The following is a 71,698-nucleotide window of genomic DNA, read 5'->3' as shown; positions in this document are numbered from 1 at the left end:
GTAGCTGCCTTGCCAATACACTTGTCCTGCTCTGCATTGATGAAGAGGCTGCCGGTCAGTGCCGGATTTGCAGATAAGCTAAATAAGCCATAGCTTAGGGCCCCACTCTCTTGGGGCCCCCCAAAACAATTAAAGGAAAGAAAACCTGGATGTACATTTCCAAAACATAAGATAAAGAACAAATAAAATAAAACCTACATAAAGCAACAGTGTTTTGTGTTGTGTAGGCTCTTAAGATGTAAGTAATGGGCCCCGCCTGCTAGCCTGCTCCCTAAAATATCACTGGTTTGCTCATGTCTATATATAGGGTTGTATTTCACTGTTAATATACTTCTTCTTAATTGTATTTCAGTTCAACAATTACTTTGATAAAATACATATTTTGTTATGTGCAAATGGCTTTAGATACCTATTAGGTCCATAAATTACCATATAGCATATATTCAACACAAAAAAGTGACAATTTGTTGTTGACAAAGGACAGCTGGACATATAAAGGGCCCCATTACCTTCAGTAGATTAGGGCCTTGTCAAACCTAAATCTGGCCCTGATGACGGTTATGGTGGAACCTAGACAGACAAAATTGTCTACCACCTCAAGCATGTGGTCACCAAAGCTGATGCGTGGAGTGTTGGCAAAGTCCAGACCCAATATATTGGTTTGACGCTGAGGCTGAACTCCCTGCAGGCTTGGTCAAAACAGCTGATGAGTCTCTGTAGAGCTTCCTTGAAGTGTGCTGTCAAGGCTGTGGCATCTGCAAACAACATCTCTTTGATAAGGAGCCGCCACACTTTAGTCTTGGCCTGGAGATGTTGGCAATGCCTTAGAATATAGATAGATGATAAGGAACACAATTAGCAAGCACTATCAATGAATGGACTTTGATGGCAAGACACAATGGCATGAGCTTTCAAGCTACTACCATAGTGGATATTATGCTGTTGTTGAATAACATGGGGCCGTTATAACTACGGGAACAATCCTACATGTATGGTGATGCCTCTTTCTTCTTCTGTTTTGGTTGATATGTTCTATGTATTTTCCAAAAAACAAAATATTAATTAAAACAACCAAGTCTGATGGAATATGTATTCCAGGGGTGGGGGATTTGTGGCTCTCCAGATGTTGTTGAGCTATAGTTCCCATCACCCCAACCTCAGGCCATGATGGCAGGGGCTTATGGGAGCTGGAGTCCAGCAATATCTGGAGAGCCACAGATTCCTCACTAGGCAGGTCCCCCAAAGGAGGGCACCCATTTGCATAGAATTTGCAAATTTTATTCACTTCTGGATTGGGGGCCCTCATTCCATAGAATGCTGAAGAATTTCCAGCCTCAGTTTCAGGGTTTCTGAGAGTCGAGGGGTGGTTGGGCCTCCTGAAATCAGGCCCTAAAGACAGAAACCAGATGGGGGTGGAAAAAAAACTCGAAGCGCTTTTAAAAAGCCTTTTTTCCCACAGGAAACTTCCATTACTGTTGTCTTTAGCCTTAGGTGAATTCTGTATCTGTCATTAAAAATTACTGCTGTCAACCGTAATGCATCAGAGAGGCAGGGAGGGAGAAGTAGGAGGGACAGGCTTGGGTTAGGCTCTGGTGGTCCGAAGAGGGAATTTAATATCTGCATGTTGCAGGTGTTTTGTTTTCCCCACTTAACTTCACCCAAACCAGAGCAAAAATCCACAAGCAGTTTTGTTTGGAACATCTTCTTTTTGCACAAATAGCTGAATGAGTGCTGGTTTCTAATTTTCTCTCGGGCAATATGGACAACTAATAGCATTTATAGCTCACCAAGGAGATCAGGGCAGCATACGTTTTATGGCCACAATGGTCTAGCCACAATGGTTATGTTCCATCTCCACTGTGGAAGGCAGCAGGTCTCTGAATTCCAGGTGCTGGGAACTGCAAGGGGGAATAGCTGATGTGCGCAGGTCCTGCTCAGGGGCTTCTAACAGGCATCTGGTTGAGACCAGGATGCTGGACAAGACCCCTGGCTTTGGCCTTTTCTTTTCTTACGTTTTTGTGTGTTCTTACCTGCCTTTCTCATTTTATCTTCACAAATATCTTGTGATGTAGGTTAGGCTAGGCGGGAATGGCCCAAAGTCACCCACTGAGTTCCGTAACTTAGTTGGAAACAGATCCTGAGTCTGGCACTCGCCTGCTACGCCACACAGGTTCCCAGTGCTAAAGAGAAAGACAGGTTATCCGTAACTTTTAAAAATACAAAAATATAGCAGGAATGATGAGCCAGGTGTTAAATGTCAGCCTACTTTTGAGTTGCTGAGATGTCAACTTTTGAGTTGAAAAACAATGTCTTCTGGAAGGCAGGGGAGGTGTCTGGAGGCAGAGCTAGGACAGGTAAAGCCAGGTCAGAATCTCATAAATTAAGGAGCGGAGGTAGGATAGAAACTTGGCTTTATGACTTTCCAACCCTAATGCTGGTTACCTAACAGAACCAGTGGTGCAATGTGTTACATTTCAAGGACACATTCACACAACAATCCCAGGAACTATAGAGCTACCATTCCCAGCACCCTGAAGAAGCTACTACAGCTCCCAGGATTCTTTCCTGGGAGTGGGTGCAGAAACTGGCGGAGGAAGAGGGGGCAGGGGAAACGCACCGCCCCTGGCACCACAATCCCAGTGGGGTGCCATTGCAGCCCCCCCCCCCGTGCTGAGTGCCACGCCCCTAGGACACACACCACGCCCCTGGGACATGCGCCAGCCACGCCCCTGCCTGCTCTCCACCCCCGGTGCCGGAGCATGAAGCTCCGCCACTGGGTGCAGAATGTGCTATGAAGGTATGGTGTGCCTGCATCCTTAGGCAACCTACTTGAGAAGCCTCCTTGGCTTAGCAGGATCACATCTTACTGGTCTTTAGGCTCCAGCAAATGCCTGGCCTTTCCTGGCTACTGGTGAATGCAATGCATTCATCACAGGAACATAGTATCTCATATCAGGTATGAATTCTGGCCCTCCTAGGACAGTACTCTCTACCTCGACTGGCAGTGGCTTTCCAGGATTTCAGACAGGGGTCTCTCATGGCCTTACCTGGAGACACTGAAGATGGAACCTGGGTCTTCTGATGTTTGACAGCAGGTGCTTCACCACTAAGCTTGGTTGTCTAAGACCCACAGGTGGTTTCCACTCCAAACTAAGATGGGCTGCAACAGCCGTATCACTTTTTTTGTGTTCAGCACTATTTTTAAAGAGAAGTCGAAAGATGGTGAGGGAGGGAGAAAAAGAGGAGCATATCCCATAAAAAGCTATGTGGTTCACTGTTGCAAACTGGAAGCAAGGGGGAAACCCAAGCTCATGTGCTTTGGGGAAGGGGCATGGAGAACCTTTCCTGAGTGCAGTGAGTCACGGCATGAAATATCCCAAGATTCTTTCACAAATTAGCCAAGATTAAGTTGTGAGAAATTTCACCCAGTGCTTGTACATACATTTTTCCAGAAGCCAGCACCCATGGAAGTCATGTCTGCTTTTGTCACCCTTAAATGAGGACAAAAACCGTCTGCAAAAACATCCTCCTGCCACCACACCATCCACAGGGATTAAGGATTTGCCTTGCCAGCTGGCTTGTCACGACAATGGTACAGTTTCTGTTGTACATGCCACCCCTCTCAACATGACTTCCCATTCATTCGCCCTGCCTAAGCGGCACACAATTTAAATTTGCAAAACAACGGAAGGCGTTATTAATTGAGCAGGCCTTTGAAGAGGGCTGGGGTGGATTGAAGAGCACAGTTAGCTGTGTTGCTAGTAATTATTAGCACACTGTAATTACAATAACTGCTCCCCATAGGTTAGGACACCCTCTCTGCTCTATATATAAAGATCTCAGCAGCACCTGTCTTAGCTTGGCATCATTGCTTAATGCCGGCATTGCATGCTAAGAATGCTGTTTCACAACGCTGGGCCTCTGAAGCCCGCAGGCTAGTTAAACATCTGATCTCCTTCCGCATTGGTACAGTGCGTATGACTTCAGAATGCAATGTTCTCTACTTAAAAGGGCAGAGCTGCAGCTGGAAAAAACAACCATCACTCAGGGCTCCTGACACACATCCAAGCACTATCAGCATCAAAGGTAACATTCTGGTAACATTCATGCTTCCCAGCCTTGTTGTATGGGTGTTCCTCACCCACTCCGTCCACAAGGTGTGAGCACTCAGCATTTTCAGCTTCCCAAAGCCACACACCACCAATGTACAAGCCGTGCGTACCTTCTTCACACAACACATATCTGAACGACGGAATTTGCTCCTGTAAGAGGTAGTCATGGCCAACTTGGATGACTATACAAGAGGGTTGGACAAATTCATGGAGGAGAGGCTATCAATGGCTACCACCCTCAGTGGCTGCGTTCTGCTTCTGACTGTCAAATGCTGGGGATCCAGCTGCCAATGGGCATCTGGCTGGCCATTTGTGCAAAGAGGATGCTGGCCATTGGCCTGATCCAGCAGGCTCTTCTTATCTCCCACTAGGAACTAAGCTAAAAGAGGCCTTGCTGCTTTGCTGAGGGGGGTTGAGAAATGCGGTGACAATGTTGGAGGGAGGAGAGCTCACCTGAACCAGTTAAGGAGGGTGACAATTTTTTATTACCTCCTGTCTTTCTTCATATATGTAGTCTGAAAAGTGCAATTTCTCTGCATAGCAAGAGAGGAAGAGAGTCCAGCAACTGGTGGGAGACAAGTGGGGGTGAGCTCCTTGCTTGGGGTACACTTGATCCACTGCCCCACTCTGGTGCCACCCATGCTCCCCAGAGGAAGGAAGAAGTGGTGAAAAGAAGAGTTTGCTTCCCATCAGAAAAACATCTAGCCTGGCTTTGGTTAGGGAGGCAGTGCAGCATCTGGATTTTCTCCAGTAAAGAGGCCACAGCAAACAGAAATGCCTGGATGTAGGATTTACACTCCTCCCTTCCCAGCCCTGGAAAAGCCTCCAGTAACGCTGGCTTTATGCAGATGAAGCAAGTTTCACCCAATGCGATTAAAAAAATGCAATCAAAACCATACCCCCCTCCTCCCAGCCCCTGGGTGGGTCTGTTTGCCTGAGCACACACAGAGTTAGTGTGCAACAAACAGTCAACACCAGCAAAAGCAGGAATCCGTTTATCATTCTTGAAGCAGAGATTATATTCCTCACCCATCCTACACACCTACACTTGCAGAAAATGCCGGTGACCTCCCTTTCTGCCTAACGAAGAAGGAGAATTAATTAGGAGATGCTGTTGCACCTATCTCTCCAGGCTCCATCAGCGAGGCGTCTGGCAAGTCTCCTGCTTTTGCTGGAATTTCGCCCCCCAAAATTACACCTCTGGTGTGCACCAGAAAACATGGCCCTGCCTGGAGGAAAAGGGCTGGCTGTGCCATGCAGAGGGCTGTCTGAGGCAAAGCCCAGATGGATTCCTCCACTAGATAAATCTGAGGTCAGGCAGACACAGCCAGATCCTGCAGTTAGAACATGTGGGGCACTGATATCCACCCCACCCCACCCCACCCAGTTGCAGAGGAGCATTTTATTTATTTACCCATCAGCCCCAAAGGCTCCCAGATCAGGTGAGGTACAATCAATTCAAACAGGCTTACAATCGAAGGAAAGTGGCACACAAGGACAGAGAGAGGGGGAAAGCAAACTCAGACCCCATTTTATTTTTGTTACCTGTAAAAAAAAAAATCAAAAAAAATCAGAGTGGTTTACAACAATCGTACACAAAAGCATACAATAAAAACCAAACAACAAAAGCCCCAACCAGAAATCAGCTATCATGGAAGGATGTGTTCTTAATTGCCCGTATAGCCTGACAAACAAACAAAAGTTTACTTAAAAACTGAAAGAGAAGGCAGAGTATTCCACAGGTCTGGGCTGATGACACAAAAAGCTTGGTTTCTCATTGTTGGGAAATGGCCAATGATGCTCCTGCAGATGATCCCAGTGATCAAGCTGGAAGTCCCTGAGATACCCGGGACTTAAGTTGTTCAGGGCTTTGCAAATTAATTCAAGGACCTGTTGTTTGCCTGATGCAATCTGGCTGCTCCATTCTGCACCCTTGGCAGCTTCTGAACCAAGTCCAAGCACAGAGGACATTGCAGTAGTCCAGCCTCAAGGTTCCCAATGCATGGACTACAGTAGTCAGGCTATCCCTGTGAACCAGACTCCTAGCCTCCAGTGACAATAGTAGATCTTATCATCATCATCTGGCATAGAAATAGTTCAAAGGTAGGAAGTGCCTGATAGAGCTGGCCATGATGGAAGGAGCCCTGCTTCTCATCTCTTGCCACTGAGGCAGCCGGATGGATGGATGGATGGATGGGTACATCATGGATGGAAGCTAGCTAGCTAGCCAGGCAACACAGAAGGTGAGCATAACTTCCCTCAAAAAGTTTCCCAGACTGAGAGCACAGCAGGCCTCAGCACTTTATAGCAGGCGGTAGAATAGGAGTGGCTCTCCAGGACCACTTGATTACCAGGGCAAGGAGGATCCTGGTCTGTGGGCAATGCCAGCTCAAGTTGTTCAGCTGCCTGAGGCTCCTTGCTGTGTTGTACTGTGTGATATTGACCTTGGGCTGTTTCCTGACCTTCTGGTTCACGTTGGTACCCAGTGCTTTTTTCTGGGGGGACACAGGGGTACGCATACCCCTAAACATTTTGTGACTCTAACAGGAGAAGAAACCTTTTTTTTTTTTACTTTCATCTGTAACACAGTGAATCGGCAGTTCCATTGCTACCCCCGATGGCAGCCTTAGTTCCTTTCCTAGTGTTTCCTGAGTCTCAGACGGAAGTGAGTGTTTAATGTGTGAAGCAGTGTGGAATGTGGATGTGTGGTGTTTTACAGATGAATCGGGAGGATGTTAGTGCACACAATCTCATGCTAATGTGGAAGTTACCGTGAACTGTCAGCTATGTAATATGAGGTAATGTATTTGTCCATTTACTGTATTTATTTTTCCCAATTTGAACTAGAAAATGGTGATTTTCTTGAGTCAAAATCAGAGTACCCCTAAACACATTTTTAGGGGGGGAAAGAAGCACTGTGGGCACCCATACTGATTTCCTGTGTTTGACCTCTGCTTGTTTGGCCTGGACTGCACCAGAAACCCTGCTGATTGATGAGTACTTTAGTGAAAGGCTTCTATCTCCTGGCCCTGGAACCCTGAGAGCACCCACTGGCATGTGGCACAGCCAGACACACACATTCAAGGAAGATGTGAAGCAGGGCCAGTGAAGAGATGGGACCTGGGAAGAGAGGGTATAGCTAGGGAGTAGGGGTGGCCTGGAGACATCCCAAGGAGCAGCCCAAGAGACCTGGAGGGCTATGTTTTCAGGTGGTCAGTGGAAATACTGACTTTACTGCCTTGTTTTCTGGCACCTGGGGGAGGAGAACAGCTATGATGCTTTTACCTTTCCTGTTCACTTCGTGGCTTGAAATGGCTGTCTAAAAAAGGTAAAGGCAAATAGACCCCTGGACGGTTAAGTTCAGCCAAAGGCTATTATGGGGTTGCGGCACTCATCTTGCTTTTCAGGCCAAGAGAGCCAGCATGACTAAACTGTTTCAGGCGCAACGGAACACCGTGATGGAAACCAGAGCGCACGGAAATGACGTTTACCTTCCCACCGCAGTGGTACCTATTTATCTACTTGCACTGGTGTGCTTTTGAACTGCTAGGTTGGCAGGAACTGGGACAGAGAAACAGGAGCTCACACTGTCGGAGGGAATTGAACTGATCGGCAAGCCCAGGTGGCTCAGTGGTTTAGACTACAGCACCACCCATGTCCCTTTAATGGCTGTCTAGCACAGGGGTAGCCAATGTGGTGACTTCCAGATGTTGTCGGACTTCAGTTCCCCTCAACCTCGGCCATTGGCCATGCTGGCAGGGGCTGATGGAAGTTGTAGTTTAGCAAACCTATGGAGGGCACCCCATGGTGCTCTAGCATGTAGGCGAGACCGTTCCCAGTTTTTACATCCCTCTCCTTTCTAAGCTATCAACTCTGATGATGCAGAGAAGGCGTGGAAGTGAAACACTGATGTCAAGATCTCTGAGGAATTCAAGGGAGGGAGTAGTAGCAAGGGTTAATTCACACCTCATTAAAGTGTGCAAATTAGTGGGATTAAGCGGCAATAAACCGCAAGTGTGAACAAGCCCAATTCAAGATGTGTTTTGCAAACACTCATCAAGCCTGAACAGTCGTGCTTTACTGTAAACAGGGAGGGCTGAGCTGGGGGAAGACTTATCTGCTTGGCTTTCCTTGGCAATAAACAAGGCTTGAGGTTTGACTTCAAAGACCTGCCAATGTGGTGGAAGGAGGGGTTTCTCCAACGCATCCATATAGCTTAGGCCCTTAGGCCTAAGGGAGTGACCACCCGGTGAACTTGTCTATTGCAGGAAGTTTTACCTCTCCCGATTTTCCCATGTCCATGGTATTGGCAAGAGGTTCTCTCCATTATACATTATATTTTTCAGGCTGAGGGCTGCTTTCCCCTCTATGCAGCCTTCCAAGGGCTGCAGGTTGAAGGTGTGAGCTTTTAGGTCAATAAACAAATTCACCTCTATCTGCTTATTTTGAAATTTGCAAAAGTGACACCTGCACCTTACATTCAAAGCACTCTGATCCTACTTTAACAGCCATGGCTTCCCCCAAAGCATCCTGGGAACTGTAGTTTGTGACAGGTTCTGAGAACTGTTAGAACCAAAATTTCCACCATTCTTTGGGAAGAGGGATTGATGTTAAACCAGCGGTTCCCATTTTTTCCTCTTTATAGACCATCTGCAAATCGCTGACGGTCTTGACAGGCAACTTAATAACCCTCCCCTCGTTTGTTGTAGCAATTCTAATGCATTGTGCTAGACGTGGTATGATTTCTAACTGTGTTTTTACAGACATGCCAGTGACCACATGAATGAAGTTCACGGAGCACAGTTTAGGGAATTCCTTTATTAAACCACTCCTTTGTTATCACACTACAGATCCCAGGATTCTTGGGGGGAAGCTATGATTGTTATAGAGATATAATAGCACTTTAAGTGTAAGGTGTAGATATGGCCAGTGCCTGCAGATTCTGAGATGAAGAGGAGACAGAAGTTCAGCTAGGCACAGCCACTATCTCTTTCGCAGAGGCATCAGGTCACAAGACACTCCTCCAAGTAGCCATCTATAAGACTACCACAGAGCACTGAGTGTTTGCTAGCCCCCATCTTCCTGCTTTTGAGATTCTAGATGGAATGCAGAGATCTTAATAGGCACAACTGAATGATTCTCTCTATTTTTTCATTTTCTTTATTTTTTTAAGTAGACACTTCCAGGAGCATTACTTTCTTCAGAAAGGCTGGATGTACCAACGCACCTCTAGTCCAGAAAGGTGGCCTATAGGATTGCCATACGTCTGGAATACTGCAGTTGGAAGTAGTGTCTGGATGGAAATCGCTCAAATGCCCAGGGAAATCCAGTATGAGAGCCCATGTTGTCAGCGTCGTTTTGGGCAATTTTTCTAAAAAATAGCTCAAAAACTTCATTTTTTCCTGCTTGAAATATGACACCCCTACCTTTTAGTACATGGGTAGGCAAACAAAGGGCCGGGGGCTGGATCCAGCCCAATCGCCTTCTAAATCCGGCCCATGGCCGGTCCCGAAATCAGCATGTTTTTAAATGAGTAGAATGTGTCCTTTTATTTAAAATGCATCTCTGGGTTATTTGTGGGGCCTGCCTGGTGTTTTTACATGAGTAGAATGTGTGCTTTTATTTAAAATACATCTCTGGGTTATTTGTGGGGCATAGAAATTCGCTCATTCCCCCCCCCCCCCAAAAAAATATAATCCGGCCCCCCACAAGGTCTGAGGGACAGTGGACCAGCCCCCTGCTGAAAAAGTTTGCTGACCCCTGTTTTAGTACATTGAAAGTACATAGCTTTTCCTAATGAATCCTGGGAGCTGTAGTTTGTTGTGGGTGCTGGGAATTGTAGCTCAGTGAGGGGAAAGTGACAGTTCCCAAGATTCTTTGGGAGGAAGCCATGTGCCCTAAATGTATGCCACGAATGTGACCTTATAGCACCATTTGTCAGGAAAGTGTCAGAAACGAGGGACTGTCCCTGGTGAACAGGGCCAGTCGGAACATATTCGTGACACAAACCTTTGCCCTGCGAAACTGTCTCTGGAGCGGATGACGAAGTGGTGATGAGCAGTTGGAGGAGGAGAGTGCTTACTCACAGGCTGATTCAGAGAGGCCTTGCCTACTTTCTGCATTTCTAAAATTTGCTGCTAGGGGAAATAAAAATACATGCTTCATACTAGTATTGTCTATAATTTTCTGTTGCTACAGGGTCCCTTTGCCAGAGACCAATACAAAGACCAGACCAGAGGCAGATTTAAGAAGAAATTCCACTCTTTCCCCCTCTCTTCGCATTATGAAAAGCTGGCCATTCCTGGTGCCTTCCAGATGTTTGGGACTACAACTCCCATCAGCCGCAGACAGCATGGCCCTGCTGAGCTAGATGGACTAATGGTCTGACTCACTATAAGGCAACATCCCATTATTCTAAAGGATGATGCAGCTGGGCTTTAATGTCCCTTTGGTCTGGTCCACCAAGGGAATGAATGCTGAGAGAGAAAGGCAGACCTAGATAGTTGCGGTGAAAGTAGAATTAGTGTATAATGTTTTTAAAATAATGAGCAGATTCCATGCAGACCCTCCAAATGCCCCTATTTTCAGGGACAGTCCTGGATTTAGAGAAGCCGGAATGTCCCACTTTTCCTTAGGACGTCCCTATTTTCATTGGAGAAATGTTGGAGAGTATGGGGTTATGCAACCCTCTGAGCCAAGGAGATAAGTAACTATACATTGTAACTACATTGGCTCCCAGTACGTTTCCAAGCACAATTCAAAGTGTTGGTGCTGACCTTTAAAGCCCTAAACGGCCTCGGTCCAGTATACCTGAAGGAGCGTCTCCACCCCCATCGTTCTACCTGGACACTGAGGTCCGGCACCGAGGGCCTTCTGGCAGTTCCCTCACTGGGAGAAGCCAAGTTACAGGGAACCAGGCAGAGGGCCTTCTCGGTAGTGGCGCCCTCCCTGTGGAACGCCCTCCCACCAGATGTCAAAGAGAACAACAACTACCAGACTTTTAGAAGACATCTGAAGGCAGCCCTGTTTAGGGAAGCTTTTAATGTTTGATGTATTACAGTATTTTAATATTTTTTTGGAAGCCGCCCAGAGTGGCTGGGGAAGCCCAGCCAGATGGGTGAAGTATAAATAATAAATTATTATTATTATTATTATTATTATTATTATTATTATTATTATTATACAACCTTTGGAATACATCTGAATGCAGTTCTGTATAGGGATGTTTTCAGATGTTTAATATTGTGTTATTTTTTTTATATTTGTTGGAAGCTGCCCAGAGTGGCTGAGGCAACTCAGTCAGGTGAGCAGGAATAAATGATAACATGATGATGATGATGGAATAGCACATCCCTATTTTCATCGTGGACCTCTGCCCGAGTCCTGCTCCGACAGCACCACTGCCAACTTGCCTCTAAGCATACAAGATACATACTGTACTGTACACATGTTAAAAGACCAAAGGTGCTTTTAAAAGCTTTTCAGGTTTAAATAACCAAAGTTAATCATTCACTTAACATTTTGTAGAAGGACATAGGGGTTTTTTCTGCAGCACGTTTTTCTCTGAAATGTGCTTGTCAACAGCAGCTCTGCCCAACAACTGCCGCCAGAACCTCCATAATGCCCTAAAGCATGGTGTCATTCCAGCGTCAGTAGAACAAGAGGAATTATGGTTGCAAAAGGTGTTCAGTTTTATGAGCAGGAGGAACACGCTTTAGGGTTGCCATGAGGAAATGTCGCAAACTGCACCCCTGGAAGTCTATCATAGGTAGGTGTTAGAGGTACTCACAACATACGTATACTGAACTTGTGGATTGATGCTATGGATTGGTGAGTCCACTTTGCTCAGTTTCTTGTTCCCTTCACCACATTTCCACATCTGTTTGCAATTAAAAATAATAAAATTTCTCAAAAAATGTTTCAGCATAATATTGTGAATTTCTCCTAGTCCAAGCATATTCACTGCAATTTTGCTGTGTGTGTGTTCGCAAGCAATTTTTCTAATGCATTTCTATACATACTTTTTGTACACCTTTTTCTTCCTAGTGAAAACTATTATCGCAAAATGCAGAGAAGTGTACATTTTGAAGGATAGCTGTGTTTTGGTTCACCTCAACGATATGAACCAACCAAAATTTCTGCCCTGTCCCTGTTTGATGCCATTATGTGGCAGGCCACCATACCCTCACCCCATATTCCTGTTGCTTGCTTTCAAGGAGCAGTGTTGCTGAGCTGAGGCTAGGAGCCAGGACCCTGAGTCCAGACCTGAGGGAGTCAAGGCCTTGTACAAAACGGAGAGAATTAAAACCCAGAGAACAAACTGAGAGCCAGCAAAGCAATGCTAGCCCTGCTCAGAGCGGTCCCATTGAGATGAATGACCATGACTAAGTTAGGTCCTTTCATTTCAATGGGGAAAACATAGTTGGATACAGCCTACTAGGCTTCCCCCCGCAAACAAACAAACAAACAAACAAACAAACAAACAAACACAATGCTGGTTGTAGTTTTATTCATTCATTCATTCATTCATTCATTCAACAAGCTGAAATTATACCCACTTACTCGAAACCCAACAACCACCTGACAACCTGTAAACGTTTTACATAAAATATTCATAAGGCAATACTGATAAAATCAACAGACTTTTAAAATCAAGTAGACATAATAACTTTATCCAAAGATAGATAAAATCAACACACACACACACACACACATTTTAAAATAACATGCTGGGAAGGCTTGCTGCCTAAATAAATAAAAATATCTTTTAAACACATCAAAAACAACACATCAAAGTCACCTCCCTCATATTATTAGATGGGGGGTGGGGTGGTTCCAGGTAATAGTTGCTGCCACAATAAAAAGGATTTGCCACCACTGCATAGCAAATGTTATGTGGCACTTGTAGCAGTGCCAGGTCCTCAGATCGAAGTGACAAAATGAGCACTTATGGGGTAAGGAGGCCAAGTAAAGTGGTCACAGGCTGTTGAGAGCTTTATAGACCAGTAGGTCCAGCTATGCACTGCAGTGGATTTCCTGTTTCATTGTGAACATATTTCATTGCCTTTTTCTTTTTCTTTGCCAGTGCAGGTAGTCATCTTCTGCTGACTGAGCAGGAAGGGTTTGTTCAGCCATGGGTCCTGTCCCCACCCACCTGGCCCAGAGCTACCTAGACCAGTCTTCCCCAACCTGGTGCCCTTCAGATGGTTTGGACTACAACTCCTATCAGTCCCAGTGAGCCTGGCCAATGGTATGGGATGATGGGAGTTGTAGTCCAACAACATGCAGAGGCTGTCTATGTTCTGCCCACGCTATTGGGGTGTAGCTCAGTGTCAGTCTCAGGATCCTTCCCTGACATCTCCTGACAGGGCTGGGAGAGACCCCTTCTTGAAAACAGCAGAGAGCCACTTCCCATCTGTGTAGACCAGGGGTGGAGACCTTTGAGTCCAGAGGCCAAAATTAGCCCACAAGTCCTCCCCATTTGGCCCATGAGGCCATTTTGAGGAAGGAACATCCACTTGCCTTATCCCCATATCACTGAAGCACTGAGCAACCTGTTTTGCAAAGCCTACGCACAGCACTTCCGCGAAACCCAACAACCAGCTGCTTGCCAAGCCTTTGGGGAATGTTGCAGAAAATTATCTTCTTCCACCCCCATGGTCCAAACATTGACAGGTGTCAATTACCTGGCATTTTTATGATATCAGATGATGGACAGGTGGGTGGTCTTGTCCACCTTCCAAATATAGCCCACAGAGGTGAGGGAGATAAAGATCTGGCCCATCAGGCCAAAAAGGTTCCCTATTCTCCATGTAGACAATCTTGAGTTAGCTAGAAGGAGGGCCTGTTTCACACTACAAGCTGTTTCCTATGTTCCTATGACATAGCTGTGTGTGATGGTTTCAGCGTCAAGTTAAAACTTACCTGTTTGCGTAGGAATTTTAAGTGTTCTTAACCGGGTGATTGTTTTCCCCTGATATGTTGTTTTTAGCTGTCTCTGCTTTTCTTCTTTTTAGTTTCTTCTACCCTTTTATTGTTGTTTGTCTAGATATGTTGCTTGTTTATTCTGTTTTATGCTCTGCCCTGCCTTGGTATCTGTGCTGCTGATGAGATGTAAACCCTTGTCAAACAAACAAACAAAGCAAATAAAATACGACAATAGGCTCACCTGCCTGACACAGCGGTGCACACACGTCAAAAACTTGTCTCCTTTTCAAAAGGAAGAGCAATCGCTTCCGAGAAAGAAATCTACGCTGGCAGGAATGGTGCTCTTGAAATCGTCACAAGGCTTGAAGAAAGTTATAAGGAGCAGAGGGAAAGCACAGGAGAACAGCAATTTGATACCAGTGCCATGTAGATGCTCCATAAAAAGTGAGTAAACAAAGGGTGGTAATTCTACATTCATTCGGCACCTAGTGTTGAAAGCACCCTATATAAGAAGGTAGGTGAAGATGCACTGTTTGCTTAGAGCAGCCACAGCGCATTCCTCACACATGATGTGACCGCACCTTTGCCATTTGTTTGAGAGACATGCATTCTGGGGTGGAGGAACACAGGCTTCGTGAAGAAGAGCTGATTCTCAGTATTCCTTCGCTTGCTGGACATCTAGTAGGCTGTCTCTCTTTTAAGCTCCATCTTCATTATACATCTATGACTCTGGACTGTCATGGCTTCACTCTCCCCAAAGTAGCCTGGGAAGTGTTGTGTGTTAAAGGTGCTGAGGGTTTACAGTTGAGCAGTCAACTGTAAACCATTCTGGGAATTGTAGCTCCTTGAGGGGAATAAGGGTCTCTCAGCACCATTTGCAAACTAGGTTTCCATAATGATATCAGTCACGACTGATAAAAGTGGTATGGTACTGCTTTATAATGCAGAAGGGGCAGTGCAGTGATGTGTGTGCATTTATGTGTGTGTACTTGGAATCACGGGTGGCGCTGTAGGTTAAACCACAGAGCCTAGGACTTGCCGATCAGAAGGTCGGCGGTTCAGATCCCTGCCTCGGGGTGAGCTCCCATTGCTCGGTCTCTGCTCCTGCCAGCCTAGCAGTTTGAAAGCACGTCAAAAGTGCAAGTAGATAAATAGGTACCACTCCGGCGGGAAGGTAAATGGCATTTCCATGTGCTGCTCTGGTTCGCCAGAAGCGGCTTAGTCATGCTGGCCACATAACCCGGAAGCTGTACACCGACTCCCTCGGCCAATAAAGCGAGATGCGCCCAGAGTCGGCCACGACTGGACCTAATGGTGAGGGGTCCCTTTACCTTTACCTGGAATCATCCTTCAGTGTTCCAACAAATAAAATGTACTTATATTTTAAAACTGTTGCAAATTGATATTTGGGGCCAACGGAGCCAGGTATATAGCGAGGGGGGCTTCAGCTCCCTTAATATTTTTTGGCAGGGGTTAGCACCCCCCAATATTGAGGGGGTCACCACCCCATGCTGCCGCCGGGCACCCTTCATGTGCCCCGGCATCGGCCCGGGAGCCAGGACCGAACATAGGCAATCTTTGCTTCTCTCGTCCCAGCTGCAGCCCAGCGAAGATCACCCTTTGCATGCCAGGCAGTGTCACATGACACGTCACGTGACCACACCCACTCAATGTAGGGGGCAAGTTGGCGCCCCGTTTGGAGTAGAAAGGGAGACGAGGTGTGTTGGTTAGATAATGGGTGCTAGCCCGTACCCACTAGGCATCAGCTATAGCTGGCTTGCTCCCAATCCAAACTGAGCCTCACTGAAAACTTATGAACTGCCTTTCCCCAAGTTTGCAGCATAATATGTGTGTGAGTGTGAGTGTGTGTGTGTCTCTGCTATTTTCATATGGGATTCAGTCACCTATCTGCAAATTCAGGTTGCATAATTAATGTTCATTTGGAGCTTTTGTGCAACAAACCCACATCCCCTCCCCCCCCCCCCCGCAAAAAATAAAACTTTTTTTTGTGAGAAGGAAAATTCATTGGAAAGTGTGGGATAACGTTGGCTCAAGACGATGTAATCTAACCTCTCTGCAAACAAATCAGGCGGAATGCTCAAGATCATTTTCAAGTGACCTTGGAGGGCCGCGGCAGAAACATCGCACTGCACTTAAAATGTTTAATCTGTTTCATCACAAACTCTTGCACCATACAGTATCCTTAAATCAGGTTGAGGTAAACTGAATTTGAGCAACTATCCCTAAGAGCTTGTTAGGAGCTAGTATCTTTCACTGCATCAAACCCGAAGTATTTAAACAGCACTACAAGCTTCGAAACCAAATGAAGTGCTTAATTAAGCAAGAAGGAAGGGATCTAGTTGATAGTGGTGCTCTGCTCTTTAAAAATACATAAAAACAGGAAAACCACCAACTGGGCCCTCCCTGCTCCAGCCCACCCAGTTTATATAAACACCTGAAATAAACAAAAGGGTAAAAAACAACAACACCAAAACAATCAAAATAGAAAACAATCAAAAACATTAGAATAGCCCCCCAAGTAATTTGCATTAATGTCAATCAGTCTTCAGATTAAAGCGTTCTAAGGTGTGCATTTAAATTTTGTTATGTTGTTTTTTTCTTATTGCTTGAAATTGTTTTGTGAATGAAAATTGATAAAAAATACACTTCTCTTTTTTAAAAAATAATGATGATCAGGCAACACATTCAAATGCAGCCTTTCATAAGAACATTTCCCTGTGTCTCACATCACCAGCTTATTGCTTCCCTGCTACTGTGGGTGTAGCAATAAGAGGTTTGATTTTTTAATTTTTTGGCATGGCCTGTGGACTCTTCCCATTTTAGGCTGCTTGACCTGGCTTTTGTTTCCAGGTAATTAGCATTTAAAGCATCTTTGAGAGGCAGCTCTGGAAGGAATGTCAGCCTTGGTCCTTCAAGACCAGGCTATGATCCCACACACTTTTCATAACTGAAAATGCCTCCATTAAATCTGAAAATGGGTTTGTATGGGGGTTTTCTATTGCTGTTGTTTTTTTGCCAGGGTTTCTCTTTCAATGTGTCCTGTCTGTCACTCGCTGCATTACTGTGAACACAAATGGGTGGTGATGGTGGTGTAGAGACATACGGTATAATGAATTGGGGGAAAAAAATTTAAAATAACTTTTGTAAAAACAAACAAACCCAGAAGCCTTTTATTAGGAATTGTAGGTATCGACATTCCAGAGGAACAGAAAAGACTTTTCATGTATGTGACAACAGCAATGTGGATGCTACTAGCCCAGAGATGGAAAGAAGACAAAGTCCCTACCAGAAGAGGAATGGCAAACCAAGCTGTTGGACTATGCCAAAATGACAAAACTTAGCAGTATTTTAATAACACTTTTAACGTAGTGAATATTATGGATAATATTGAAAGATATAAAATATGGATTATGAAACAATATGCAGTTGAGAAGTTGGACAATAGGATCCATGGAGGGGAAGGTGGGAAGTCCAGAGATTTGGAGAAATCTCTAAGTAGGGATATGTAATTTGGATTGTTATAATTCTATATTTGTAAAATCAAATAAAAATTATTATATATGTAAAAAGGGAGGCTTTGGCAGTGGTGAGTTGGGGACGGCACCTTCCCATGTCATATCGGGTGACAAAACAGGATGGCATTGTCCTTGCCTGTCCCTCAAAAATGCCATCTAAGGAGAGGAAAGGAATTCCTGCAGCAGGGCACTTTCCCTTCCCCCCCTTCTTGAATGTACACTCTGTAAAATGGAAGACCCTGCAGTATGAGGAGACCAGTCTTATAGCACAAAGTCAACCCAAGTGGAGGTGACGATCTTCTTGTCGTTGCCCCAGCCCCATCCTTGAAACTACAGTCTGTAAAAAGGAAAGGAGACACTCTAAGCAGAACAGGAGGAGAGAACTGCCTTCTACTGAGCTCATTCACAGGGCTGTCTTAAGCATATGTGGCGCCGGGGTGCAAAGATCCACCCGGCGCCCCTAGGTTGCCCAAAGTTGTCGACCTTTTTTTTAGGGGGATCCCAAAATTGTTGCCTTTTTAAAAGGAAATAGTTGTTTACCTTTAGAGTCTTTACAACGGTTGTGGGACACAGGGACTCACAGAGCCAACCAAAAGAGGTGCCAGCGCCCCACGCACAGAGGCGTACGAAGGGGGTGTGGGTTCCATGCTGGGGGAGAAAAAATGTTGGGCAGCACAAACAGTCACTGTGCTGTCCACCCGCTGCCTCCCCCCCCCCCCATGGTGGTTAACTGTTTCGGCTGCGCATGCAGCACCTGGAGCACTGTGTAATGATGTGGGCACTGTGGAACGCATCCTGTTGCATGCGCCAAGCTGTGGGTTCCTTTGCTGGTTTTTCCGCTGTCAGCGCATGCTCCCAGTGCCGTCCAATGTGGGGTGCCAGTCCAGAACGATGGCATCGGAGGCAACATCTCCGGACAGGATCCGTGTGCTCCTATTCGTCAGGTTTTGTTGCTGCCTTCAGTGCTGTTGGCGCGCAGCTGATCCCACCACAACATTACACAGTGCTCTGGGCGTGGTGCCAAAACAGTTAGCTGCCATGCAGCTGGGGCAAGAGCCAACAGCCAAGCGGAGCCAAGCCTGTTGGAGCACCACTGCTGCGACTTGGCGCGAGTTTGGAGGCGGGCGTTGGAGTCCGAGGAAGAGCCGCCTGCAGCAGAAGAGCCGGCAGCACTCCGATGGACTCTGCTCGACTGTCGACGGCTCTTTCCCGGACTCCAACGCTCGGCCCCGGACTCTCGGCCTGGTGTCCCTGAGAGCCTGGTACCCTGGTGCCGTGCACCCCTAGTGCCAACAGTTAAGACGGCCCTTCTCCTGTATAGGATCTAGCCAGTGCCAGATTTATGTATAGGCTAAGTAGGCTGAATCCTAGGGCCTCTAAATCTAGGGGGCCTTGTCAGCCTGCCCGATCCCCAGCAGGCAACTTCCCCCTCGCAAAATTGCAAACCCAAGACTTCATGCAAGAGCAGGGAAACTCAGGCCCAGCAACTATGAGACTCAGGGCTAGCCAGTGGGGGCCCAATTTGAAGAAGTGGGGCCCAACTTTAGGTTTTTTTGTAGGGCCCCAGTTCACAGCCAAAGTCTGCAAAATCTCATAGATATAAATAAAATTCATCTAGATTGCCCTAGTGTGGGGTGCCCCTCAGGCGCGGCCCGCAGGGCCCAATTTGGCCCAGTTGTTCCAATTGCCTTAAGGTCAGCCCTGCTGAGTCTGTGCAGGGGTTGGACTGACAAGCCCTGCACCTTCTAGGTCCCTGGTGTCACTATTCAGAGTACAGACTCAAGGACTTATAATGAAAATAAAGGGGGCAGGCACTTATTGGAAATCAGTTTTATCACCTCCCCCCCCCCCCAACCCCGGGACAATGAGCCCAGCCACCTTTTATTCACAGCCGCATAAGCACTACACTACAGCATGGCCATAAAGCTGTACGTTCAACCGCTGAAATACACACCCAATATGTAGCAATGAAGATTTATGTTACTGCTTTATGAATGAACATTGTGTTTTATTAATGGACTCTGTATTTTTGGAATTACCTAAGAGCCACCAATAGGGAGCTCTAGAATCTGACAGCTAACCAACTGGGTACTACCAAACAGTGCCCCTATTGCTGAAAGCAGGTAACCAGCAGGAAACGCTTCAGCTCAGCCTTTGCACTGTTGACTGAACACCCCCTGCTGTGCAGATAATGGAGAAAGCTCATAAATTGCATCTCTTCTTTCGTCCTGGCCAGCTCTATTACGCTGGTGTAAACCCTGGTGCACCAGGAACCCAGAATAACAGCAAATAAAATCCACTCATACATCAGTGACTGATAAGACTTGTCAACCTGTTATTCCAAAGTCTTCCTAGATTATAAAGCTCCAAAAAGAGAGCAGGTCTGGAAAGAGCAAGCCATACAATGGGCACCACCAGTGAAAAGGCCCTGCTCCGTGTAGCTTCTTGACATGGAATGCTCTCTATTGGAGTCTCCAGGTCCAATATAAAGACCATAAGAAGGGAGAGCAGGGACCTTGAAGTTCCCAACAGCTGTTAAGCAAGCAAGCAAGCACACATGACATCTGATGCTAATTCCCACTCCCAAGAGTTACCGGTAAATGAGATTCAGGTGAGGGTCATAAGCAGAATCTTGCTGCCAATTGGTCTGGAAAAAGTCAACAAGACTGCCTGGCCTGTTATGGACAACCTTTGAGATCAGGATTATAGGCAGTATTTGGCGGAACCCGTATAAAAGATTTAGGGGGATCACAGGGGGAAGAGAGGGAGGAAAGTCCCATTGTGGTCCACTCATGCAATGATTTAATTGAATATCACCCTATGTCTGCATGTCGAGCTGCTGTTAAAAGCACAGCTACAATGGCCGCTTGAAAACACTACTTGGGAAGAAGGTGGAATCTTTTAAAATCATAGGCCACCCACAAACCAGTAGCATTTGGTGGGGGGAGGAACTTAGCATATCTCCCAATGCTGACATCACTATGGCTTACAATAAGGTAGAGGAGGAAGGAGGTGAGGTTGATGTGGTGCGAACACACTGGCATGAGCACCGGTGTGTTTGCACTGTGCCAACCTTACTCAACCCTGCCAGCACCAGCAATGTCAGTAGTGGGAGGTCATGTAAGTACCAGGACCTTACCCTGTTGACAGTGCTAGCTGCAACCCAACATGGAAACCCTATGCATAATCCTACTAAATCTAGTTGGTTTAATAGCAGTATTAGGCTAGCAAGATCTTGTGAGATCTTCCTGAAATCTCACAAGATCCCATGAACTCTGTAAGATCTTGCAAGAGCTCAGTGAGATCTCACAAGATCTCACCAGAATCTGCCATTGTTGCTGCCAGGTGCCGCTGCACAATCCAGGTAAGGGAGGTGGTGAAATTCTCAGCATGTTGTACGCTGAAAGAAAATTATATGAAAATGATGTACCAGAGGTATTTGACTCCTAATAAGCTTGCAAAAATGTATAAGACAAGTGCAAATATCTGCTAGAAATGTAAGCAAAAGGAAGGCACCTTCTATCATATGTGGAAGACCTGTAAGGTTCTAAAAGCATTCTGGGAAATGATATACCGGCAACTTCTCTTTTCGTTTTTGTTTTAAAGGAATCCTTTCTGCTCAATTTATACATACAACGGAGTTGATTTACTGCACTGCTGAAATCCAGGTTTTGAGGCAAGGAAACCAAATTTGGGACCAAGGACACTATTTTCAGTTATTATTTTTTAAAGAATATTGTAGAGTTGGAAAAAAGGTACTAAAATGGACATCTAAAATGGGCATTGCAGCTGCTTCCCTAAAGAAAAGCTAAGGTTGGGATGTTGGAATATTCTAGAAAGAACTTGAGAATTGGTCTTGAACAGGTTGCTAGGCAACAGAAAAATCTCCCCAGTAACAGGTTCCTTTATTAAAAGTATGTAGATAAATAAAGGTCAGTCAGTGTGTTAATGAACAGAGTTGTAAATGAGTCAGCAATTGAGTCTTAGAGCCGGATGGCAAGAGGAGAAGGAATTATGTTGCTTTATTTGACAAGTGTAATTTTTTTGGGTAAATAATAAAGATTCTCTGTAAAAAGAAACTCTGCTGCAAGCCTGAATAAGAATACAACCCAAGAGTTGATTCTCACACGTCAACAAGGGAGAGTGTTATGTACTGAGGTTTTCACCCTGGGCCAGCAGGGGGATACTGTAGATAGTTTTCACTCAGGTCCACATATGCAAATAAGGAATTGAAAGTGAAGTTCAGTGATTGGATAGTTACAGAAAGTTGTTACTGTTGCTTTGTAGTTGAGCTCTGTATAAGCAGGCTGGCTGAACCCCTCAGCCCAGTTCTGTTCCGGGCCTGTGAATAAACAAGAGCTGTTTGAAGAATCACTGTGTCGTCTGATATGTTCACCCACAACTTACCTAACAGAGCGCATTCCAGATGTTTCCAAACTACAGTTCCCTTCTGCCTTGACCGCTGGCCGTGTTGGTTGATGGGAGTGGTAGAATGCAGAGGAATTTTCAGCCTCTCAATTTCAGGGTTCTGGAGAGACAAGAAATGGCTGGGCCTCATCAGGCCCTGAAGACAGAAACCAGAAAGCAGGTGGGGAAAACTTTTAAGAAAGCTTTTTTTCTCACGGAAGTTAGCAACACCTGGAAGGAGATGTCGGCCACCCTTTGGCTAAAACCTTTAGGAGTTGGGTGGCCACTTTTGCATCGTGAAAAAAGAAAGAAAATACTGCACCCATAGAAGAGGACTGTGTTCACACCAGCCTTGGCTTCATTTCTCCATTGATACAAGGGAATTATAATGACCAACACTGCAGGGATTTTGTGAGGATGAGAGCAATACAATTTTAAAGCACTTTGGAAATTAAAAGCACTTAGAAGAAGAAGAAGAAGAAGAAGAAGAAGAAGAAGAAGAAGAAGAAGAAGAAGAAGAAGAAGAGTTTGGATTTGATATCCTGCCTTTCACTCCCTTTAAGGAGTCTCAAAGCGGCTAACATTCTCCTTCCCTTCCTCCCCCACAACAAACACTCAGTGAGGTGAGTGGGGCTGAGAGACTTCAAAGAAGTGTGACTGGCCCAAGGTCACCCAGCAGCTGCATGTGGAGGAGCAAGGAAGCGAACCCTGTTCCCCAGATTACGAGACTATCGCTCTTAACCACTACACCACACTGGCTCTTATAAAGAGAGGGACTCCCACTACCCCAGACATGTTTTATTTTGTGGGTATTCAGCAACATGCTCTAATACTGTGTTAGTGGTGGCTTTAGTCTCCTTCAGTTGGTTCTGCGATGTTCTGCAATGCTACCACAGTCTTGCCATCCAGAGGGGGGAAAAGATTTCTCAGGAGACAGATGAGGTGATCAGGCACTCCCATTTCTTTAAGAACTTGCCATAGTTTGCTGTGGTCGACACAGTCAAAGGCTTTTGCACAGTCAATGAAGCAGAAGTAGAGAATCTATATGGCCACATAAATAAATAAAATAGGGAGAATTAACAGTGGAGAGTACCGTAACATGTAAACCCAAGCTGCTTATGAGACTGACCTGGGAGATAATAAGGTTACATACATTCCAAGTTTCTAAAAGAAGTTTCAAGGCTGAAGTAGTTTTCATTCTCTCACCTTATAGCTCCCAAATGGCATTTGAGGTGGCAAGCAGTGCCATCTAGTGGCAGTTGCTTTCCATTGCAATGTCACATTAGAGAGAGAGAAAATGAATGAATATAACATATACTATATAATATATACAGGGTGAGTCCTTTAAAAGAGGCCCCGTGGATACAGAATACACATGTTCCATGGGGCTGCTCTTAAAAGACTCAGCCTGTAATATATAACAAATATTTAAAATATTTGATAACAGCCCTTCAAACAAATTCAGAGGTAGTGTACCAAAGCGTGGATAAAAATCAATTCTCTCTCTCTCTCTCTCTCTCTCTCTCTCTCTCTCTCACACACACACACACACACACACACACAGAGAGAGAGAGAGAGAGAGAGAGAGAGAGAGAGAGAGAGACCATTTTAGCCTCCTTTAATTGTGCTTCATAATCTCTGACCTATTCCAATTAAACTAAAGGAGCATCTACAGAGATCAACCATCTCTGCACCTTTCAGTAATACTCCAGAGTCCTTTGGTTGGTTTTTAAAACTTACATTTTAAACAAAGAGAAAGGAAGGAAGGAAATCTCTTGTTATTTAACTAACAGAGGTACAGAGTTAAAAATACCCAGGTGCTATTCTGTTCCATCCAGCTGCCCAGCGACAAGTGAATCCGTTCAAGATCTTTGATGCTTATTCTTTTTAATTTTTATTTTTATTAAGTAAAAATTAGAAAACATACATATTTACAACAAAAGAAAATACAAAGGAAAAAGAAAATACATATAACCAAGGAAAAAAATTAGAGAATACTTTGTGTCTTTTCATATTTACAGTTATTTACAACCTCTATAAAATGCTATGGTCTGAAGCTCAACATAAAAAAAAACAAGGATCATGGCCACTGGTCCCATAACCTCCTGGCAGATAGAAGGGGAAGAAATGGAGGCAGTGAGAGATTTTACTTCCTTGGGCTCCATGATCACTGCAGATGGTGACAGCAGTCACAAAATTAAAAGACACCTGCTTCTTGGGAGAAAGGCGATGGCAAACCTAGACAGCATCTTAAAAAGCAGAGACATCACCTTACCAACAAAGGTCCGTATAGTTAAAGCCATTCACCTTACCAACAAAGGTCCGTATAGTTAAAGCCATGGTTTTCCCAGTAGTGATGTATGGAAGTGAGAGCTGGACCATAAAGTAGGGAAGTGATGGGAGTCGGAGTCCATCCAACAACATCTGAAGGACCACAAATTGACCACTCTTGCTTTATAGGTTGAGAGAAGTGAATACAGGAACAGCTACAGGTCCCACTTTTGCTGCACTGTGTTGCAAAACAGCCTCCCCACACGTCCTGGTCAACAATAAACCCACCATGGATGCACTATGATTGTGTCGATGGCATGCTGCAGAATCACACTGGCAAGAAAAACCCCCAGCAGTTGGAGGGGCTGTCAGAGAACGGAACTGGAATTGGAATATAGGGAAATGATGACGTGTAAAGCTCGTATGTTAGTTAAAGCTATGGTTTTCCCAGTAGTGAAGTAGGGAAGTGAGAGCTGGACCATAAAGAAGGCTGATCGCCAAAGAATTGATGCTTTTGAATCATGGTGCTGAAGGAGACTCTTGAGAGTCCCATGGACTGCAAGAAGATCAAACCTATCAATTCTTAAGGAAATCAGGCCTGAGTGCTCACTGGAAGGGCAGATCCTGAAGCTGAGGCTCCAATACTTTGGCCACCTCAAGAAGAGAAGACTCCCTGGAAAAGACTGATGTTGGGAAAGATTGAGAGCACAAGGAGAAGGGGACGACAGAGGACGAGATGGTTGGACAGTGTTCTCGAAGCTACCAGCATGAGTTTGACCAAACTGCGGGAGGCAGTGGAAGACAGGAGTGCCTGGCGTGCTCTGGTCCATGGGGTCACGAAGAGTCGGACACGACTAAACAACTAAACAACATAAAATGCTATTCACAATAAAGGAGTGAAATGAAAGATAAGATATCAGAAAAAAGAAAAAAAGAACAAAGAAAAAATAAAACAGTAAAAGAAAAAGATGCGTTAATGCTTATTCTTAAAGTGCTTCTGGTTGACCTGTTTATTGAGCATTTACCTGGATTTCTTTTTAGGGAGATGAGATGATGTTGGCTATTTAATAAGCCTTCACTCTGATTTGCTGGTGGGGAAACGAAACAGCATTGCCTCAAAGCAACTGCTAGCCCACACTTTCCAGTGTGTTTCCTCATAACTTTCATTACACCCACAAAAGTCTGCTTTTGAGGGAAGTGGCTTTATTTGCGGAACAGCTCCAAATCAGTTTAATTGCACAACCTGGACTTGACTAGATGCGGCTGAATCTGAATCTCATCCGACAATAGCAACGGCCCGGGAGCGCCCTTAATTGCATTCTGATTAAAGGCCGTTTGATTCAAATGATTTAATAAATTAAAAACTAACAAATGAATGAAGCATTGTTCACTCAACTGAATAATGACTTAAAAAATATTGGATGGCTTGAATTTAGGTCTTAGCTGGTTTGTTTGGTTTTTAGAACAGAGGGATTTGTGACTCTGGCACACCCACATAATAAATAGGCCCAGTTTATCATTCTGAATGAGTCACTGAGTGGTTCAACCTTGAGAGCTGTCCAACAAAACACATGATGAAGGTACCCACGTCATTGGAGAACAATAGGAGCGTGCCTTATACCAATTCAGACCAGTAGTCCATCTAGCAGCAGATCTCCAGGGTTTCAAACAAAATTCCCTGCCCCAGCTCTAATTGGAGATGTCGGGGATTGAACCTTGGACCTTCGGTGTTGTGCACTGAGCTGAATCCTAGATCAATAGGATCCAGAATGCAGCAGTCTGATTGGTCTGCAGAAACTACCCAATCTAGCTCCAGGTGGAAGTGAATCAGCGACCTGATTGGCCTACAGGAGCAGCCAATCAGGCTCCTGGAGGAGGTGAATCCGCAACCTGATTGGCCTACAGGAGCAGCCTGGAATTGGCCAATCATGTGGGGCCCATTGTGTAAATAGCAATACGTTTTGGGGAAAGTTTCATTCATTGCTACTATGAGCTGAGTAAGGAGCATGAAATTCACACTCGACTCTGAGTATATTTCATTTGGCATGCAAAGCAGATGCTCTTCCACTGAGCTCTGACCCTTTCCTATCATGAGGCTGCAGACACACACATATCCTGAGCACTGTAGTGTTCCGCGAATTGCAGCTCTCTGAGGGGAAACCACATTCCCAGGATCCTCTGGGGGACGTCAACAGGCTTCAAACGTGCATTAAATGTATGGTGTGTATGCAGCCTGCTTTGAAAGTGTGTCTTCCCTGCAATCAGTGCAAGCATGCTGTTATGTCCTGAAGTTCTCACCCTGGGCCAGCAGGGGGATACTGTAGATAGTTTTCACTCAGGTCCACGTATGCAAATAAGGAATTGAAAGTGACGTTCAGTGATTGGATAGTTACAGAAAAAGGTTACTGTTTTTGTTCTAGTGGAGATCTATATAAGCAGGCTGGCTGAACCCTTCAGTTCAGTTCTGTTCTGGCCTGCGAATAAACAAGAGCTGTTTGAAGAATCGCTGTGTCGTCTGATATGTTCACCCACAACTTAACACATGCATTTCTCTCCAGGGTCAAAAGCTGGGTGGGGTTTGCAACAACAGAAACTAGCTGTGTACAATGATGATTGACTGCTGCCTCTGAGGTTGCCAAGACACCTTTCTCTCCCTACAGCTGCTGCAGCTCTTTCCAGAACTTATCTGTATTTGTTTGTTTGTTTTAACAGGTTGAAAGATGAGCTGCCAAATTACCCATCCCAGGCCAGAGCCCGAATGATACGAGGGCATGGAGCTGGGTCTGTAGTTTTGCATGCAGAAGGTCCCCGGTTCAGTCCCCAGTGGGACACCCAGGTAAGGCTGGGAATGAGCCCTGTCTGCAGGAAAATTGGCTTCCAGGTGGAGAAATCGAAATTAGAAACAGAACTGTTAGAACCCGATACTAAGAATCTATCAAGAATGTATAATCTGTTGCTGAAGTGGAATACAATAGATGAGACAGTTAAGTCAGCTATGATTAAATGGGCACAGGACATAGGTCATGACATTATGTTTGCTGACTGGGAACAGTTGTGGACCACTGGTTTTAATTTTATGGCATGTAATGCCTTAAAAGAAAATATAATGAAAATGATTTATAGGTGGTACATGACTCCAGTCAAGCTTGCGAAGATCTATCATTTGCCCAATGACAAATGCTGGAAATGTAAGGAGACTGAAGGTACCTTCTTTCACCTTTGGTGGACCTGCCCAAAGATTAAAGCCTTTTGGGAAATGATCTATAATGAAATTAAGAAGGTACTTAAATGTACTTTTCATAAGAAACCAGAGGCATTTCTCTTGGGCATGGTCGGCCAATTGGTGTCAAGGAAGGACAAGACTTTTTTTATGTACGCCACTACAGCAGCAAGGATTCTTCTAGCAAAGTATTGGAAGACACAAGAACTACCCACACTGGAAGAATGGCAGACGAAAGTGATCGACTTTATGGGATTGGCAGAAATGACTGGCAGAATCCGTGACCAAGCGAAAGAGACGGCGGAGGAAGAATGGAAGAAGTTTAAAATCTATCTTAAGAACTGTTATAAAATTGAGGAGTGCTAAAATGTTAAGGGGAAGGAAGATGCAGAATTACAGCTGAAATTGTTTAATGAATTAAGGGGAAATTGAGAAGGTTAAATAAGTTTAAATTTATTTGGTGAAAAGGGTTGCTGAAAAATCATAAAACAAGGATGCAAAAAAGGGTGAGGTATGGGGAAGTCGGAGAAAGGAGGTTTATGAAAAGGAGGTTAAGAAACTGTATCTATGTGTTTGTTTGTATTTGTTAATGTTGGTATGTTGTTGTTGTTTTGTCTTTAAAAAATTGGAAAATCAATAAAAATTATTTTTTTAAAAAAGGGAATGACCCCTGTCTGAATCCTTGGAGAGCCGCTGCCAGTCCGTGTAGACAATATGGAGCAAGATGAGCCAGTGGTCTGGCTCAGTAGGAGGCAGGTAGGAGAAAACCACAAGAGTCTGTAGCTGCCCAAGTGCCTGTCCAGCCAGCTGGTGTTTCTTTTCTTTTCTTTAATGTATTTTTATTAAAGATTTTCTTGATTTACAAAGGTATGTGCAATGTCTCTCTCGTATTTTTCCCCCCATGTAACTTTTTTTTTTTTTAACTAATCGGTTTCATTTGTTGAGACATTAGGAAGAAAAGGGAGAAAGAGGTGGAGGGGGGGAAGATGAGTAGGGGTGAGGTCAGGTGGTGATGTTTCTATTTTACTTAATATATGTGGGGTTTGGTGTCAGTGTTGCTTGTGCAGGTTCTCTGCTGTTCACTTGTGTTCCTTCGGTGGTGAGAGAGGTTGGGATTGGCCTCATTTGTGGTTGTCTGATGTGGTCTTTGTTTTCATGTGTGAGTGGGGTCTGTGGGTGTTTTGGATCAGGTTAGGCATAGTGATTTGTATGCTGTTGGTGGGTTTTTGTTGGGCTGTGTATGTGATAAAGAATTTCACCTCAGGTGGCAAAAACAGGACGGGCCGCCCCTGGCTTACAAAGTCGTCATTGATCCCAACCCGAATTCTTAGGAATGTAAATAAAATACTCAAGAAAGAGCAATATATAATTGACATTTATTCATCATCAGTCCCTATTACTAGGAATAATAACATGTAAAAAGTAAGGATGTAAATCAAGTGAAAACAATAACACCACACAGAAGCTCCTCACTGGTGAGGGAGGTGCACTCTGTACATGCCCCTGTCCCTTATTTCTAAGGCTCATAGTACCTAATTAAATTTTTCACACGAAACCTTGCAATCTTCTTTTCCACCCTTAGGCCCTTCTCAACCCCCTTTCAATCCCTGGGTTTTTATTCACCCCCTGCCTAGTCCCATGAACCTTGTGGTGTTGGGTGTCAACTGCGTTGGCTACCATGATCTGGTCTGTTTTCCACAAGGCGCAATTAAAATATACTTGTACACATTCAACAGTAGGAAAGGTTAAAAGTCCACTGCTTTGGCCCGGCCCCCGATTCCTCTGTGCTTGTTCAGCGAAGCAGGCGGCACCCAAATCCCCACGTCATTCGGGCTCTGCCCTCCTAGCCTGGGGTGTTGCAGTCTGGTTTGATAAAGGAATGTGCAAAGTTGACAAACCAACCGGCCTCATTTCATTTTCACTTGCTACTGTTTGCGTAAAGGGGACTCTGGTGGCACCTTCATTCCAGATGTTCAAGCAACAGTGGATGAAACCTGGCAGGGAATCAAGGCTGCCACTCCCAGCTTGAACACATAACTCTGGGGAGGTTTCTAGTATTTGAGAAGGGGGCGGGCAACACATTGCTATAGGTTTTTAACTCACTCCTTTTTTTTCATTTTGTGGTTTTAAGTTTTTATTGCTGCAAACTGCTCTGATTTTTTTTAAAAAAATGGCAGAGCAGTAGACAAATACTTTTGTAAATAAATAATTATGTTAATATCCAAGTTGAAATAAATTGTGTGTGTATTTGTGGGGGGAATTTCACATCTGCATCGTACATTTAAATCACAATTTAACACACATGGGTTTAAATATTTATTGAAAACTGCTTAGAGGATGTGTTACAGTCAAGCAGCATATAAATTTTGTTAAATAACACATTTTCATTAAAAAAATACTCATTTTTATATACCCTATCCCCTAATATATGCATTTTTGTAAACATTGGGTAGAGAACAGCATCACAAAATTTGGATAAGTGTGACTTTGGAAGGATGGCTCTGTTTTGGTTCACATATTGTTTTGGAAAACTACATATTGGATGGATCCTCCTTTAAAATGAGAACTGCATAGAATTTCTCCCCCACCTCTAGGCCCCATAACTGCTAAAGTGGTATAAGAGTGCTTTACGTGGATCGTGTCCTTTGCAGCTGTCTCTGGCTAGTGGCCAAAGGGAATGTTTGGGGAAATTCACACATTCCACCACAAGGGGGCAGGGTACTAAAGAGAACAATTGTTGAGATACAGTGTATTGAAGACGTTGATGGGATTGTGAAAAAAAAATTACCCAGGCATTTGATGGCAGAAAGATCTCTCTCTGGCCACCTTGAATTACTAGTTTTGAGAGTTGTTGATATCCGCCAGTCTCGGGAGACAATGGAGGAGTGTGCCTTTGCGCCAAGCTGTTGGACAGTTGCATCGCCTGCTGTAGCTGTACAGACCAACGCAGGAGAGACATGCTTTGTTTCAGCTGGGGCAGATGAAGGCATCTGTTTGCTCTGCTGCAGATGCACCATGGCGTTTCTTCTCTCTGTGCTCCTCCCCAGTGGTCATTTCTCCTCTGGCCACTGCTATGGATACACGACTCGACTGCCTGTCTCCAGGCACTGCAGTCGTCTGCAACAGATTCCCACAAGGCAGGGTTCATATCACGTTTGCAGACATCTTTGTAACACAGAGTTGGTCTGGTGCCAGAAGCCAGCTCCCCGTACAACCTGGGCCGGATTTAGGTTTGGTGAGGCCCTAAGCTGCTGAAGGTAATGGGGCTCTTTATATGTCCAGCTGTCCTTTGTCAACAACAAATTGTCACTGGTTTTTTGTGTTGAATATATGCTATATGGTAATTTATGGACCTAATATGTATCTAAATCCATTTGCACATAACAAAATAAGTATTTTATCAAAGTAATTGATATAGAAATGGGCAAACCAGTGATATTTTAGGGAGCAGGCTAGCAGGCGGGGCCCATTACTTACATCACAGGAGCCTACACAACACAAAACACTGTTGCTGTATGTAGGTTTAATTTTATTTGTTTTTTATCTTATATTTTGGAAATGTACACCCAGTGTTTTTTCCTTTACATTTTTAGGGGGCCCCCAAGAGAGTGGGGCCCTAAGCTATAGCTTGTTTAGCTTATACATAAATCCGGCACTGCGTACAGCACATCCTTGGGGTTCCTGATTGCTTTTAGGAGTTCCAAACTGTTTTTAGAAGTCTGAGTTGCAGTTTTAGTCTTGATGTGTTTGCTGCCCTGGGATCCTTTGAGGAAGGGCAGGATATAAATGTCATGAACAACAACACCAACAGCAGCAAGCGAATAAGCCTGCAGGGGTTGGGATAGAGAGACACTTCAGGGATGGCTAGTGCAGCAGGCTCTTAAGTGCCACAGCCAAAGGTGCCTTTTTATGTACATCCAGGAGATTCAGCAAGTAAATGTGCTTCCTGTCCTCTAGGGGGCTGCTGTGCTTTGGCATGTGTGCCACAGGTGCTGTTTCCTGCCAGGACACCTCAAAGTGAAAGTAAGAAACAGAAGTTCCTGGCCCAAACATGAGCTGCTGAGCTCCTTTCCAGCATGTCTCTTCTGAGGGTCTGTTGTCTTGTGGTGCTGGCTTCCTTCGGACAGGCTTCAGGGACAGTCGGTAAGCCCAAATTCCCTCTGGCTCTTTCGTTTCCACTCATACGTTTGCTGGGTTATCCTCCGAAGGGTGCAAAGTCTAAAAAGGAGAGCCTGCTGTTGGGTTCACTTTCTCAAAGCCTCTCTGCTGCTGGCCAGATTTGACAGGGAGTGACGATTTATGGCAAGGAACAAGCTTGTCGGTCTGTCAGTGTGGAAGGAGTACACTCAGATGGAAAAAGGCAGCAGGGAGAAAGGAGATGTGGGAATGAATGTCTGGCTGAAAGTGGGGTGTAAAATGATTTCCTTTTTCTCACACGCTGGCTGGGGCTGATGGGAGTTTCAGTCGAAAGCATCGGGAGGGCAGCAGGGCTGTGAGGGCTGTTACATGCAGTGTTGAATGCTTTGAGCTTCTGCACGGTGGAAAGAACCCTCTGCAGGGGCCTATTCTATGGTTACCAGATTTTTTTTCAATGAATAATAAAATAATAATAATAATAAATTACATGCTTTATTATCCCCAATTACATTTATACATCAGCTGTTTTGCTGTCTTGAGAAGTCCAGAAGAGGAGAGAAACCTGGGGGGTGAAGTTGGAAGCAGAGTTTGAGAATATGACTGTGGGATGATCACAGATTTGGAAAGGACCTCTGAGGGGCATCTTAGCCGACCCCCTGCAATGGTGGTACCTCAACTCAAGCAGCCTCAACTTAAAAGAACATAAGGTTTCCCTGCTCCAATTTGACTTCTGCAGTTCCCGGCTGTCGGGGACACACTTTCATTCACGCTCTCTCTCACGCTCAGCTGCCCAGCTCTGCGCCAGCTCCACTGCCACTGCAGTTGGCTGAGGGGATTGAAGTCATCTCACTCCTCCATGCCTTGCCCAGCAGAGAAACCGTGCCCCTCACGCCCCTCCTGGGCAACTGCACGCCACTCGCCCGTGACTCCCCAGCCTCCCCTGATCTCCTGCCCCCCTCCCCCTTCATTTTGAGAGTCTCACAGGGTGCGAAAGAAAAGCTTTGCACTTTGCCCAGCAGAGAAACTGCGCGCCTTGCACCCCTCCTGGGCAACAGCCCCCCACCTGTGATCTCTCAAAACAAAAGGGGCAGGAGATTGGGGGAGGCTCAGGAGTCATGGGCAGGTGGCGCGCCGTTGCCCAGGAGGGATGCAAGGCACACAATTTCTCTGCTGGGCAAGGTGCAAAGCCCTTCTTTCACACTCTTCGACACCCCCCCACCTCTGCCTCTGCCTGCGCAAAAACTGTCTTCCCACCCCTCCAGCTGCATTTTACTCCAGGAGACCAGGATGTCACTTTTCCTGGGGACGTTTAATGAAATCCAGGGACAGAATTTGTCCAGAGACAGATTTGCAAATCTGGGGACTGTGCCCGGGAAACGGGGGCATCTGGTAACCCTAGCCTATTCAAATGTGGTGACCTCAAGATGTTGTCAGACTCCAACTCCCATCAACCCCTGCCAGCATGGCCTATGACTTGGGATGATGGGAGTTGTATTCCAAGCAATGAATGGAGGGCAATACGTTGGCTGCTCCTATTCACCGTGTTGGCCTAGTCAGACAACTTCCAGGGTGGTTAACAAGCAATCCTTCTTCCTGGGGAACTGTAGGAATTGTAGCTCTCTGGAGAAAATAGGAGTCACCCAACAACTCTCAGCCCCTTTAACAAATGCCACAAATGATTGCAAGATCTTGTCAGTACCTGCTGTCACCGTTGCTGCTTTGTGTCACTACGTAACCCAGGGAGGGGGTGCTGTGGTGGGGTGGTGCACTGAAATGGGACATACTAACTCTGGCTGCTACACACCCCGTTAAGGGAAACTTAGAGGCACCTATGGACTTTCCCTAACAGGTAAATAGGAACTCGTTTTTTTAAATGAGTTTTCAGCACTTGGGTATGGAAGTGGACACTCACCTCTTTGCAGTGCCCCTGTCCAAATCACAGACACCCCGCAGATACTTTTCCAAAAGAAGCCTTGTAGAATTTCAGTCACAGAATTCCAGATATGGCCCTAAAGTTATCAACTGGGTGTTTCAACATATGAAATGGGATGATGCCAAGCAGCTGTGCAAGGTTGGTTCTAACCTTCACCGTCTCTCTTTTGATTTGATCATTTTTGCATAATCTTCACTTCCCTTTTTTATATATACTAGACTATCATTTCCTGCTGGGTGGTTTGGGCGCTTTCCAATTACATATATTTGCCCTATAGGGAAGTTTAGTAAAATATTGTTTTGCGAATAAGTTTGTATTCTCCCCCACTTCCTTATCCAAATTGCTCAGCAGCAGCAATGTGGGGTAGACAAACACCTGACCAAAGATGGATATTGACGTAGTAGGTGGAATCTGCACACATATAAAAACCGTTCTGAAAATGCTTTTTTTAAAAACATACTTTGAATTTTCTGTAAGGTTCACCATCACCATCTAGTGCACTTAAAGCACATTTAAAAGCGTTTTATTTGCAGCTGTATAATGGGAGTCTATGGGACGCGGGTGGCGCTGTGGGTTAAATCAAAGAGCCTAGGGCTTGCCAATCAGAAGGTCGCGGTTCGAATACCCACGACAGGGTGAGCTCCCATTGTTCGGTCCCAGCTCCTGTGCACCTAGCAGTTTGAAAGCACGTTAAAGTGCAAGTAGATAAATAGTTACCTATGTGGCAGGAAGGTAAATGGCGTTTCTGTGCGCTGCTCTGGTTCACCAGAAGCGGCTTAGTCATGCTGGCCACATGACCTGGAAGCTGTACACCAGCTCCCTTGGCCAATAAAGCGAGATGAGCGCCGCAACCCCAGAGTCGGCCACGACTGGACCTAATGGTCAGGGGTCCCTTTACCTTTTAATGGGAATCTCCTGTTTTTGATAATTGCAACTGCAATCACATTTCCCCTATAAAAAGGCAAAATTGTTGTATTGCAAGAGTTCATAGCTTGGGATCATTCTCTAAGAAGCCATTGCTATGTATGCTATGTATGCATATGTAACCATGACACATTCCCTGGGCATCATTACAGAAAGCCTTGAAATAGATAGTGGTTAGCAGCCCTTGGGCCAATCCCTCTCCCTCACAGAGCTGTTGTGAGGACAAATTGTGCAGAAGGGCATATTTGTGTGAAAGTGCTCAGAGAATGGGGGAAGTTGCCTTATCCTGAATCCTAGCTCCATATTGTCTACACTGACAGGCAGCCGCTCTCCAGGGTTTCAGACAGGGAGTCTGTCTCCCAACTCTACCTGGAGATGCCAGAAAGTGAACCAGGGACCTTCTGATTGCAGAATAGATGATCTACCACTGAGCTACAACCTTTCCCCAACTGGTTTTTTTTTTTTTATTTTGATGGAGGAGCATTGAGTCACATGGCACTTGCCTCTGCTCTGCCACCCTGCAGTCTGAGGCGGTTTAGCCCAAGTATAGATTTATTGCTTCACCCAGAAACAGGCTTCACTGTGCTGAGAAGACACAGGTTTACACAGGTCAGTTGTCTTTGTTGTGACCATCCTTTCTCTCCCCTGCAGCACTTTAAAAATCATTATTGTTTATAGTTTTTATTCAGTACCAAAGTGACACATTTATGGAACAGAGGAGAGTCGCTGCATCAGTATCAAAAGACAGGCACTCATGTGTACCATCCATTTATCCACACGCATACAAAGAAGGGAAAGCCAAGGGTTATTGCTCTAGCCCCCAAATTCAACAAACCACCTTAGATGAAGAAGCCCGTTGCTCAACTCCAGTTCAGGCAAATAAGCCTTTATACGCAGGCAAAAGAACTTCTTGTCCTGCCGCCGCCTGTGTAAACCTGCCCGCTTGTACGCTGCCAATGTTAACAGAACGTTTGATGGCTGTACAATTGGGGGTAAGAGATGTTCTTCCCAATACAGTGGAACCTCGGGTTACATACCATCCCCCTTACGAACGCTTCGGGTAATGAGCTCCACTAACCCAGAAGTAGATGCTCCTGGTAGCGAACTTTGCCCTGGGATGTGAGCAAAAGTCGCACGCCAGTAGCACAGCGGCAGCGGCAGGCCCCATTAGCGAAAGCGCGCCTCAGGATAAGAACAGTTTCATGTTAAGAACGGACCTCCGGAATGAACTTAAGTTCATAGAGGTACCACTGTACTGCAGCGTCAGCACCCACAGAATCCAGTTTCTGCCCCTCAGTGAGGTCCTGTTACACCGAGATACAGTTCAACATCCACTAATGTCAAATATTTCTCTAGAATTAGATTAACAAGTGTGAGGACCTCCGACCAGAGAGGGGTAACCATTAGGCAGGCCCATATCATATGTACTAAAGATTCTTCACAGTTCCAGCCTTTTTCTGCGCTTGAAATGCATTTAGGTGAGATGGTAGGAAAGGTCCTTTTAAATAGGTTATTGGGGGAGTGTTTTAATTTTTGTTTATTGCTGTTTTAAAATTGATTTTAATGTTTTTGTTATGTTCTTTTTTTTTTAACCGTGTGATTTACTTTGAGGCACTTGAGTGCAAGAATGCAACTAATTCATATTAATAAGAATACTGCCAACTCAGGTAATGAATAAATGAGGCCCAAAGGGTGGGATTCTCATCCAGATTATGAGGTTTCCTCACAGATGTTCCCTGTGGGCTTTGCCTTATCTGAATTAATAGTAGGGTGGTTGTCCTTTGGATCTTCTGCCTGAGCAAGGAAAAGTCTTGGGCTAGCCTTGTGAAGACGAAATGAACCCCAGGACACTTAAGGAAGTCTTCCTTTCCAACAGGCCAAGAATTCCTACTATCACCTCCTCAAAATCTGACGCTCGTGTCGAAGGATTTCCATCTGTTCTTGACATGGCTGCCAGCTGCTGATGACCTTCCTGGAGTAACCTACACCGTTCAATGGATGTGAGCATCAGAGAAAAGAGCAATGGCTAGAACAACCTTCCCCCAGTTTGGTAGCCCTCCAGATGTTTTGGACTACAATTCCCACCAACTTGCTGGCAGCTGTGGCTGCTGGGAGTTGTAGTTCAAAACATATGAGTGACACCAGATTTGGAAAGGCTGGACTATAATTTCCACTTGATTTTTCTGGGATATTACTAGCACATAAGAAATTGGAGGCAGTGGGTGTGTTTATGTCTCCCAATTAAAAAAATCATCTTCTAGTTTGTGCAGGATGAGCTAGGTTCACACACCTCTCAGAGAAAATGGGGGGAGGACAGTCTCCCAGATGACCTGTTTATTGAGCATTCACACCTGATTTGTTTGCACAAAGTTTACAGGGAGGTGCTGTCATGCCCACCATTTATTGAGTGTTCATTGCAGGGAGCTTATCCAATGTCACATGAAGTAATTGTCACCCCACACTTTCCAGAGCACCCCATCACTTTCCTTACTGCATTAAGTGTGTGTGTGTGTTTTGTCCAAGAATGCCAAATACTCATTAATTGCATGACTTGTATTTGGTGTTTTGCAATGGAAGCCCACCTGCAAAAATAGCTTTGGCCTCAAGTGGCCTTTGACTTGAATACGTTGTGTAACACCAGTTGCTTGTTAGAACGGCCTAGTCCATAGGTCAGGCTCAGACTGGTTTGGAAATTTACAGTGCTATTGGGTTGGGCATTCCATTTTTATTCTTTGACAATATATTTCTGGGGTGAAGGGTATAGTTACATGCACACATTAAACAAAACAGGAAACAAGTACGGCCATATTCACACCATACATTTAAAGCACTGTTGTACCACTTTAAACAATCATGGCTTCCCTCAATGAATTATGGGGGCTGTAGTTTGTTAAGAGTGTTGAGAGTGGTTAGGGGGGGCCCTATTCCCCTCACAGAGTGACAGTTCTCGGTACAATCAATCCCTCTTCACAGGGAACTCTGGGAACTGTAGTTCTGTGAGGGGAAACAGAGGTCTCCTAACAACTCTCAGCACCTTCACAAACTGCACTTCCCAGAATTCTTTGGGGGCAGCCATGGCTGTTTAAAATGACAACATTGTCCTTTAAATATATAGTGTGAATGTGGCCTATATGTGTATGTATATGTATGTTTATATTGCATATAAACCATATTTATATTCTGTAAAAAATTGCTATGCAGGCGAGGCTATTTTGTTTCTTGACAGCTCTTCTAAATCATACTTCTATAAATAATGGTACACTTTCTCAGATATTTTGTTGAGCTTGTCATTTAAAAACAAAGACGATCCTTTAGGGGCTGAGTATTGGCAAAGCCCCATCTAATCTCCACCCCTGGCGGCAATTGGCTGCTGACTGTTCTTCAGAATTGAAATCGTCACATCCTCATGTGAATCTGAATACTAACCTGCCACCGCTGTGGCTTCTTCCTGCAGGGAGCCTTACGGACTTCAATGGGACGACTTCTTACCCTGTAGGGACATCTCTGAAACAGTCTGCAACATAACTTGCATGTCTCCAGAACTGGACAACAGATACTCAGTCCATGTGAAAGCTCAGATGAAGAATAACTCTGGGATGGCCTCTTCCAAATGGGTGGAACTGAATAATATTGACTACACTGTTCAAGGTATGGCTGGTAGGACCCTGAGATCAAGGTGCAGAGGGCGGTTGTACTAATGCTGCCAATTGTTATTTTGTGAAATGGAAGGTTCTGCTCACAATTCTGTCCCAGAAGACCTAATAAGTGAAAGAGAGGAGGGGAACTTCTTATAAGGCCAGAGGTTCCTTTCTCTCCAGACAGCCTGGCAGATAGGGATAAAACACTAATACCTTGAAATATACTCAGAGTCGAGTGTGGATTTCATGCTCTTTATTCAGCTCATAGTAGTGAGGAATGAAAGTTCCCCCAAAATATCTGCTTTATATACATTATTTACACAATGGGCCACATGTGATTGGCTAATTCCGGGATTCTCCCGTGGGCCAATCAGGTTGTGGATTCACTTCCACCTGGAGCTGGATTGGGTGGCTCCTGCGGACCAATCATACTGCTGCATTGTTCTAGGACCAATCAGACTGCTGCATTCTGAATCCTATTGTTCTAGGACCAATCAGACTGCTGCCTTTTGGATCCTATTCAGCTCAGTACATAACATACCTGATGGGATTAACCTTCCCCAACCTGGCACTCATTGGCAGTGAAGCAGAAAGACATGGAACTGTGTCCAAAATATCTGGAGGGCACCAGGTTGGGGAAGCTGTGGTTTAGAAAGGCCCAGGTAGCTTACTTGACAGGCCCATAAATGAGCAGGAATTTTAGGACGTTTCCAGACATATAGTTAAAATTGTGCACTCATGATGATTTGTGCTCAGGGTGGCACTGAGGTGTCTATATGCGATCTCTCTTCAAAATACTACTTGTACCTGCGAAAGTTTCAGAGCAAGCATATTGCCTTCATTTCCAGTCAGCACATGCCCTGTAGCTTCCTGCTGAAATCCTGTAACTTTTTATACCATGTTCTGGGTCCCAGTTTTGTTGCTCTATAGCTCAAGAGTTTTGAACCGGACAGTAGTAATGTGGTATCATTCAGGAAGCATTGCAGAATGACAGATAAAGCGGAATGATGTGTATTATTGCATAATTGAGATGTGGAATACATTGGCAACAACCAAGCATTTGGGGGGTGGGGGTATTTACTCCTCTCTGTCTCTCTCAATATTGCCCTAACATCTGTCCAATCGTTTCCAGTGGAACTTGCTCCCCCAATTCTGCAATTGAAAAAGACTGAAAATGCTCTTGATGTGAGCATTGCTTTTTCCTACCCATCCTGTGCAAAGGCCACATTTCAGGACCTGACCTATGACTTGGAGTATGGCATTGATGGAGCAGGGAAACCAGTAAGTAGGTGGTGGATATGCAACTTCAAAATTATCTGCAGACGTCCTTCTTGAAAGTCATTGTCATTTACATTTAACAATCCTTCCTCATTTCAGGGCTTGCTTAGGGAGTGCTTATTAAACTTGTATCCCACCCTTCCTTCCATTGAAAAGCCTCCTGTGTGTGGTTTAGTGGACCTCTTCAAAGTGCAGCTGCAGCAGGGAGTGCTGGTGTATACTTTAAACCAGGGCTGGCGATCCTCAGCCCTTGGGGCTGAATGTGGCCCTCCAAGCCTCTCTGTCTGGCCCTTGGTTCTCTCTGTTAAGTTGTGGGTGAACAGGCCAGAACAGAACTGAACTGAACTGAACTGAAGGGTTCAGTCAGCTTGCTTATATAGAGCTCCAGTACAACATAACTGTAACAATTTTCTAAAACTATCCAATCACTGAATGTCACTTTCAATCCCTTATTTGCATAACTATCTACAGTATCCCCCTGCTGGCCCAGGGTGAGAACTTCAGTACATAACACTCTCCCCAGGCCATACCCCCCTCACTGGCCCTGCCTTGCACCCCAGCTGTTTTTTGCCTGGCTTGAAATCGTTCTTGAACCATGCTAATGCCTCTTGGTGGACAAGGAATGGGCAAGTCTGTCAATTTCAGTTCCACTCAGTTTCTCATTTTTTCCAACCTTAAGTCCAGTTCTCTGCATTTCTGAAGCAATTTATCCCCTCCATTGTTTTTAAATTCTTGTGAGAATTTGTCAGTATTTTAGTGCACGATTCTCCTGTTAACCACATTTTGCATGCCGCTTTGACTATTTTACACATTTTTGCCACCCCATTTCCCCTCCTATAATGCATTTTTGTCTGTTATTTTCAACTTCCACAATGTATGCATTTTGTACACATTATTTGGCTGGAGAAGTGCATGGTGAAATTCAGAAAGCGCAAATTTTCAAACACTCGCTGCGTTTCAGTTTGTGTTTTATATGTATAAAAAAAGTGTGAATTTGTCCCCGGTTTCTCAATGAAATGCAAGTTTCTAAATGTAAAATAAAAATTGAGCATCCCCCCTCTCCAACCCTAGTCTCAGCCAAAGTTTATGTTTGCTGATATCCCTGTCTGTTCAGGGAATTGGCTTCCTTCTGTTAGGAGTGTGTGCAGGAGCCAGGCCCTGTGACTGGTAGGGCCTCGCAGGACTGGGGCCTTCCTGAGTTTGGCCTGGAAGGGCAAGGCACGGCCGCACAGGTGAGGCTTGACAGAAGACTTGTAGCACCTGGTGGCAAGGGCCGGGAGGGGTATATAAGACCAGCATTTCCCTTTGGCTCTTTGCCACAGCAACATGCTACCCATCTAGCTGTGCTGTGGCTTCCTGACTCCTGGTTTCCTGACCCTCGGACTCTTGGCTTCCTGATTCGTGGACCCCTGGACTGCTGATTCCTGCTTCCCGACCTCTACCCCGGTCCCGACGTACCAAGCCGGGACTCCGACTGCCTGTAACCCGGACCATGAAACCTTCCCCCTTTGGGCAAAAGATAAGCAGAACAAAGAGAAAGGAGTCTTTTACCAGTTAGAAACTTTAATGATCACAGTGAGAGAACAAAGAATACATTCATTGAAATGAAGGTGCTCCCAATTAAGAGTTCCACCCACTTCCTCCCTAGTCACCCACATCACTACCACGTCTTGCAACCTGAGCTCGCAACCACTGTGCTTTCTTACCTGCTCTTCTTGACCTTGGGCTGCGCAAATGAACGCTTTCAAGTGACAGTGAGTCTGTTAACTCTCTCTCTCCCAGTTCTTCTCCTCCTAGCTGTCCCACATCCAGTATTTCCCAGCTTCTGCCTTCAGAACTATGCCCCTCGGCAAACCACTGTTCCAAATCTATGCTGTCCTCCTGCACCTGGGAAGATTCAGGATCCTGATCAGGAGCAGGGGGAGGGGAAGGCTCCCACCGTTCCTCCTCCATGCAGCCTTCCTCAGCATGGTCCCTGACACTGTCGATTTCAACCCCCTTTGCTTATCTTATCTGCCAGAGGAACTACACTGAGATGAAGAAGAATGTTCTGGGCTTTGACACGACACACTGGAGCAGTGGCAATTACTGCTTCTGTGCCCGTGCCGTCATGAGTGAAAAATGGAGCAACTACTCGAAACCAGTTTGCACTCTCTTGCATGGAAAAGGTACAGGGAAGGAGGAAATGGGTGCCTGTGCGAAGACTGTACTGTCCATTTTGTATACTTGCCCTGATCCAGCACGTGCAGGACAGACTTGTGCACATGCAGTTTAGATGGGTGCAAATGAATGTTTGAAGTTGCATTGTGATCACACAGCTAAAGTAGATAGCTTTGCCTCTTTATGTAGATGAGAACAGATCCCTGTGGCCTCATATTGGGTAGCCCCACATTCCAGGAATATATCCAGAGACATTGTGTGCCAAGGAAGCTTTGTTTTATCAGTAATAATAATAATAATAATTTATTATTTATACCCCACCCATTTGGCTGGGTTTCCCCAGCCACTCTGGGCGGCTTCCAACTGAATATTAAAAACAATACAGCAACAGACATTAAAAACTTCCCTAAACACGGCCGCCTTCAGTGGTCTTTTAAAAGTAAAATAGTTGTTTATTGCCTTGACATCTGCTGGGAGGGCGTTCTGCAGGGCAGGCGCCACTACCGAGAAGGCCCTCTGCCTGGTTCCCTGGTTCAGTGAAAATTTCATTCTGTCTGTGATAAACAAAAAACACCACTTTTCATTAAGAGACCAGGAAGAACGGAACAATAAAACAGATTGAATTGGAGAAAGGGGAAGAACTTACCCCAAATACAGTAGTAACTGCTTCGTTTGTTTGCTTTCTTCTGCAACAGAAAACTGGGTCTTTGTAGCTGTTCCATTGCTACTCATGCTCCCTGCTGGTGCCTTTATTGTCTTCTGCTGCTACAAAAAGATGAATAATCCAATCAAGATGCCTCAAGCTTTGGTATGGGATGATTATTTATTTATTTATTTATTTATTTATCACTTTCCCCACAAAAGTGACCCAAAGCAACTTACAAAAAACAAAACACTAAACTCAAGTATAACAAACTGCTGATAAAAATCTAAAAACACAGCTATACAAATAAAAAACAAGTCTTCCACTAAAAGGGCACAAATACCTGAAGCCCTTCAAATCAAGAGCCAAAACCCTGGCACTTAAAAATGGATGAAGGTGGCGCCAAGCGTGGGGAGGGCATTCCAGAAGTGGGGAGCCACCATGGAAAAGGCCCTTTCTTGCACTGCCACCCTCTGGACCTACCATTGATGATGACTGTCAGGTTCTGGATTGGTTCATGTGGGGAGAGGGCAGTCCTTGAGATATTGGGGTCCTGAGCGACATAAGGCTTTATAGGTCAAATCTAGCACTTTGAATTGAGCTTGGAGACTTAACTGGTAGTGACTGCAGACATACCAAAATTGGTTCACTATCTGGACTTGGAATTCTGTGCCAGCTGCAGTTTCCTAACTGTGGAGGTAAAGGTAAAGGGACCCCTGACCATTAGGTCCAGTCGTGACCAACTCTGGGATTGTGGCGCTCATCTCGCTTTATTGGCTGAGGGAGCCGGCGTACAGCTTCCAGGTCATGTGGCCAGCATGACTAAGCCGCTTCTGGCGAACCAGAGCCGCACACGGAAACGCTGTTTACCTTCCCGCCGGAGCGGTACCTATTTATCTACTTGCACTTTGACGTGCTTCTGAACTGCTAAGTCAGCAGGAGCAGGGACCGAGCAACGGGAGCTCACCCCTTCAGAAGGATTCAAACCTTCTGATCAGCAAGTCCTAGGCTCTCTGGTTTAACCCACAGCGCCACCCACGTCCCTGACTGTGGAGGCAGCCTTACAAATAATACATTGAAGTAACCCAACCTAGAGATTACCAGATTGTAGACAACGGAAGCTAGGCTGCCCCTGTCCAGATAGGGGTGCAATTGGGCCACCAGTTGAAGCTGATGAAAGGTGCTCCATGTCACCAAGGCTAATTGAACCTCAAGCAATCGTAATGGATCCATTAGTACCCCCAAGCTACATAACTCCACTCAAAGCAGGCTGCATCCCATCCATTTGATCTAGGGCCCCCCCCCAACCAACAGTGCCTTGGCCTTGTCAGGATTAAGCTTCCGTTGATTGGCTCTCATCCAGACATTTACCAAGACAACACACCAATCTTGCACATCTGCCACGCTCGCAGATGTCAAAGAGAAGCAGAGCTGTGTGCCACCCGCATTTTGCTCACACTGCACTCCAAAATCCTGGATGACCTCAGTCAGGGTTTTTGTGTAGATGTTGAAGAACGGGAGGAGGAGGAGGAGGAAGGTAGATTACTCCCCTGTTCTGTGGTTTTTGTCAAATGGCAAGGTTCTTTCCTCTTGCCAGAGACGTGAACCTGACTGAACTGCATTTGAAACCAAGGACTGAAACACCTTGTATATGGAACAGATAGTGCTGCTTTATGCAGTGGTACCTTGGTTCTCAAACGCCTTGGTTCTCAAACACCTTGGTTCTCAAACAACTTGGAACCCAAACGCTGCAAACCCAGAATTAAGTGTTCTGGTTTGCAAACTTTTTTCGGAAGCCTAACATGCTCCGTTTTGAGAGTTACACTTCCGATTTGAGTGCCACACTTCCATTTTGAGTGTTACGCTGAGGTATGTCTGTTTTTCCTATTTATTTATTGTTTTTGTTTTTGCGGCTTTTTTGTTTGTTTTTGTGACTGTGTTGAACCCAGTTCAGCTACTGATTGATTGATTGTGTGGCTGCAGTACATTGTTTATTGCTTTCATTTTATGGATCAATGGTCTCGTTACATAGTAAAATTCTTGTTGAATTGCTGTTTTAGGGGTTGTTTTTAAAAGTCTGGAACAGATTGATCCATTTTGCGTTACTTTCTATGGGAAAGTGAGCCTTGGTTTTGGAATGCTTTGGTTTTGGAACGGACTTCCGGAACGGATTAAGTTTGAGAACCAAGATACCACTGTACTAAGCCAGACACACTTTTGCTCTATGTGACACAGTGTTGCTACTGCCTACAGCTCCTGTTAGACAGGAAGGGATGCAAGGATAGTAGAGCTGGCAATTTTGCACCATTTTAAATATTTGCAAGCACGCATTTCTGCTCTACTTTGGACTCAATCGCACCATTTCTTTGGATGGATGAATCTGTCAAATTTACTTTCCCTCCATTTCTCGTTTTTCCAACCTTAAGTTCAGCTCACCACATTTCTACATCATTTTGCATTTTTTTTTTTAAAAAAAGGCGTTACGACCCCACACATAACTAAGTAGAACAGAAGCATTGCCACCCCACCCCACCCCACTCCCCCCTCCCCCCTCCACCTCTTCCCCTCTTTTCTTCCTAATGTAACACTAATATATCACAACAAATGAAACTGATCTGTAGAAAACGTAACTTGAAAAAGGGGATATTGCACATACTTTTGTAAACCAAGAAATCATTCATATATATATATATATATATATATATGGTGTTTGTTATGGAAAAAAGGCATTATGAAAATTCTTCTGCATTTTAGTGTGCATTTCTTCTATCATATGCCTTTTTCAATGCAATGCTGCCTAACACACACATTTTTTTACAACAATTTTCCATATTGTATAAAGAAGTTTTGTATGTTACTTTCACTAATATTTGCAATTTTATTCACTCTCCCCCCCAACACATTACTTTTTTTGGTCGGAGAATGGCATTTCAAAATGCAGAGAAGTGTGAATTTAAAATTTATTTAGGAAGTGCAAACCAGGTAGGTTTGCAAGCTAATTTCTCCCCCATCCCGAAAACCTCCTTAGCTATCGACCATTCGCATAATCAGTCCTAGTTTAAAGTCGTATGTCAGTTTAAAGTTGTGTGTCATGGTGACTTCAAGATGAAATGTTGACATATTTTAATCTATTTTGCTGTTCATTTTAATTATTTTTAAAAAGGTTTTTGATTCTGTTTAACTATTTTTTACTGATAATTTAAATACTTCCTGTTAACTGCTTAGAAGGTGTTTTGTTTTTGCAGTCAAGGAGTGTATAAGTAACTAAGGAAATAGATAAATGTTATATCCAGAATTAAAAATATCTAGCCATATGCCTCTAAAATGGTCAACCATATTCTCTCTCCCTAATTAGGATTTTTCCAAAGGGCCAACAAAATTGCTGTTGATTGGTGAAAGGGAAGCAATCAAATTGGATCCCATCATGTGTACAGTAGCACTTGTGGAATCAGGAAGGAGGAACAGGACTGGCCCCCAGAAACACTCAGCACTGAGTCCTTCTGTGCCATCAGAAGAGAGTGAGGAAGATGAGGAAGATGACGATGATGATAGCGGAAGCCCCATACCCTACACGGAAGTGCTTCGATTCCAGAAGAAAAGCTTGAACTGCCAAATGGTCAGCATGGGCCTGGAAGCACCTCTGCCATCTTCCGGCTATGGAAGTTCTCAGTCAGGTTTGCCAGATTTAACAGTGCTTGGGGTCCCTGCTTCAACAGAGTGGGTGACAGGGGAGTCTTCTTCTGGGTTCCAAGAGAACCAGGGGACCTCAAGTTCTGAGAGTTCCTCTGTGGAGGAATTCCTTGGGTTTCCAGTTGGCTTTCCAATTGCTGGAGGAAAAGGATGGGATGAAGATATAAACTTCTCATCAGTATTGATAGAAGGTTCTGGCATTAACCTTTCCACTGGGAAGCAATTCACACCTGTGAGAGGTCATCCTGAAGAAAACTGTGCAAGCCTGGAGGACTTGAAGATACCTCTCTTTGGGATGCTAGGCAACCAGGACTCCTGTGGGTTCCATTTTGAGGAGCAGTTTGTAGACGAAAGAGGTTCTGAAAAGGACTCCAGTGGTTGTGGAAGTCTCGTGGATGAAATACCTCTTCTGGACAGGCCTTGCATGGGAGCCTTGGAACCTGGGCTGCTTGGAGAAAACAGAGACTTGGAATCGGTCCGTACTCCAGAACCCAAATTCCATGGGTATCGGCCGAGGCACACACATTATATTGCAAGAACCTGATTTGGATGCTCTGAAATAGATTTCCCTAGTCATAGAATCTTAGGATCACAGCCGTTTCACCAGTACCAGGGTGGTGAACTTTGCACTGAAAGATCTGAATTCTACAATAGGGAGGTTAACCATTATACAGAATCCAATTCAGTCCAAGCTCATGTTGTTTCCTTTAATCCTCACCCCCATCCCATAATGAACAAGGTGTGGGAAGAGAAAGGTGCCCCCTGCTTCAGAGTTTTAGCCCCATGCTGTAGCAAAAGCTTTGATTCCAGGGGGCAGCTCAGCAGTCACAAAGAAAGCCAGGAGAATAAACGTGTTAATTTACAGTGCAATCCTATATATGCTCACTTGGAACTATGTCGTGGGCACAGGGTGGAACTGTCAATACAATAAATAGATCTACATCTAAATTCCGTTGTTGGAACCAAAACAAATACTCTCTGCTGAGCACAAGAGGCCTTCTGAAGTCCCAAGCTGTTGCAAGTGTTCTAAATGCATTTGTTAATTTATATTGTTAATATATTGTTAGATGTGTGTACATACCTCATATATTTATCAATCTGGTGCCCCAGATATTTTGGACATTTCCCATTTAGGCTACAATTCCCATCAGCCCCAGCCAGGGTTGTGTTGGCGGGACCACTGGCAGTTGTAAACCAAAACATTTGCAAGGCAACAGGTTGGCAAAGACTCTTACACAGAGTTTACCATGCACTGTCGCCCTCTGGTGGTGACAGCCGGCCCTACAGGCTGCTGAATCTTGTCAACCTTGCGTTGAGGCTGGCAGCTAGCTTTGCCAAGAAGCTTTGCTCTGAAGGTACGACGGTCCAAACCAAAAAATCCAGCCATTGTTCTCTCTGACAACCTCGTCTCCTATCCTCTTCCACATTACCTGAAGCAGGTTAGCTATTGGGATGGGGATAATGTGTGGCAGGTACCTGGAGGGAAGACTCTTTTCCCTTGTATCTTTCTCTCTCCAACCCCAGCTCTTTAAAAGGAGGTGGAGGGAGAGAGGAGGTGGCAAGTGGAGGTCAAGATAGCAGCCCTCAATGGGCGTGTTTGATCTGGAGTCTTCCTGGTGTTAATCCCTCTTTGGATAGATAGAAAGTTTTATTTGGGTTTTCACAGTATTATAATAAAAGCAATACAGCCTTCTGCTCCCTTCCCTGTTCCTTCCTTTCCTCGCGCCTTGTTGTCATTACAGCCTTTTTGCTTTTAATGTGCAGTTGTTTGGACATGTTTATACAGTGTTGGGGCTCACATGCTCAGATAAGGGCTAGGGAAAACGAGCGTCACCGCTCTCCTTGAGCCCCAGATTAAGACCCGTTAAACCGGAGACGTTTCCATTACTGTGTTGTGCCTCCCACTTTTCGAGACATGAATATTATGTTCAAGAACATCAGCTAGTTCTTTGCAATGATTCCTCCAGAGAAAACAAACCTACCTCGTCCAAAGCTGCTTCCCACCTTCCCTTTTATCCTTACATTGCCAAGCCAAGTGTGCTTGAAACCACCATGCACACCCACCCTTGGTAACACTTTGGGTAATTCAAACAGTATTTTCTAAAGGAAGTTTTACTGTGACAGAGTCTGACACATGCACACATTTGAAGTGTAACCTTGCATGCTGTTCTCCCTTGATTTCTTCAGGCCATGAAGAAATCCTTTCCATGCATATTGACAGGTGGTATCTCTCCTTAGAATGAAAAATACGGTTGGAAAGTGAGACTTCCAGGTATAGGGCCGTATTCAATAAATAATAACAACTGGCAACCTATCAATAAAATGGGAAGTGTGTCACTGTGTGTGTATAATGTTGAATTGTATTGTTATTTGCATTGCTAAATAATGTATGTTTTTATAGCCATAAATAGGCTACAAATAAACTTTTACAGGGGAAAAATATTTTATTCAAAACTTTGTGTGTGTTTTTCAATCGGTCAAAAGGGGAGATCTTGAACATGTTTCTGTGGAACGCAGGAGTGATGAGAACAACCAAGTTCACTTTGAAATAGGGCTGAGCCAAACATTTTGTTAAGAACTTTCAGCTTGAAATGGAGGAGAGGCTCAGGGTGTGTATGTGACAGTCTTCATACAGAACGAAACTCACCCCGGCTCACCTTTTCTGCTGCTGGGGCCAATATATTTTTCATAAGCCTGACAGTGGTGGTGATAAAGCTGCCAGGAGTGCCAGCAGGCAATATTTTTTACTGAACACGACCCAGAGCAGGGCAGGGAAATCTCAGGCTAACTCCACTCTCGGCACCCTTACCAAACTACAGTTCGCAGGATTCTTTGAGGGAAGCCATGGCTGTTAAAGTGGTATGATGGTGCTTTAAATGTATGGTGTGAATGTGGCCTGGGGGTCACTGGGAGCTTCTCAAGGTTTCCTTGATGAGAAGATCCATAATGCTTTTCCAAATGCACAGCTTTCCCCGTCACTACAAGCAATGGCTTCCCACTGCACCCAAAGAAGAGTGTACTAGGGCCCACCCCCAATTCATACAGGACGACAAGTGGGCCTAACAGGCTGGGTCTGCCCTGCATATGACTGAGGAAAGGTCTGTCTGTTACATATATGGAGAAGGGGTGAGGAGCCTGTGGCTTACCAGAGGCTGCTGGGCTACAACTCCCTTTGTCCCTGACCACTGGCCACAGTGTCTGGGGCTGATGGGGTCTGGAGTCCAACAACAGCCTCTGGAGAGCCAGACCTTCTTCACTCCTGAGGTAGAACTTTTAGGACAGTGGTTCCCAAACTTTTTCAGGCTACACCCTCCCCTCTGGTTCCATAAACTCATCCTCTGTGCCCCTCTAAAGAACATTCAGAATAGCAGTTTGCTATTCCATGGATTTCAATGGACCGAAGCATGGCTAATGTTGGGCTATCACTCACTATTCTTAGGACACATTAGATACGCAGGTGGCACTGTGGGTTAAACCACAGAGCAGCAAAACCTGGAAGTAACCCTTTCTGGTACTTCCAGGTCACCACAGGACGCAACCTGAAAAGACGTAACCTGCAGCGTTCGCAACCTGAGGTATGACTGTAGTTCAGTTGATTCAACAAAACTGATCAACCTGACCCTCTGGTGTGTGCTTTTCAGACCCCCTGCCACACTCTTGCCTCTTAGTGCCTCCCCTTACTAATCCCACCCCCCATCCCGGGGGCGGTAACGTCCACTTTGGGAACCACTGTTTCAGACAAATGTAATCTGCCGCTACCTAATAGTGGAGACTGGTATTGAATCAGCATTGCAAGAGAACTTAAGATGCATCCCTGTGAGAAAAGGAATCTGATTTGCATATTGGAGCTTCCTTATATTTTCCAGTTGCACAAGTTGTAATAGGTAATTATAAAATGCATATATTCATTAACATGCAAATATGCATTAGATCAGGGAACCTTGCTTTGCAAAAAGGTCTGTGCTAGCCACTGTGTGAACAGGGTGGTGGATGAGTCGGGCCATTGATCCAGAAGTACGTAAGGGTCTTATTATGCTCTTACGGGCCATTGATCCCATATCCAAGAATCTGCTGATGAGTCTGGTGATTTTCCAGAGAGGAGGGGCGGTGTTCTGCTCTCTACTTATTCCGCTCCAGCCTAACATCAATCAGTCAGTCAGTCAGTCAGTCAGTCAGTGTGTTGGAGAGAGAGAGACTGAGTGTTAGAGATCGTGTGTATAGATAAGGTTGCTGCTAAGAGCAGCTGCAGACACTCAGTGCAGTTCAGCATTTTCGCTTAGACCTCATTTAGCTCTGTACATAGTTGCGTATTATAGTTGTAGATAGAATAAAAGAAGATATTCTACAGAGCTGCTCTCCGAGTCGTTTATGCTCTGCTGTACTCTGCTAGACTCTGCTGTGCGACGACTGTCTTCTTGTGGAAGTGAATCCAGTGTTCACAACTCTAAGCTGTGAGTCCACAGCACTTTGACCTGTTCCTGTGCAGAAGGTGGTCTCTGGAAGTCGGGGTTGAAGTGGATGACACTGGCTCAAGGGCGATGCTGACAGTACGTAAGGGCCTTATTATGCTCTTGAGGGCTGCTTTTCTACAAGTCTGTCTAGGCCGGGGATGGAGAAAACAAAGACATTTTTTGCTTTAGCTCTTCAGTGCTGGGCCATGTTCTCTCCTTCCCCACCAGCCAGGCAGCCATTTTGTGACATTTGGCCACACCACTTTCTCAAAATTCCCATCTGAAATCAATATTAGGGTCCTCCAGACAGAAAAGGAGAATTGCTATCCAATTCTGTGGCTGCCATAGTTCCTTATTCTCTGGACCTTAGAAAAAAAGTTAGCTGTTTGCCAGGGCAAAGTGCAAGAAAGGGGAAATGAGCCCACATGACGCGTAATGATAGTGTTCAGACAAAGCAAAAGTGGTAAAATGAATTTCCACCACATTCTCACGGTGTAGAACCTGAAAGCGGAAAGGGTCTGTGAACTGACTGTGCCCTCTGAAATTTTCTTAGTGCTGGAAAAATTCTTCCAAGTGTGTTGAAGGGCAGGTACATCTTTTAACAGAGACGGGCAGCTGTTGACACAGTGACTGCCTTCTTATGACAAGTCCAAAAAGAGGCTGTTGATGATGAGCAGCTGTATATATTAACTAACAGACCTGTTGGGCAGCTTCATTTGTCAAGGAGGTGGATGTGGCAGCTCCTTGCTCTAGGAAGTACAAATTAGTGATAACCTTTATCACATATATCACACGCAGACAAGCAGGTTACTCACCACTGTAATGTCTGTGAGTAGGTTGCCTTCAGCAACCTAGTAACCTCTCCAGTCTAGTGAAGCCTGTTGGAAAGCACTCCACATGACCTGACAATCAGCTCTTAGTGGGGTCTTCTGGAGAGCTTTACTCAGGTCTTTGCTGGGACCCCCAATCAGCTGATCCCTGCAATCCCCTTTTGGCTGAACCAGGTCATTACCTGCATCACGCCAGAAGTCAGATATGACATCAGTTGTAGGGCAAGTGGGCGTGGTGTGGATAAAATGGCCGAATCTGGAAGTTTGGTGGGCCTGATAAGACCTGCAGACTGGAGGTTCCCTCCCCCTGGTGCAGGGTCTGTTTGGGGGCATAAGTTGACTACCTATGCATCACCAAAAACAAGAAAATGCACCAATGAAACAAAGGCAAAAGAGGACACAGATTTGCACGAAACCTGTACATGCTAATTTATATGCATAGATGCAAATCAAAAACAATTACTATGAACCGAAATAGTAGAGAAGGCTAGGGCCAGCTGAATCTGGGACCTTCACTGTGCAAAGCAGTTGCTCTACCACTGGGCTTTGGCCCTTCCTTGAAATCCCATTTGCCATAAAACAGGGATTCTCACTCACGCTTCCATCACTGCGAGCCCATCTAAATCCCACTTTGTGATAGATTCATGGCAATGTCAGTTTTGCCCCTCTGAGCAACCTCCTCCCTCCCTGCAAACCACTTAACAACCTTTTTCTCATCCAAGCCAAACTGAGCCCTTTCCCATTTGCTCCTCTTTGCCATGCGGAAGGCAAGGCGCCCTACAGAACTGGGATGGGGAAGCTGTGGCCCTACAGATGTTGCTAGACTCCCATCAGCCTCAACCAGCATCAGCATCCATAATCAGAGGGATGCTGGGGGTTGTAGCCCAGTGGTGAGGAACCTCTGACCCACAGACCTAATTTGAGGCTGTTTTCCCTGTCATCAGGTGCAAGGCAGGTACAGCCATTGCTCCCTGCCCAAAGAAGGGTTTGCAGGCACTGCTGATAAACAAAGCTCTATTCCTTTGCCTGCACAGTTTGAATTAAAACCATAAAGGCAAAAGAAAATGCTTCACCTGATACAGTAACATCAGTTAATTGACAGGGGTGGCCCCACCCACCTGCCAATATGGCCCATGGTCATTGGAGAGGCCAAGATTCAGCCTGCTGCCTGCATTCACTTCTCCACCCCATTGTAGCCCAACAATATCTGGAGGGAACAAAGTCTAGAGACACGCCCCACCTTTTAAATAATATCCAATGCACATGTAAAGTGCATGACTTCCTCTCAAATATCCTTGGGAATTGTAGCTCTGCGAGGACGGCTCTGGGCGGCTTCCACAATGACCAAAAACACAGTAAGATGTCACACATTAAAAACTTCCCTGAACAGGGCTGCCTTCAGATGTCTTCTGAATGTCAGGTAGTTGTTTATCTCTTTGACATCTGATGGGAGGGCATTCCACAGGGCGGGCGCCACTACTGAGAAGGCCCTCTGCCTGGTTCCCTGTAGCTTTGCTTCTTGCAATGAGGGAACCACCAGAAGGCCCTCGGCGCTGGACCTCAGTGTCCGGGCAGAACGATGGGGGTGGAGACGCTCCTTCAGGTATGTATTGTGTATTGGATGCGCTTCAAAAGTATGGTGTGGACCACATGCAAGTTGTTTTAGGATAATGTAAGTGTTCAGAGTATGTAGCTTTCAAACAAGAACTCACATTTTATTTAATATTATTTATTTTACTTTATAACTCAGCTCACCTCAGGCTTAGGAATGCATGGACGTTGCTTTTTTAAAAGGCTGTTTCAAAACGACACCCTGCCACTGTCTTCCCTTGTGCAGGCTTTTCAAAAGTTTTTTTTTTATTTTTCACCAGTGTGACAGCAGCTTGCGCGACAAGAATTGCAGAAGTTCCTTAGCCACAGGCTGAGGTGCGGAGCCCTGTTTCTGCTGGTTGAGGTAATAGTAAATGAAGAAGAAAAAGGTGACTAGACCAGAAAAACCAGTTCCTGACTTCTTGTGAGGAATGTCAGCAGGAAGTCCCTTATCAGGAAATATGCTTGGCTTGGCTTCAGACTGCTGGATGCCCTGGTGCCTCTGGCATTTAAGCAAAGAAGACGTCTCCGATGAAGCTCGCTCGAGTCCATGTGCTGCAGTGGGGACAGCGTTACCGTATTATCTCTTCAGCCTAGGCAGACAGGGTAGTCCAGGATCCTTCCCAAATTTATTCAGCCAGTGTTGAGGACAGCTAGCCCCATACAACGACTCTTTGTGCCGTGCTATTAATGAAGGAACTTCTCGTCTTCTGGGCCTTGTGCTCCCTAGTGGGTAAGTAGCCAGCGTTTGACTCCTCTTTATTAAAGCCTCTCTTCATGATCTCTGAATCTCTTTAAGCTGTAGCGAGAGTTGCCCAAGCAGGCAAACGTGATCTCCGTGGTCGGTTCTTGCTCCCATTACCTTTCTTTCGAGCTTACGCCCTGGAGTGGCATTGTCAGAGCTTCACTTGTTTAGAAACAGCCTTCATCTATGGCAGCTGGGGCCAGTGGCAGACCTGGGGTCTCAAAATTCAGCAGCGCCTTGTGTAACGCCAAAATTCAGCGCCCCCCACCTCTTGCCTTCCATTATGCAGCATAGTTGCAGCATCTCCTGCTGTGCCCCCCAGGCTCTGCGACCAAGCAAGTCGCACTCCCCTCTATCTGCCTCTGACTGGGGCTGCCTATCTTATTTCTCTCTCTCTCCTTTTATTTTCTTTGTTTCTATTGTCCTCTTCTCTTCTCTTCTATTCCTAATTTTATCGTATTATGGAAATTTTTAAAATATAAAAATCTTACTAATCTTAACTTTATAAGGGTTTTAAGGTGTGGTATGTACTAAGCCAAGGATTTCAGTCCTAAAGAGGAAAGTTTTCCTCTCAACAGATAGGTGGTCTTCAACCTACCTGGGGCGCTGGGGGGGGGGGAGCAAAACAGAAAGCTGAAATGAAATCAAAGTATTTCTTAGCCCTTTTTGTTACACACTCAAAGCAGGAGAGTCCAAAGCTGGGAGTTGCAAAGAGTTGTTTTTCCTTTACCCTCCATGAGAGGTTTTGCCCTTTGAATAGGGAGGGATGTAGGCTAGACTCTAATGCTCATCCTTACTGCAATTTGCTGCTTGTGAGACTCTGAGGGTGTACATAACACACTTTTAAAGCACACACACAACCAAGAATCCCGGTAATAGAAGCTGGACTTGTTGAGAGAGTAGGCTCCAAGGAGGTCCTCTTGCCCATGGGAACTGCATAATCTGGAGCCAACACCAGGGATGTTGAATTTGAATAAAATATTTGGGGTAAGCCCTGCCCCACATAATCCATCACAAGACGCACACCATTAGAATGGCAATGCCCATCAACTTTGGGGGGCCCAGACCCCTAGGAGTTGACTCCTACAGCCAACACCCAACACGGCAGTTTGCATCGCTGCCATGAGGCGAGGGTAATGAGATAGGGGAAATCCCAGCTGCATATTTTTTACTTCTACAATTCTAAAAAAACAATTGTAAACCTTTTAAACAATGTGGGTCTGTATTTCCTGATCACTGTTGCCAAAACACCGCTCAGCTGAGAATGCTTGACAGGTTTAAGGCAATAGCTGGCTCCCCACCTGAAACCGTTGTTTGTTTGTTTGTGGGGCGGAGAGCCCATTTCAGCCCAAGGCAGCCTTTTGAAGGGCTACATGCAAATGGTGGGCGGGGCTAGAGGCAAAAGTGAGCAAAGCAATGAGTGTAAATGCTACCTTTGTACAGCGAGCTAGTTTCTACGCACATATCTCTCCCTATTCTCCACCTACTCCAAGGAAACTTTCCATTGAGGCAAAAACCCTCAAGGAGGGGGCAAAGCAAGGCCTGTGAGGGCCAAGTAAAGAGGTAGGGAGTCCCCACTGGCCTGAGTTTTATTGCATTTCTACACCACCCTTCCACCTACAAAATCCCAGACCAATGTACAGCAATACTGCAACAAAAAGCAGCAAATAAAATTCTCTAAAATAGGGGTTCTCAAAGTGAGGGGAATTTCGTTCGGGTTCACATTCTGCATTTGTTCTGTGCTCCCACTGCTGGTTTGGGAAGTGGTGCACACATGACATTAGCCACAAACATTAAGGTCGGTAATAAATGTTATCATTATCCATATCTATCCTGTCATTTCTTATGAAATACTGTATGGGGAAAAATAGAGATGGGGGATAAATTTGATTCAGTTCACATTGATAGCTGATTCTAGGAAATTTGCATTTTCCTAAAACAATATGAGAACTCAAACAGGGTAGTTCGTCGAAATTCGCAAATATCAGAATTTTGCAATACAGTTCTCCAACCACAGATGGTTTATAAAGCTATATTAAGGGAAACTTTGCAAAAATATATATCAATATATTAGTTAAAATAATATACTAGATGCATTATATTGTGAGGAATATATTGTTGGTCAAAACTGCATGCAAAAATATATCTATTTGCAGAATTACATACAAACATACTTGAGAATTTTCATGCGGATTTTTGACCAAAAAATAAAAATAAAAAATCCACCATTGTTGAAAAAATGTAGAGAACTGCATTTAAATTTTGAGAAATGAGAAACTGAGAGAGCCAAAATGGATTGATCCTTCCACCCCTTGTTTCAATGTGTTGTTGTCCCTACCACCACCATGCAACCAGCTTTAGTCTGAATTGAGAAAAAGAATGATCCTAGCTGCCTTTTAAGTACAGCCTAAGTACAGAGACTGCACTTTCTACGGTTAACCTCTAATAATCTCCCCCCCCCCCTTCATTGTAGGGAATTCGCTAGCAGAGAGATCACCAATCATTCAACAACCAATCTTTTTGTCCACAAACTTTGAAAATATCTTCACTTGGAAGAGCTGGGGGGAGCCACTTCCAGGCACGGTGTACGATGTGCAGTATAAGAAGTAAGAGGACTATCCCTTCTCCTTACTTGGTGTGACTGGTGACTGTTATTCTTTGAACCACAGATATCTCAGATAGGGAGAAAAATACTTTGCTGTGGGAATAGCATTATGTCAGGTCCAGGGAAGAAACAGACCCCGGCCCAGCCCAAGACATTTTGCTGCCTGAGGCAACAGGCAAGATGATGTATCCTCCACATTCTAGAAACAGAAGCCAATTGGACTTTTCAGTACTGTCAATGGGACACTGTCCTATGCCACATTTGATGGCAGGAAGTACATATGGACAAACACAGCTCTGTCCTGTAAGAGAAGGGGACAGTTGGGGGGGGGGGCTCAGAAGGGAACACCCCCATTATCTACCATCTGGAACACTCCCAGTATCTACCACCTGAAATGATAAACTTATTCTGCCTAATGGTTGAGGTGGCTTTGGATACAGACATATTTTGAGGCTGTTGTGTAGCTTTAGGTTCTCACTAAAGGGTGCTGACAGTCCCAATTATTACATTTATAAGGAGCTCAGTGTGATCATCCTATCCATTTTATCTGCAAAATAAGCATGTTAGGCTGAAAGGCTGTAACTGGCCCAAGTTCACACAGAGAGCTTGATAACTGAGTCACTGGCGGAGGAAGAGGAGTGCGGGGGGAACGCACCACCCCTGGCAGCACAATCCCAGCAGGACGCCATCGCGGCTGCCCTCCCCGCCCACGCAGGGCACCACCCTCACCTGCTCTCTGCCCTGCAGTGCCGGAGCACAAAGCTCTGCCACTGAACTGAGTATGGGTGTGGACACCTGTCTCCAGCGCTCCAACCACTGCACCACACTGGTTGCCTTGTACCACTATCGCAATGTGAATACTCCCAGTGCAAGGAATTCAGGTCACACCTACGTGGCAGGGTGCAGAAGTAGTTTGGCCATTTGGAATGCAACTGGCAAATGAGAGGCAGCCTTGAGGAGCTGCGGTGCCACTGTAGCTGTGGGAGGGACTGGTGCTGCTTGCAAGACTTGCTTGCTTCCCCTTGCTCAGCATGCGTGAGTGTAAGCAAACATGGAAGTACACACATTCACCAACCTGTTTTCCATGGATTTATGCACGGTGTTTGGTGGTCCTGACAAAGGACTCAGCTACATTAGAGAAGCAACAGTGTTTTAAATGTGTTATAAACATGTAACACCAGATGCTGCTGTAGAGCAAAAAACTTTGTCTATGCGATTTTACATAGAGTTTTTTCTTTTGTTATAATGATTGAATTCATGGCTTTATAGCGTTTTCCCCCCTGTGCGTAGATTCAGCGCCAGTCAAGTGCTCTTGCATAGAGCACTTGGGCATTATCCGTTTTGTTGGTTTGTTAAAACCCAACTAATTCTACACTATATTTCTGCAATATATATATATATATATACACCAAACAGTGGTACCTTGGTTTACAACCATAATCCATTCTGGAGGTCTGTTTGTAAACCAAAACAGGTTGTAACCCAAGGCGCACTTTTGCCAATGAGGCCTCAAAAAATTTTTTGTTCGTAATCCAAAAACAATGGGTTGTAATCCAAAAAAAAGGTTGCAAACCGGGACACGCACTTCCGGGTTTGACGTGTTTGTAATCCAAAACGTATGCAAACCAAGACATATGCAAACCAAGGTACCACTGTACTATATTTCTGCAACATAATTGTATAAGCATTCATGCAAAGTACCCTTTTATACACATTGTTGTTTATCTGTTTATATGCTGGTAACTTTAGGAAACTTGGGGTATACATATATGTGCATAAAATGCATATTATAATAATGCATAAAATATGCAAGAACTATTCCTATTCTGGCAGAACAGATAAAAAAAGAGCTCTCTTTTCATCATGCAGGCCCATGACCCAGTCCATTTCATGCTGTTGCACAAGTAGACCCAACCTGAGTGTTTTCCAATAACTGTAAAATGAGCAAAGACATATCTAACTCAGATGACTGGGTAGGGGTGTCGTGTAAACAAATCCTCTTGATGACAGCTTTCACCCAATTTGCTTCCATCACATTGCTGAGATAGCTGATGTCCCCCTGAACTGCATCGTACTTTAGATTTTCCTCTGTTGCACAAGCTGGAAACTTGGCACCCAGACACTTTCCTCCTTTGATCTTTCCAGTAAACATAACCCTCTGGTTGCAATCCATGGATGGGTTATGAAATTCTCATTAAACCTTAATATCTAAATTGAATATTCATTGTAGCAATTAATCTAAAGAGTGGAGGGGGGAAAATATGCAGATAAATTAAACCACTGCCTGCTTTTGAGATGCAAAACAGGGAGGAAAAGAGATCCCTGGATTTGATTTGAAGGCCACCAGATAGCTTGAGAGCTACACACACACACACACACACACACACACACACACACACACTTTCAGGGAACACCCACCAAAACATAATGAATGGATGACTGATGAAGAGATTGGCGACGATGAAAACGTATTTATGGCTTTCGCAGTAAGTGACACCATCTCTTTAAAAACTTGCCCTCCTCTTCCACAAGTGTATTTACCCACAAAGCCTTTCGCAAACTTGGTAGCAGACAATTGCAGTAAGTCTTGTCATCTTTCCGTTCTGTCAACCCATGAAATTGCTGGCAGAAAGTCTGGAGGAGGAGGAGGAGGAGGAGAAGGAGTTGGGTTATTCCTCTAATCCTGCTGTTGCTGCTTTGCTAAAGCTGCAATTCAAATCCTAATAACACAGAAGTAAACACTGAACCAAGTAGGACTTAATTATAAGCAGACATGATTAGGATTGCACTGTAGGGTGGTGACTTTAAAAAAAAACTCCTCACCTGAAACCTTGTTTGCTGACAAAGGCTTTTGGAAAGTTGGGAGGAGGTTACAGTCAGTGCATCTCCTGCCTATAGGGACTCCTGGTCTCCTCTTAACTGCAGCTTTGTTTTGCTCTCAGGGGCTTTTAGAAAGTTGGGAGGAGGAGGAATTCGATTCAGTTCTCATTTTAAAGTGAAACTACCCGTTTTGCACTTTCAAAAAACAATATGAGAACCAAAACCCATCCACCCATCCACTGAAATCCGTATTTCTCCCAATTTTGCAACCATGTTTCGCAAAAAATGCATTATGTTAGGGGAAAGAGTGCATAAACACACACACATATACGGTATATATGAAAATAACATATAAATGTGTGTTATATTGGGGGAAATTGCTCACAGAAATGAGTCCATTAATTAAAACTGCACACAAATATGTTTGTTGGGAGCAATTTGCACTAAAATCCTGACAACTTTTCATGGCGAAAAATTGTAAACTGCTGCAGCAATGTAGAGAACTGGATCAAAGAATGGGAAAATTAGAAACTGAGTTCGCTCCCTCCATCCCTACCATCAGGTCAAATATGGCGGGCAAGGTACACTACATGACAACTTAGGGTCAGCATATCCAGCATTGTCCCCTCCAGATGTTGCAGCCAGCATGCCCAATAGCCAGGGATAATGGGAGTTGTAATCCAAAGAATCTGTTGGCTGCCTCTTGCCTTAGTGAAACACCCACCCCTTTGCCCTGGCCTTCTAAAGAAATGCACTTGGTGCCATCACTGCATTGTTTTCACTGTGCACTGAAGACAAACCACTCTACCCTGGCCTTCTGACATATATATATTTTAGGACCTACTCATTTTCCCTTTCTATTTTTCCATATACTTTTCTGGCATTTTCTTCGATGTAAATACTTTAATGTCATTGGTTTTTTGGTTTTTTGTGCTGCTGCTGCAGCTTGGGACTCTGCAGCAAAGGGCAGCAAAGAAATTGGATAGCTGAATAACTAAAATGGTGACAAGAGAGAGAGAGCCTTCTCTGTTCTACATATTTGGAATGCCTCATTCAAGGGAGGCATATGAGAGGAGCCACTCCTCCTGCGCCAAGGATGATGAAACAAACAAAATGATGGGCTATTACGATGTGTGGAGGCCGTCTGGAAGGAGGGCCTGCACAGAGGTGGCATGTGCCCTTTTTTGTATTCTTGCATTGCACCCCATCCATGAGATTCCTACTGACAAAGGCCACCAGCTACAGAGTGGTGACGAAGTATGCTCTTCTTCCTCACATTATTGTCATTATTTATTCAGTTTATGGCCAACGCTTCCTCCCAAAGGAGCCCAGGGCAACAATGGATGGCAACCAGCCATCTGAAAGTAAGGCAGTGGCTCAATGCATGCAGAAACAGGTACAATCCCTGACATCTCCAGACTGCGCCTACAGAGACCTCAGTCTGAAATCCAGGAGAGCTGATGCCAGTGGGTGTAGGCGAGACTGAACTAGAGGGACCCAAGGTCTGATTCAGTGTAAAATGACACCCTCTGCTCCTTTCATCCGGTGCTTTACCAACTGCACTGGCTCCCGGTGGAGTACAAGGTGCTGGTTTTGACCTTTAAAGCCCTATGCAGCCTAGGACCCGCATACCTACGGGACCGCCTCTCCTGGTATGCCCCTCGGAGGACCTTAAGGTCCACAAATGACAACATTTTGGAGGTCCCAAGTCACAAGGTGGTTAGATTGGTCTCAACGAGGGCCAGGGCCTTTTCAGTATTGGCCCCAACTTGGTGGAACGCTCTGTCACAAGACCCTAGGGCCCTGCGGAACTTGACATCTTTCTGCAAGACCTGCACGACAGAGCTGTTCCACCTGGCCTTTGGTTTGGACTCAATCTGACCCTTATGTTTCCCTCCCCTTATGGTTTTGATTTATGGGCTACTTTTAAAATGAGGCTGCATTTTACATTGCATTTTAACCTGTATTTTAAATTGGTTCCCCCCCATTACGTTTTTAGTGCAATTTTACTGGTGTTAGCCGCCCTGAGCCCAACTCTGGCCGGGGAGGGCGGGGTATAAATTATTATTATTATTATTATTATTATTATTATTATTATTATTTCCACATGCAGGAAAAAGTAATAGAGTTAAGAACACCATTGGGCTGAGGGTGAAACCTGCCTTCTGACCTTAGTAGCCCACATTGCATGATGTGATCTGCACTAAATCCACTGTGTCCCAGGTGGCAGCCTGTTTGACCCCTAAAGTATCTGTCATATGCCACCTTAGAATTGTTTAAAAAGGAAGCATTTTAAAAGCAAAATTGTCCTAGAGATTGGAGGTGGGAGCTGCCTTGGTGATGTTAAAGGCGCTGGCCAATCGGTGCTGTGCAGTGCTCAGTTCTGCTGCTTGCCAAACCAAATAGGTTCCTGAACTCAACCCTGGAGTGAATGCAGGGCTGAATGCAGAGAACTCACTTCCAAACAGGCCCAGCTGCTCTAAAACCCTCACATCTTATTTGTCTTAAGCTGGAATCCCAGCAACAATAGCACAGCCAGCCAAGTGGCTGGTAGCATCACAGCTTGCAACACACACTGCTCCATGGCAGATCCAGGCACGTGTCTCTTTTTCACTGATGTCTATCTCAGACCTGAATTACCTTCCCTGTGGTTTAACAGTGACGTGTGCTGTCTGTGCCACTGCCTGCTGTTCTCCACCCACACATTGCCTAAAGCAGATGGGGAGCAGTGGTTGTGGGGGAAGGGCTGTAACTCAGAGGTAGAGCATCTGCTTTGCATGCAGAAGGTCCCAGGTTCAAACCCTGGTGGCATCTTCAGGTGAGGCTGGGAAAAACACTAGCCTGAAATCTTGGAGAGCTATTGCCCGTCAGCTTGGATAATAGAAGAAGAGTTTGGATTTGATATCCCGCTTTATCAATACCCGAAGGAGTCTCAAAGAGGCTAACAATCTTTTTTCCCTTCCTCCCCCACAACAAACATTCTGTGAGGTGAGTGGGGCTGAGAGACTTCAGAGAAGTGTGACTAGCCCAAGGTCACCCAGCAGCTGCATGTGGAGGAGCGGGGAATCGAACCCGGTTCACCAGATTACGAGTCTACCACTCTTAACCACTACACCACACTGGCTCTCTCTGAGGTAAATGGGCTTTTGGCCTGACTCAGCTACCTTTGTTCATAGGTATGGGGATGCATGGCAGAACAAGAGTGAGTGCCGAAACATCACAAGCCGCTCCTGCAATCTCACGCTTGAAACGGAAAACTTCACCGAGTGCTACTACGCCAGAGTGAGAGCCACCGTCCCTAACTGTTGCGTCTCCGAATGGGCCGAGTCCTCAAGATTCTATCCCCGGGAAAACAGTAAGTGGCTAATATTGTAAACCGGGTTGGGGAACTTCTGGCCAAGCCGTCAAATGTCTACCAAAGCACCTGATCCTCACAATTCTCTCCAAACCACACACCCTCTCCTTGGGTTGCCTTGAGTTCTACTTTAGTGGAAAAGTGGGGCACATTGTTAAAAAGTAAACAAGAAAATAAACTTCAACAGTTTGTAGGATGTCTCGCCACTATGGCACTATGATGGGGTAAGATGCATTTGTTGAAAATCTCCCTTCCATACAGTAGTTGAAAGCTGCAGGAGTAAGGTAAACATGTTCCCCAAAGACAGGCCTCGTGTTTCTTTAAGAAAGCTGCCTCATTCAGCAGGTGCAGCTATTGCAGGTTGTGCGGTTGTTGCTGAACTACAGTTCTCATCCCCTGTGGCCATTGGCCGTGCTTGCTGGGGCTGATGGGAGTTGTACTTCAGCAACAACTGGAGGGCCAAAGGTTCTGCACTCCTGTGCTTTGGTCCTCTTCACACTGCTCTGACACTCATTGCTTTCCCCAAAAAATCTGAAACTGTAGTTTGTTAATGGCAATGGGCCAATTCCCAACACCTTTAACAAACTGCAGTTCCCAGGATTCCTGGGGGAGAAGCCATGAGTGTTTAAATGGTACTCTTGGGTTGGTTGGGGAATTGCTTAGGGGGTGTTGTTGCTGTTATTGATATTAATTTTTTAATTTATTTTATCTTAAGTTTATTTTAGATCTTACTATGATTTATGTGTATTTTTTTCAATTTGGTTGTGTATTTTTTGATGTTTTCTTTATGGCTGCTTTTGTTGTGCTGTAATTATGTATTTTTTCATGTTGCAAGCCGCCTTGATCATGGTTTGAACTGTGGAAAGGTGGCATACAAATAAAATTATGTATATACGTATGAATGTTTTTAATACATGGTGTAGACATCATGTGAGGGCCAACGGCGCTAACAATGAGAAGTCAGTATTGAAGAAACTGAGCCAGTTCCTTTTAAATGCCTCAGTTGTCCAGTTCTTAAAACTACTATCACTAAACTCTTCAGTCTTAAACAAATCCCTTTTGCTTTCTCACTCTTGCTCTCTCTCTCTCTCTCTCTCTCTCTCTCTCTCTCTCTCTCTCTCCAAGCCATTATTGGGAGTCCTGATGTGAAATACACACCCAGTGTTAATTCAATAAAGTTCTTGGTACAACCTCCTGCTACCCCTCTGAGAGACAAGGATAACCAGATCCTGACCGTCGTAGACATTTTCAGTCAAATTGGAACGACCTTTGAATACGAATTAATGATACATTGCCAAAAGACAAAGCAGGAGGTAAGGGGGGGGGGGAACAGGTGTATGAGAGAAAATGGTAACTTTGGGGGAAAGTACCCAATTCTTATTTCTTTGACTGTTGTTGTCTGTCTCAAGAGACAATGGAATGCACTTCTGGGGGTGAAGTCAAACTGCTGCGTTAGCAACACCAAAGTGACCTCCCCAGGGTACAAGCCTGAGCAGTGTGCCCAGATGACAAAGTGTGGTCCAAAGAAAAGCAGAGCAATATGTTTGGCCCTAGCTTGTCTGCAGGAGTTGCTGGAAGGAGGTGTACAAGGCGCCATCCGACTGTCTTAGGGACTCCACTCTGGATTTGTGTAGGGTTCCCTCCTTGGCCTTTTCTTCTCCCAAAGATATCCTGCAAGGCAGCAGAGGTTTAGGGTCAGAGTTTTCCTGAGAGCCAGTGTGGTGTAGTGGTTAAGAGCGGTAGTCTCGTAATCTGGTGAATCGGGTTCGCGTCTCCGCTCCTCCACATGGAGCTGCTGGGTGACTTTGGGCTAGTCACACTTCTCTGAAGTCTCTCAGCCCCACTCACCTCACAGAGTGTTTGTTGTGGGGGAGGAAGGGAAAGGAGAATGTTAGCTGCTTTGAGACTCCTTAAAGGGAGTGAAAGGCGGGATATCAAATCCAAACTCTTCCTTCTCCTAGATGGGCTACCTTCCTACTGCATAATTCTTGAGGGTCAGTGGAGTGTTATTCCATACAGATTAAGGATGGGAAATAAATTCAATTCAGTCCTCATTTAAAGACAAACCTACCTCATTCACATTTTCCAAAATAATATGCAAACCAAAACACAGCCACCCTTCAATATTTGCACTTCTCCGAATGTTGCAATGCAGTTCTCCAGCCATGTGATTTGTCAAAAAATGCACATATTGAAGTGGGCATAAAAATACATATATTGGTGAAAATAACATATAAATGTGCATTATGTTAGGGGAAATTGTTTTGCCAAAAAGTGTGGATTAGGCAAAACGCATATAACGATGTGTGGATTTGGAGTAATTTGCACTGAAACATTTGTGAATTTTCAAAGGGCATTTTTTAAAGAATTTCAAACTTATGTGGAAACATGGAGAACTGAACTTCAGATTGGAGAAATGAGAAACTGAGGGTAACCAAAAGTTTGAGCTTCAGTCTTTAGCTCTCTTTGTGTTGTTATACATATTCATGCAGAAACACCCTTGTTTTATGAAGTGTCAGGACTAAGTTTCATGTTATGCTCAGTTCACAGCATGCAGCTACATCCTCTGTTTTTCCTGAGTGAATCAGAGGTGCAAGGATCCCTGATGGTCTGGAGAGGGCAGGTTTACCCCCAGATGCCACCAGGAGTGCAAATCAGGGGATTGAAAACAGAAGACACAACTATATACTACACATTAAGCATAACATACAGTTTGGCCCTTAGTGGAGCTTTGAAAGTAGATAACACAAAGTACCACTTTCCCTACTTAAAATACAAATCTCTCTCTCAATCTCTCTTTCTCTCTAGTGGGTCAAAGTCAACAACAACAATGAATTTGAAATCTCTGACTTGTATCCCAACACCGAATACAATGGAACAATACACATAAGATATTCAGACAAAATCAGCAAGCCTTATGTTTTTTGGGCAAAAACATTATCAGGTGAGACATTGTTATGAAATGCTGCCGGATCTTAAATACTGAAAACATTAGAGATGAAGCAGTCACCACAGGGAATTTTCCCATTGTGAACCTAGTGGCACAACTTGCATCACAAATGAATGCACCAGTCCCCAGTCTTGCCTGCCACAAATGAGTCTATGGAGCTCTTTGTCCTCCCCTCCCCATCTCAGTGTATTTATTTATTTTACACAGGTACATATATCTTTCCATGAATGTGAGTTAAGCCCTTATCTTAACAACAAGAAAGCCACAAATATTTTGCAAACAATGAAACACTGCTTGAGGGATTTGGAATGGGTTGGTGATGTCGCAAGCGCTAACCAAGAGGCATTAACCAAGAGGCACCCTTCACAGCAGGGTGACTAAATTACACCGGGCTGAAATCCTGCAGGAGACAAACCCTGTTCCATCACAAGAAACGGGGGACACCAGGAGCAGGAAGCAGATTCCATCTCACAAATGTTGAGACCTGTTTTATGCCCTCATATAAACAAAGAGTTATACTTCATTCCTATGGGAAAGTGTTACACTTGTGGACACCACTGTAAAACTGCCCACCCCCCATTCCTGCCCCTGGTGCTCCAGGTGGGCATCTTTGCCATTCATAGACTTTCTTTCTGCTCTCCACAATAAGGGCGTTTTGCTAGTTCAAAAAGTAAAGGGCCACATAGCTCAGTAGTAGAACACCTTCTTTGAATGCAGAAGTTCTCATGTTTCACCCTCAGCATCTCCTAGTAAGGCTGTGAAAGACCCCGGTCCGAATCTCTGGAGAGGTGCTACCAGCCAGTGTAGACAATACTAAGATAGATGGACCAATGTTCTGACTAAGGCAGCTTCCTTTGTCCCTATGGAGATTCATCACTTCCCTTTACTTCGGCTGGAAAGATGATGATCCTTTATAAAAGCTCAGACAAGTCCTATGAACTCTTGAGCCAGAATGACTAGACGATGCATGCCATCTGTTCCTGCCCTCTCAACTCTCCTGGTCTTGCTATCTTTAACGGTTTGTTTTCTCTCTCCAGATACCACCTGGTTTGCATATTTGTTCGCGGTAGCTCTGTTCGCGGCATTGTTGATCTTTGGAACAATATATTACTTCATTTACAAGTATATTAAACAGCACACCGCACAGCAACCCACATCTTTGGTATGTACTGTACCTCCCCCCCCCCCTTTATGGAAGCTTGTTGGATTTTTTATTAATGAGCCTGGGCTTTTAATTGCTGGGCATTGTTCATAGATAAAAGAATAGCGCCTGAAGGGCAAGGAGAAGGCTGTAGCCCCCACCCAGGAATGCTGGAGAAATTGCTGCACTTGGTGGAATGGTTACTCTTGTAAACAAAACATGGCAGTTCTTGGTGTTTACTAACCAGGAGTTCCCATATTTTGGCTTGGCTTAGTAGCCACCTGTGATTTTTGTGGTCGCCATTAATTTCTCTCAACCCCTCAAGCTCTTTGGCTTACACAGAGAACTCAGGAGGAGAGATGGGATCCTTTTGCAGTGGGCTTTGGATAAAATAGAAGCAGTGCTTTCTACAAAGCCCATTATGAAAGGGGATAAGAACCCTCTCTCCCCTCCCCTAAATTCATGGAAGGTTCCCTGAGGGCAAAGTTGATTCTCACCCTGAAGTGAAAAACCTTTTCCTCTTAGAGGAAGGAGCATAGATTAGTGGTCGAACCTCTGCTTTGCGTGCAGAAGATGCCAGGTTCAACCCATGGCTTTTCCAGGTAGCAGTGGGAAGGAACCCTGCCTGAAATCCTGGTAAACTGCTGCCCTTCCCTGTAGCCTGTCACATTTGACCTCAGGCCCAGGTGCCAACTGTGGCCCTCAAGTCCTCTCTGTCTGGCCCTCAAAACTCTTCACAGGCCACACCCCCTCTGAGCAGGCCACAGCCCTCACTCAACCTGCTTCACACACTCCTTGAATGTTTTTGCCCGGCTGGGATGTGACCTTGAACTCTGGTAATGTCTTGTGCCTGCCTGGATGGAAGTTAAAGAGGAGTGTGTGAGTGTCTGTAGAAATTAGTATACAAAAGTGAAATTTACATTCATTGCTCCAGCCACTTTTGCCTCTGATCCTGCCCACCATTGGCATGTGGCCCTTGGAAGCTTGCCCAGAAGAGAATGTGGCCCTCAGGCTGATAGAGGTTCCCCTTACCCCTGCTGTAGTCAATACTGACCTAGATGAACCTATGGCCTGACTTGGTATAAGGCAACTTCCTGTGTTCCATGCTGGCCCCACGGGAGAGAGTGAACTTGATTGCTTAATGGTGGGGAATTCCTGCTTCACCACTCGGTCCTTCCACCACTCTGCTTCATTATCTTTCTAGCTGCCTACGTTTATGCTGATGCTTATCTCTGGCAACTAAATTTAATCCTTTTTCCTTGATAGGATTTCAAGGATATTTTACGCTCCCAACCTCTCGTGCCGAGAGGGGAACATATTCTGAACCCCTATGAATCGTGCAAGCCTGTCCAACTTACTATAGAGAAGCACCAGGCACAGATCACCCAACATCAAGGAGTATTCAGCCTGACTGAAACAGCTTACCAGAAACAGGCCAACGCACCACTGTTCCAGACCATTGGTCAGCATGTAGGTTACACACCACAAATGGCCAAGAACAACCCACCATGCACACAAGGTCCTTCGCCTTTAACATATGGAGTATGTTTTGAAGGCACCAGCTCCACCAAAGCGAATTCTTCAGCAAATCAAGTGAGGAAGCTCAATTCTTTAGCTGAGGGCTCCTTGAGCAGCGAGCATTATAAAGCACAGCTGCCAGAACAGATCAAAAGAGAATTGTGGGGAAACAAGCCCCAACAGATGCCGGTCCCTGTGTTGGGAGATGCAGAGCGAACTCAATGTCTGCTGCTTCAGGAAGACATGCAAGATATGCCACAGCTGCTTCCACCCCTTCTGGAAGAGAGAGTACCTGCCACAAGAGGCAACAAGACAGGGAGCTACAGAGAGCAGCCGGCAGAATTGCAACCATCTGTGGTGGAATTCGACCAAAATGCCATCTCAGATGGCAATCTTCTGTCAAGCGTGCCACCATCCTTGTTTTCACATTGCACCTGCAGCAGCCTCATTCAAGATCAGAACCCTGGGCAGTGGGTGGCCTGGGATTTGACAGCCGGGACGAATCCCCAGCATCAGCCTTTGGGACTCCCTGTATCGGACTGCATAACTCAAGAGATCAAGGGGTTGGAAAACAAGCCTGGGTTCCTTGGTACAAACCCAGATCCCTTAGACTCTGCCCACAGCAATGGGCTCTTCACAAGCCTGTTCAGAGACTTGGAGCTGAAGGTGCAGTGGGATCAAGCGTCTGAGGAGTAATGGTTAACGCATCCAGCAACTGAGGAATGGAGCGAGGGGAGGCGATAACACAAGGGAGGTGGAAATGCCTCCCTCCAAAACAGAGTTGAAAGGAAATGTCTTTTCCCAGCTGTTCCTGAATCCTCTTTGTGAATCACACTTCAGCCCATTGAAGGAAAACTAAATGTGGTTGATAGGTACCCTGCCAACTGGGTGGGTACTGCTGGCATGATTATTCCCAGGTGATTCTGTTCCTCACACATTGCTGGTTAGCTTGCAGAAGGAATCCTGACAGTGCTGGTCCTATCTTGTGGCAGATACTCAAACTTAAGTTGCCGGCTGATCGGGTGTGGGAGGAAACACACAGATTGGCCTGCCTTTGTGTTAATTGCAGTTTTGCCTGCAAGTCGGGAGGCGACGCTTTACATGGCCTGGCAATAAGAATGACCCCTGCTCATGTCAGCAGAAGAAGCTGCCACTGTTGAGCAGGAACCACCAGTGTTGCGCCCGTGGAAAACAGGGTGCCTGCGAGTTCCTCCTATGGGACCCATCAAATTTCTCAGTAAATTTCCACCAAACAAATCCACAGTGCTTGCAAGAGACTGCTTGTTCTTCTTGCTCTGTTCCTGTTTGCACTGACTTGGCCTCTTCTACATTGCACACCGCCCTTAAATATGCTCACATTTCATTGGATGCCAGGGCTGGACACCTTCCTGCCCTCCCATTCTGAACAGAAGATTGCTGCAAAGAGCTTCTCTCTGTGAGCAAGCGTGGCAGTGGCTGATGTAGGTACCTTTTTTCTCATGGATGACAGGACTGTTGATGGGGTGAATGCCTCCACCATTTTGTGGACCCATCTCTTTTTCTGCTCTTTTAGGTGTAAGCCATTTTGTGGCGTGCCACATACCCACGGCAGCCATTTTCTGACTGGTGTCTGTTTCCTCAAAATTCCACATTTGCTCACTGTCTCCTAAAGGTTGGCAGCTCCTGAGTTAAAGGAACAGGAACAGAAGCAACAGAGACATTGGTGACTCTTCCCCAGTTCTGTATTACATGGGGGCGCAAGAGAAGTATGTACTATCTTTGTACTTTACTAATAAATATTTTTATTATTAGTCTGACTTATTTTCAGTCTACAGAGAGCTAAGAATTGTATTCATAGTTCAAAATAGCCTATACCCTTTGAGGAGTTGTCTGTGTTCCAAACTTCACAGCTAACTTGATCCTGCAAAATGCACTGAACCAAACAACCAGGTCCAAACACAATGGAATGTAAGGAAAGCTTTATTAATAAATTGCCTGAGGCAATGATTCCATAATTCCATGGAAGGGTGTATACACTCAGATGATTAATTTTCTGGAGCCAAGTATAAAAACATTAAAAGAGCTCTTAAAGGAAGGAAGAATTACAGCCAACTAAGTTCTACTCAGGGCAGACTCATTTAAATCGCTCAACCTAAATTAGCCATGTCCATTAATTTTAATGGATCTACTCTGAGTATTGCTAACAATAGATGTAGCACAAGGTAATTTTAAGCTGTTTTGGTATTTTAACTTTTGTATGTTTTAAAATGGGGTTGTAAATATTTCTTGATTTTACTGTTCTGTCTTTTGTAAACCACTTTGAGAATTTTATTTTTACAATCAAGCAGTGTATAAATTGTTATGAAATGAAATAAAAAGTAAATAAAATACATCAACATTGTCATAGGATGGAATGGGTCTACTTTTCTGACATTGCTCTGATGTCAGAGAGGAAAATCCTCTTTGTCATTTTGGGAGCATCATGAAGCATCTGACATCAGAGCTGCAACATCCCTAGGGCTCCAAATGCCCCCGTTTCAGAAACAGGGAGAGGATTTGAACGTGTGCTTCAGAGCTTGCCTAAATCTTCCCTTCCCTTTTACCTCTCATTGTTTCCAATGGACAATAAAACGTGCAAAAAAAAGCACACCCCACCACTTTTGTTTTAACTAGCAAACAGACGAAGCAATGCAAAAGAGTTCTTTCATCCTCACTTATACCTCAAGCCGAGTAGGGTGTAGGCAGCGGCTGACTTTCGTGGTATGGTGCCCTGAGCAAGAACAAAATCCCCACCCACCACAATATTTATTATTTTCACAATAATTCCTTTCAGTACAGTTGCTTTTTAATGGATCTTCTCAGGAGGTATCCATATAAATATAGATTTAAAAAATATTATTATTATTACTATTATTTTGCGCCCCCTTGGCTTGGTGCCCTCTGCAGGGGAACTGGCCACACAGCTCTAAATCTGGCGCTAGCACAATGGAACCTCAGTTTTCGAACATCTCTATTGGCGAATGTTTCGGCTTCCAAATACCGAAAACCCGGAAGTAACTGCTTCGGTTTTCAAATGATTTTTTGGAAGCCGAACATGCCACGCGGCTTCCATTTTGAGTTTCCCTATTGTATTGAGGCTTCCGCTTTCAGTTTTCGGTTTTCGAACATTTCAGAAGTCAAACGGTCTTCCAGAACTGATTACGTTCAAAAACCCGAGGTTCCACTGTATAGAATAAGGTGGTAAAACTGCCTTTCTTTGTCACCATCCTTTGATTTTCCCAATAAAAGCACAACCCTTTTGCTCACTCTAGGTGAACACCTAGAACCCCCTGGAATCTTGTTACTGCTCAGCAGAGATTGGGGTGGGGTTGGGTGGCATGCAACCTTTCCAACACTCTTATCTTGCCAACATCTAAAGCGTATTTGGCGGAAACTCAAAAGTAGCTGCAGGGGGAGATAATTGCTACCATTCACATTTAAATCTTAATCTTAATTTCAATTTGCATGGTACCTCTGGTTACAAACTTAATTTGTTCCGGAGGTCCGTTCTTAACCTGAAACCGTTCTTAACCTGAGGTACCACTTTAGCTAATGGGGCCTCCTGCTGCCGCCACAGGACGCGGGTGGCGCTGTGGGTTAAACCACAGAGCCTAGGACTTGCTGATCAGAAGGTCGGCGGTTCCAATCCCCGCGACGGGGTGAGTTCCTGTTGCTCAGTTCCTGCTCCTGCCAACCTAGCAGTTCAAAAGCACGTCAAAGTGCAAGTAGATAAATAGGTACTGCTCCTGCGGGAAGGTAAACGGCGTTTCCGTGCGCTGCTCTGGTTTGCCAGAAGTGG

General features: G+C 45.0%; 2 protein-coding genes across 2 annotated transcripts; both read left to right on the top strand.

Annotated features, from left to right (window-relative positions):
- Window positions 1-31,476: 31,476 nt before the first annotated feature.
- Window positions 31,477-48,330, top strand: IFNLR1 (interferon lambda receptor 1). Its single transcript, XM_083751744.1, has 7 exons — window positions 31,477-31,616; window positions 36,344-36,467; window positions 37,922-38,115; window positions 39,238-39,386; window positions 41,404-41,551; window positions 42,239-42,351; window positions 45,542-48,330. The coding sequence occupies exons 1-7, from the start codon at window positions 31,550-31,552 to the stop codon at window positions 46,418-46,420; spliced, it is 1,674 nt and encodes a 557-aa protein (XP_083607870.1). The 5' UTR covers window positions 31,477-31,549; the 3' UTR covers window positions 46,421-48,330.
- Window positions 48,331-53,180: 4,850 nt separating this feature from the next.
- On the top strand, window positions 53,181-70,264 carry IL22RA1 (interleukin 22 receptor subunit alpha 1). Its single transcript, XM_083751742.1, has 7 exons — window positions 53,181-53,480; window positions 55,966-56,098; window positions 62,094-62,272; window positions 63,398-63,585; window positions 65,081-65,216; window positions 66,260-66,384; window positions 67,630-70,264. Exons 1-7 carry the CDS (start codon window positions 53,438-53,440, stop codon window positions 68,575-68,577), a joined length of 1,752 nt encoding a protein of 583 aa, XP_083607868.1. The 5' UTR covers window positions 53,181-53,437; the 3' UTR covers window positions 68,578-70,264.
- Window positions 70,265-71,698: the final 1,434 nt, after the last annotated feature.

Source organism: Podarcis gaigeae (genome assembly GCF_964106915.1).
Source record: "Podarcis gaigeae genome assembly, chromosome: 8".
Classification (NCBI taxonomy): domain Eukaryota; kingdom Metazoa; phylum Chordata; class Lepidosauria; order Squamata; family Lacertidae; genus Podarcis; species Podarcis gaigeae.
Note: the sequence above shows the minus strand (reverse complement) of the source record. Positions and strands in the feature narration are given on the sequence as shown.

Bases quoted from the DNA above. Each gene is read 5' to 3' on its own strand.
- IFNLR1 (XM_083751744.1), top strand. From the start codon at position 31,550: ATGTCTCTTCTGAGGGTCTGTTGTCTTGTGGTGCTGGCTTCCTTCGGA. The intron at 38,116-39,237 runs GTATGGCTGGTA...AATCGTTTCCAG, and splicing joins TATTGACTACACTGTTCAAG to TGGAACTTGCTCCCCCAATT. The intron at 41,552-42,238 runs GTACAGGGAAGG...CTTCTGCAACAG, and splicing joins CACTCTCTTGCATGGAAAAG to AAAACTGGGTCTTTGTAGCT.
- IL22RA1 (XM_083751742.1), top strand. From the start codon at position 53,438: ATGAAGGAACTTCTCGTCTTCTGGGCCTTGTGCTCCCTAGTGG. The intron at 62,273-63,397 runs GTAAGTGGCTAA...TCTCTCTCCAAG, and splicing joins ATTCTATCCCCGGGAAAACA to CCATTATTGGGAGTCCTGAT. The intron at 65,217-66,259 runs GTGAGACATTGT...TTCTCTCTCCAG, and splicing joins TTGGGCAAAAACATTATCAG to ATACCACCTGGTTTGCATAT.